The sequence below is a fragment of the Poeciliopsis prolifica genome, unplaced genomic scaffold (assembly GCF_027474105.1).
Source record: "Poeciliopsis prolifica strain line A6 unplaced genomic scaffold, Auburn_PproV2 SCAFFOLD088, whole genome shotgun sequence".
In the NCBI taxonomy this organism is placed as follows: Eukaryota; Metazoa; Chordata; class Actinopteri; order Cyprinodontiformes; family Poeciliidae; genus Poeciliopsis; species Poeciliopsis prolifica.
In genome coordinates, this window is record NW_026562463.1 from 4,549 (window position 1) to 65,735 (window position 61,187).

Consider the following 61,187-nt stretch of genomic DNA (forward strand, 5'->3'; position numbering starts at 1 on the left):
TGGAGCTGCTGTGGTTGTGGTTGGAGAAGCTGTAGTTGTGGTTGGAGCAGCTGAGGTTGTGGTTGGAGAAGCTGTAGTTGTGGTTGGAGCTGCTGTGGTTGTGGTTGGAGAAGCTGTAGTTGTGGTTGGAGCTGCTGTGGTTGTGGTTGGAGATGCTGTGGTCGTGGTTGGTGCAGCTGTAGTTGTGGTTGGAGCTGCTGTGGTTGTCGTTGGAGAAGCTGTAGTTGTGGTTGGAGCTGCTGTGGTTGTCGTTGGTTCTACTGTAGTTGTGGTTGGTTCTGCTGTGGTTGTGGTTTGTGCAGCTGTGGTTGTGGTTGGAGATGCTGTGGTTGTGGTTGGTTCTGCTGTGGTTGTGGTTGGTTCTGCTGTAGTCGTGGTTGGAGCTGCTGTGGTTGTGGTTGGAGCAGCTGTGGTTGTGGTTGGAGCTGCTGTGGTTGTGGTTGGAGCTGCTGTGGTTGTGGTTGGAGCTGCTGTGGTTGTGGTTGGAGCTGCTGTGGTTGTGGTTGGAGAAGCTGTAGTTGTGGTTGGAGCTGCTGTGGTTGTGGTTGGAGAAGCTGTGGTCGTGGTTGGTGCAGCTGTAGTTGTTGTTGGAGCTGCTGTGGTTGTGGTTGGAGAAGCTGTGGTTGTGGTTGGAGAAGCTGTGGTTGTGGTGGGAGCTGCTGTGGTTGTGGTTGGAGCAGCTGTAGTTGTCGTTGGAGCTGCTGTGGTTGTGGTTGGAGCTGCTGTGGTTGTGGTTGGAGAAGCTGTAGTTGTGGTTGGAGCTGCTGTGGTTGTTGTTGGTTCTGCTGTGGTTGTCGTTGGTTCTACTGTAGTTGTCGTTGGAGCAGCTGTGGTTGTGGTTGGAGCAGCTGTAGTTGTCGTTGGAGCTGCTGTGGTTGTGGTTGGAGCTGCTGTGGTTGTTGTTGGAGATGCTGTGGTTGTGGTTGGAGCTGCTGTGGTTGTTGTTGGAGATGCTGTGGTTGTGGTTGGAGCTGCTGTGGTTGTGGTTGGAGAATCTGTGGTTGTTGTTGGAGCTGCTGTGGTTGTGGTTGGAGAAGCTGTAGTTGTGGTTGGAGCTGCTGTGGTTGTGGTTGGAGCTGCTGTGGTTGTGGTTGGAGCAGCTGTGGTTGTGGTTGGAGCAGCTGTGGTTGTGGTTGGAGAAGCTGTGGTTGTGGTGGGAAATGCTGTGGTTGTGGTTGGCTCTGCTGTAGTTGTGGTTGGAGCTGCTGTGGTTGTCGTTGGAGAAGCTGTAGTTGTGGTTGGAGCTGCTGTGGTTGTTGTTGGAGATGCTGTGGTTGTGGTTGGAGCTGCTGTGGTTGTGGTTGGAGAAGCTGTAGTTGTGGTTGGAGCTGCTGTGGTTGTTGTTGGAGATGCTGTGGTTGTGGTTGGAGCTGCTGTGGTTGTGGTTGGAGAAGCTGTAGTTGTCGTTGGAGCTGCTGAGGTTGTGGTTGGATAAGCTGTGGTCGTGGTTGGTGCAGCTGTAGTTGTTGTTGGAGCTGCTGTGGTTGTGGTTGGAGAAGCTGTGGTTGTGGTTGGAGAAGCTGTGGTTGTGGTGGGAGCTGCTGTGGTTGTGGTTGGAGCAGCTGTAGTTGTCGTTGGAGCTGCTGTGGTTGTGGTTGGAGCTGCTGTGGTTGTTGTTGGAGATGCTGTGGTTGTGGTTGGAGCTGCTGGTTGTGGTTGGAGAAGCTGTAGTTGTTGTTTTAGCTGCTGAGGTTGTGGTTGGAGAAGCTGTAGTTGTGGTTGGAGCTGCTGTGGTTGTGGTTGGAGCTGCTGTGGTTGTCGTTGGAGCAGCTGTGGTTGTGGTTGGAGCAGCTGTGGTTGTGGTTGGAGAAGCTGTGGTTGTGGTGGGAAATGCTGTGGTTGTGGTTGGCTCTGCTGTAGTTGTGGTTGGAGCTGCTGTGGTTGTGGTTGGAGAAGCTGTAGTTGTGGTTGGAGCTGCTGTGGTTGTTGTTGGTTCTGCTGTGGTTGTCGTTGGTTCTACTGTAGTTGTGGTTGGAGCTGCTGTGGTTGTGGTTGGAGCAGCTGTAGTTGTGGTTGGAGTTGTGGTTGTGGTTGGAGAAGCTGTGGTTGTGGTTGGAGCAGCTGTGGTTGTGGTTGGAGAAGCTGTGGTTGTGGTTGGAGCTGCTGTGGTTGTGGTTGGAGCAGCTGTAGTTGTGGTTGGTTCTGCTGTAGTTGTGGTTGGTTCTGCTGTAGTTGTAGTTGGAGCTGCTGTGGTTGTGGTTTGTGCAGCTGTAGTTGTGGTTGGAGAAGCTGTGGTCGTGGTTGTTGCAGCTGTAGTTGTTGTTGGAGCTGCTGTGGTTGTGGTTGGAGAAGCTGTAGTTGTGGTTGGTGCAGCTGTGGTTGTGGTTGGAGAAGCTGTGGTTGTGGTTGGGGCAGCTGTGGTTGTGGTTGGTTCTGCTGTGGTTGTGGTTGGTTCTGCTGTAGTCGTGGTTGGAGCTGCTGTGGTTGTGGTTGGAGCTGCTGTGGTTGTGGTTGGAGAAGCTGTGGTTGTGGTTGGAGCAGCTGAGGTTGTGGTTGGAGAAGCTGTAGTTGTGGTTGGAGCTGCTGTGGTTGTGGTTGGAGAAGCTGTAGTTGTGGTTGGAGAAGCTGTAGTTGTGGTTGGAGCTGCTGTGGTTGTGGTTGGAGATGCTGTGGTCGTGGTTGGTGCAGCTGTAGTTGTTGTTGGAGCTGCTGTGGTTGTGGTTGGAGAAGCTGTGGTTGTGGTTGGAGAAGCTGTGGTTGTGGTGGGAGCTGCTGTGGTTGTGGTTGGAGCAGCTGTAGTTGTCGTTGGAGCTGCTGTGGTTGTGGTTGGAGCTGCTGTGGTTGTGGTTGGAGAAGCTGTAGTTGTGGTTGGAGCTGCTGTGGTTGTTGTTGGTTCTGCTGTGGTTGTCGTTGGTTCTACTGTAGTTGTCGTTGGAGCAGCTGTGGTTGTGGTTGGAGCAGCTGTAGTTGTCGTTGGAGCTGCTGTGGTTGTGGTTGGAGCTGATGTGGTTGTTGTTGGAGATGCTGTGGTTGTGGTTGGAGCTGATGTGGTTGTTGTTGGAGATGCTGTGGTTGTGGTTGGAGCTGCTGTGGTTGTGGTTGGAGAAGCTGTAGTTGTTGTTGGAGCTGCTGTGGTTGTGGTTGGAGAAGCTGTAGTTGTGGTTGGAGCTGCTGTGGTTGTGGTTGGAGCTGCTGTGGTTGTGGTTGGAGCAGCTGTGGTTGTGGTTGGAGCAGCTGTGGTTGTGGTTGGAGAAGCTGTGGTTGTGGTGGGAAATGCTGTGGTTGTGGTTGGCTCTGCTGTAGTTGTGGTTGGAGCTGCTGTGGTTGTCGTTGGAGAAGCTGTAGTTGTGGTTGGAGCTGCTGTGGTTGTTGTTGGTTCTGCTGTGGTTGTCGTTGGTTCTACTGTAGTTGTGGTTGGAGCAGCTGTGGTTGTGGTTGGAGCAGCTGTGGTTGTGGTTGGAGAAGCTGTGGTTGTGGTGGGAAATGCTGTGGTTGTGGTTGGCTCTGCTGTAGTTGTGGTTGGAGCTGCTGTGGTTGTCGTTGGAGAAGCTGTAGTTGTGGTTGGAGCTGCTGTGGTTGTTGTTGGAGATGCTGTGGTTGTGGTTGGAGCTGCTGTGGTTGTGGTTGGAGAAGCTGTAGTTGTGGTTGGAGCTGCTGTGGTTGTTGTTGGAGCTGCTGTGGTTGTGGTTGGAGCTGCTGTGGTTGTGGTTGGAGAAGCTGTAGTTGTTGTTGGAGCTGCTGAGGTTGTGGTTGGAGAAGCTGTGGTCGTGGTTGGTGCAGCTGTAGTTGTTGTTGGAGCTGCTGTGGTTGTGGTTGGAGAAGCTGTGGTTGTGGTTGGAGCTGCTGTGGTTGTGGTTGGAGATGCTGTGGTTGTGGTTGGAGCTGCTGTGGTTGTGGTTGGAGAAGCTGTAGTTGTCGTTGGAGCTGCTGAGGTTGTGGTTGGAGAAGCTGTAGTTGTGGTTGGAGCTGCTGTGGTTGTGGTTGGAGCTGCTGTGGTTGTGGTTGGAGAAGCTGTAGTTGTGGTTGGAGCTGCTGTGGTTGTCGTTGGTTCTGCTGTGGTTGTCGTTGGTTCTGCTGTAGTTGTGGTTGGTTCTGCTGTAGTTGTGGTTGGAGCTGCTGTGGTTGTGGTTGGTGCAGCTGTAGTTGTGGTTGGAGCTGCTGTGGTTGTGGTTGGAGAAGCTGTGGTCGTGGTTGTTGCAGCTGTAGTTGTATGAGCTGCTGTGGTTGTGGTTGGAGCTGCTGTGGTTGTGGTTGGAGCTGCTGTGGTTGTGGTTGGAGATGCTGTGGTTGTGGTTGGTTGTGCTATGGTTGTGGTTGGTTCTGCTGTGGTTGTGGTTGGTTCTGCTGTTGTCGTGGTTGGAGCTGCTGTGGTTGTGGTTGGAGCAGCTGTAGTTGTCGTTGGAGCTGCTGTGGTTGTGGTTGGAGAAGCTGTGGTCGTGGTTGGTGCAGCTGTAGTTGTGGTTGGAGCTGCTGTGGTTGTTGTTGGAGCTGCTGTGGTTGTGGTTGGAGCTGCTGTGGTTGTGGTTGGAGCTGCTGTGGTTGTGGTTGGAGAAGCTGTGGTCGTGGTTGGTGCAGCTGTAGTTGTTGTTGGAGCTACTGTGGTTGTGGTTGGAGAAGCTGTGGTTGTGGTTGGAGAAGCTGTGGTTGTGGTTGGAGCAGCTGTAGTTGTGGTTGGAGAAGCTGTGGTTGTGGTTGTAGCTGCTGTGGTTGTGGTTGGAGCTGCTGTGGTTGTGGTTGGAGCTGCTGAGGTTGTGGTTGGAGCTGCTGTGGTTGTGGTTGGAGAAGCTGTGGTTGTGGTTGGAGAAGCTGTAGTTGTGGTTGGAGCTGCTGTGGTTGTGGTTGGAGATGCTGTGGTCGTGGTTGGTGCAGCTGTAGTTGTTGTTGGAGCTGCTGTGGTTGTGGTTGGAGAAGCTGTGGTTGTGGTTGGAGAAGCTGTGGTTGTGGTTGGAGCTGCTGTGGTTGTGGTTGGAGCAGCTGTAGTTGTCGTTGGAGCTGCTGTGGTTGTGGTTGGAGCTGCTGTGGTTGTTGTTGGAGATGCTGTGGTTGTGGTTGGAGCTGCTGTGGTTGTGGTTGGAGAAGCTGTAGTTGTCGTTGGAGCTGCTGAGGTTGTGGTTGGAGAAGCTGTGGTCGTGGTTGGTGCAGCTGTAGTTGTTGTTGGAGCTGCTGTGGTTGTGGTTGGAGAAGCTGTGGTTGTGGTTGGAGAAGCTGTGGTTGTGGTGGGAGCTGCTGTGGTTGTGGTTGGAGCAGCTGTAGTTGTCGTTGGAGCTGCTGTGGTTGTGGTTGGAGCTGCTGTGGTTGTTGTTGGAGATGCTGTGGTTGTGGTTGGAGATGCTGTGGTTGTGGTTGGAGAAGCTGTAGTTGTTGTTGGAGCTGCTGAGGTTGTGGTTGGAGAAGCTGTAGTTGTGGTTGGAGCTGCTGTGGTTGTGGTTGGAGCTGCTGTGGTTGTCGTTGGAGCAGCTGTGGTTGTGGTTGGAGCAGCTGTGGTTGTGGTTGGAGAAGCTGTGGTTGTGGTGGGAAATGCTGTGGTTGTGGTTGGCTCTGCTGTAGTTGTGGTTGGAGCTGCTGTGGTTGTGGTTGGAGAAGCTGTATTTGTGGTTGGAGCTGCTGTGGTTGTTGTTGGTTCTGCTGTGGTTGTCGTTGGTTCTACTGTAGTTGTGGTTGGAGCTGCTGTGGTTGTGGTTGGAGCAGCTGTAGTTGTCGTTGGAGCTGCTGTGGTTGTGGTTGGAGAAGCTGTGGTTGTGGTTGGAGCAGCTGTGGTTGTGGTTGGAGAACCTGTGGTTGTGGTTGGAGCAGCTGTGGTTGTGGTTGGAGAAGCTGTGGTTGTGGTGGGAGCTGCTGTGGTTGTGGTTGGAGCAGCTGTAGTTGTCGTTGGAGCTGCTGTGGTTGTGGTTGCAGCTGCTGTGGTTGTGGTTGGAGAAGCTGTAGTTGTGGTTGGAGCTGCTGTGGTTGTGGTTGGTTCTGCTGTGGTTGTCGTTGGTTCTGCTGTAGTTGTGGTTGGTTCTGCTGTAGTTGTGGTTGGAGCTGCTGTGGTTGTGGTTGGTGCAGCTGTAGTTGTCGTTGGAGCTGCTGTGGTTGTGGTTGGAGAAGCTGTGGTCGTGGTTGTTGCAGCTGTAGTTGTTGTTGGAGCTGCTGTGGTTGTGGTTGGAGCTGCTGTGGTTGTGGTTGGAGCAGCTGTGGTTGTGGTTGGAGCAGCTGTGGTTGTGGTTGGAGCAGCTGTGGTTGTGGTTGGAGATGCTGTGGTTGTGGTTGGTTGTGCTATGGTTGTGGTTGGTTCTGCTGTGGTTGTGGTTGGTTCTGCTGTTGTCGTGGTTGGAGCTGCTGTGGTTGTGGTTGGAGCAGCTGTAGTTGTCGTTGGAGCTGCTGTGGTTGTGGTTGGAGAAGCTGTGGTCGTGGTTGGTGCAGCTGTAGTTGTGGTTGGAGCTGCTGTGGTTGTTGTTGGAGCTGCTGTGGTTGTGGTTGGAGCTGCTGTGGTTGTGGTTGGAGCTGCTGTGGTTGTGGTTGGAGAAGCTGTGGTCGTGGTTGGTGCAGCTGTAGTTGTTGTTGGAGCTACTGTGGTTGTGGTTGGAGAAGCTGTGGTTGTGGTTGGAGAAGCTGTGGTTGTGGTTGGAGCAGCTGTAGTTGTGGTTGGAGAAGCTGTGGTTGTGGTTGGAGCTGCTGTGGTTGTGGTTGGAGCTGCTGTGGTTGTGGTTGGAGCTGCTGTGGTTGTGGTTGGAGCTGCTGTGGTTGTGGTTGGAGAAGCTGTGGTTGTGGTTGGAGAAGCTGTGGTTGTGGTTGGAGCTGCTGTGGTTGTGGTTGGAGAAGCTGTAGTTGTCGTTGGAGCTGCTGAGGTTGTGGTTGGAGCTACTGTGGTTGTGGTTGGAGAAGCTGTGGTTGTGGTTGGAGCTGCTGTGGTTGTGGTTGGAGAAGCTGTAGTTGTGGTTGGAGCTGCTGTGGTTGTGGTTGGAGATGCTGTGGTCGTGGTTGGTGCAGCTGTAGTTGTTGTTGGAGCTGCTGTGGTTGTGGTTGGAGAAGCTGTGGTTGTGGTTGGAGAAGCTGTGGTTGTGGTTGGAGATGCTGTGGTCGTGGTTGGTGCAGCTGTAGTTGTTGTTGGAGCTGCTGTGGTTGTGGTTGGAGAAGCTGTGGTTGTGGTTGGAGAAGCTGTGGTTGTGGTGGGAGCTGCTGTGGTTGTGGTTGGAGCAGCTGTAGTTGTCGTTGGAGCTGCTGTGGTTGTGGTTGGAGCTGCTGTGGTTGTGGTTGGTTCTGCTGTGGTTGTGGTTGGAGCTGCTGTGGTTGTGGTTGGAGAAGCTGTAGTTGTTGTTGGAGCTGCTGTGGTTGTGGTTGGAGAAGCTGTGGTCGTGGTTGGTGCAGCTGTAGTTGTTGTTGGAGCTGCTGTGGTTGTGGTTGGAGAAGCTGTGGTTGTGGTTGGAGCTGCTGTGGTTGTGGTTGGAGATGCTGTGGTTGTGGTTGGAGCTGCTGTGGTTGTGGTTGGAGAAGCTGTAGTTGTCGTTGGAGCTGCTGAGGTTGTGGTTGGAGAAGCTGTAGTTGTGGTTGGAGCTGCTGTGGTTGTGGTTGGAGCTGCTGTGGTTGTGGTTGGAGAAGCTGTAGTTGTGGTTGGAGCTGTGGTTGTCGTTGGTTCTGCTGTGGTTGTCGTTGGTTCTGCTGTAGTTGTGGTTGGTTCTGCTGTAGTTGTGGTTGGAGCTGCTGTGGTTGTGGTTGGTGCAGCTGTAGTTGTCGTTGGAGCAGCTGTGGTTGTGGTTGGAGAAGCTGTGGTCGTGGTTGTTGCAGCTGTAGTTGTTTGAGCTGCTGTGGTTGTGGTTGGAGCTGCTGTGGTTGTGGTTGGAGCAGCTGTGGTTGTGGTTGGAGCAGCTGTGGTTGTGGTTGGAGCAGCTGTGGTTGTGGTTGGAGATGCTGTGGTTGTGGTTGGTTGTGCTATGGTTGTGGTTGGTTCTGCTGTGGTTGTGGTTGGTTCTGCTGTTGTCGTGGTTGGAGCTGCTGTGGTTGTGGTTGGAGCAGCTGTAGTTGTCGTTGGAGCTGCTGTGGTTGTGGTTGGAGAAGCTGTGGTCGTGGTTGGTGCAGCTGTAGTTGTGGTTGGAGCTGCTGTGGTTGTTGTTGGAGCTGCTGTGGTTGTGGTTGGAGCTGCTGTGGTTGTGGTTGGAGCTGCTGTGGTTGTGGTTGGAGAAGCTGTGGTCGTGGTTGGTGCAGCTGTAGTTGTTGTTGGAGCTACTGTGGTTGTGGTTGGAGAAGCTGTGGTTGTGGTTGGAGAAGCTGTGGTTGTGGTTGGAGCTGCTGTGGTTGTGGTTGGAGATGCTGTGGTCGTGGTTGGTGCAGCTGTAGTTGTTGTTGGAGCTGCTGTGGTTGTGGTTGGAGAAGCTGTGGTTGTGGTTGGAGAAGCTGTGGTTGTGGTGGGAGCTGCTGTGGTTGTGGTTGGAGCAGCTGTAGTTGTCGTTGGAGCTGCTGTGGTTGTGGTTGGAGCTGCTGTGGTTGTTGTTGGAGATGCTGTGGTTGTGGTTGGAGCTGCTGTGGTTGTGGTTGGAGAAGCTGTAGTTGTCGTTGGAGCTGCTGAGGTTGTGGTTGGAGAAGCTGTGGTCGTGGTTGGTGCAGCTGTAGTTGTTGTTGGAGCTGCTGTGGTTGTGGTTGGAGAAGCTGTGGTTGTGGTTGGAGAAGCTGTGGTTGTGGTGGGAGCTGCTGTGGTTGTGGTTGGAGCAGCTGTAGTTGTCGTTGGAGCTGCTGTGGTTGTGGTTGGAGCTGCTGTGGTTGTTGTTGGAGATGCTGTGGTTGTGGTTGGAGATGCTGTGGTTGTGGTTGGAGAAGCTGTAGTTGTTGTTGTAGCTGCTGAGGTTGTGGTTGGAGAAGCTGTAGTTGTGGTTGGAGCTGCTGTGGTTGTGGTTGGAGCTGCTGTGGTTGTCGTTGGAGCAGCTGTGGTTGTGGTTGGAGCAGCTGTGGTTGTGGTTGGAGAAGCTGTGTGTGGGAAATGCTGTGGTTGTGGTTGGATCTGCTGTAGTTGTGGTTGGAGCTGCTGTGGTTGTGGTTGGAGAAGCTGTAGTTGTGGTTGGAGCTGCTGTGGTTGTTGTTGGTTCTGCTGTGGTTGTCGTTGGTTCTACTGTAGTTGTGGTTGGAGCTGCTGTGGTTGTGGTTGGAGCAGCTGTAGTTGTCGTTGGAGCTGCTGTGGTTGTGGTTGGAGAAGCTGTGGTTGTGGTTGGAGCAACTGTGGTTGTGGTTGGAGAACCTGTGGTCGTGGTTGGTGCAGCTGTAGTTGTTGTTGGAGCTGCTGTGGTTGTGGTTGGAGAAGCTGTGGTTGTGGTTGGAGAAGCTGTGGTTGTGGTGGGAGCTGCTGTGGTTGTGGTTGGAGCAGCTGTAGTTGTCGTTGGAGCTGCTGTGGTTGTGGTTGGAGCTGCTGTGGTTGTTGTTGGAGATGCTGTGGTTGTGGTTGGAGCTGCTGTGGTTGTGGTTGGAGAAGCTGTAGTTGTCGTTGGAGCTGCTGAGGTTGTGGTTGGAGAAGCTGTGGTCGTGGTTGGTGCAGCTGTAGTTGTTGTTGGAGCTGCTGTGGTTGTGGTTGGAGAAGCTGTGGTTGTGGTTGGAGAAGCTGTGGTTGTGGTGGGAGCTGCTGTGGTTGTGGTTGGAGCAGCTGTAGTTGTCGTTGGAGCTGCTGTGGTTGTGGTTGGAGCTGCTGTGGTTGTTGTTGGAGATGCTGTGGTTGTGGTTGGAGATGCTGTGGTTGTGGTTGGAGAAGCTGTAGTTGTTGTTGGAGCTGCTGAGGTTGTGGTTGGAGAAGCTGTAGTTGTGGTTGGAGCTGCTGTGGTTGTGGTTGGAGCTGCTGTGGTTGTCGTTGGAGCAGCTGTGGTTGTGGTTGGAGCAGCTGTGGTTGTGGTTGGAGAAGCTGTGGTTGTGGTGGGAAATGCTGTGGTTGTGGTTGGCTCTGCTGTAGTTGTGGTTGGAGCTGCTGTGGTTGTCGTAGGAGAAGCTGTAGTTGTGGTTGGAGCTGATGTGGTTGTTGTTGGTTCTGCTGTGGTTGTCGTTGGTTCTACTGTAGTTGTGGTTGGAGCTGCTGTGGTTGTGGTTGGAGCAGCTGTAGTTGTCGTTGGAGCTGCTGTGGTTGTGGTTGGAGAAGCTGTGGTTGTGGTGGAAGCTGCTGTGGTTGTGGTTGGAGCAGCTGTAGTTGTCGTTGGAGCTGCTGTGGTTGTGGTTGCAGCTGCTGTGGTTGTGGTTGGAGAAGCTGTAGTTGTGGTTGGAGCTGCTGTGGTTGTTGTTGGTTCTGCTGTGGTTGTCGTTGGTTCTACTGTAGTTGTGGTTGGTTCTGCTGTAGTTGTGGTTGGAGCTGCTGTGGTTGTGGTTGGAGCAGCTGTAGTTGTCGTTGGAGCTGCTGTGGTTGTGGTTGGAGAAGCTGTGGTCGTGGTTGTTGCAGCTGTAGTTGTTTGAGCTGCTGTGGTTGTGGTTGGAGCTGCTGTGGTTGTGGTTGGAGCAGCTGTGGTTGTGGTTGGAGCAGCTGTGGTTGTGGTTGGAGCAGCTGTGGTTGTGGTTGGAGATGCTGTGGTTGTGGTTGGTTGTGCTATTGTTGTGGTTGGTTCTGCTGTGGTTGTGGTTGGTTCTGCTGTTGTCGTTGTTGGAGCTGCTGTGGTTGTGGTTGGAGCAGCTGTAGTTGTCGTTGGAGCTGCTGTGGTTGTGGTTGGAGAAGCTGTGGTCGTGGTTGGTGCAGCTGTAGTTGTGGTTGGAGCTGCTGTGGTTGTTGTTGGAGCTGCTGTGGTTGTGGTTGGAGCTGCTGTGGTTGTGGTTGGAGCTGCTGTGGTTGTGGTTGGAGAAGCTGTGGTCGTGGTTGGTGCAGCTGTAGTTGTTGTTGGAGCTACTGTGGTTGTGGTTGGAGAAGCTGTGGTTGTGGTTGGAGAAGCTGTGGTTGTGGTTGGAGCAGCTGTAGTTGTGGTTGGAGAAGCTGTGGTTGTGGTTGGAGCTGCTGTGGTTGTGGTTGGAGCTGCTGTGGTTGTGGTTGGAGCTGCTGAGGTTGTGGTTGGAGCTGCTGTGGTTGTGGTTGGAGAAGCTGTGGTTGTGGTTGGAGAAGCTGTGGTTGTGGTTGGAGCTGCTGTGGTTGTGGTTGGAGAAGCTGTAGTTGTGGTTGGAGCAGCTGAGGTTGTGGTTGGAGAAGCTGTAGTTGTGGTTGGAGCTGCTGTGGTTGTGGTTGGAGCAGCTGTGGTTGTGGTTGGAGAAGCTGTGGTTGTGGTGGGAGATGCTGTGGTTGTGGTTGGAGCTTCTGTGGTTGTTGTTGGAGCAGCTGTGGTTGTGGTTGGAGAAGCTGTGGTTGTGGTGGGAAATTCTGTGGTTGTTGTTGGAGCTGCTGTGGTTGTGGTTGGAGCTGCTGTGGTTGTGGTTGGAGCTGCTGTGGTTGTGGTTGGAGCAGCTGTGGTTGTGGTTGGAGAAGCTGTGGTTGTGGTGGGAAATGCTGTGGTTGTGGTTGGAGCTTCTGTGGTTGTGGTTGGAGCTGCTGTGGGTTGTTGGAGCTGCTGTGGTTGTGGTTGGAGCTGCTGTGGTTGTGGTTGGAGCTTCTGTGGTTGTGGTTGGAGCAGCTGTGGTTGTGGTTGGAGAAGCTGTGGTTGTGGTGGGAAATGCTGTGGTTGTGGTTGGAGCTGCTGTGGTTGTCGTTGGAGAAGCTGTGGTTGTGGTTGGAAATGCTGTGGTTGTGGTTGGTGCAGCTGTAGTTGTGGTTGGAGAAGCTGTAGTTGTCGTTGGAGCTGCTGTGGTTGTGGTTGGAGCTGCTGTGGTTGTCGTTGGAGCTGCTGTGGTTGTGGTTGGAGAAGCTGTGGTTGTGGTTGGAGAAGCTGTAGTTGTCGTTGGAGCTGCTGTGGTTGTGGTTGGAGCTGCTGTGGTTGTGGTTGGAGCTGCTGGGGTTGTGGTTGGAGCTGCTGTGGTTGTGGTTGGAGCTGCTTTGGTTGTTGTTGGAGCTGCTGTGGTTGTGGTTGGAGCTGCTGTGGTTGTGGTTGGAGCTGCTGTGGTTGTTGTTGGAGCTTCTGTAGTTGTTGTTGGAGCTGCTGTGGTTGTGGTTGGAGCTGCTGTGGTTGTGGTTTGAGCTGCTGTAGTTGTGGTTGGAGCTGCTGTGGTTGTGGTTGGAGCTGCTGTGGTTGTCGTTGGAGCAGCTGTGGTTGTGGTTGGAGAAGCTGTGGTTGTGGTTGGAGAAGCTGTGGTTGTTGTTGGAGCAGCTGTGGTTGTGGTTGGAGCTGCTGTTGTTGTGGTCGGAGCTGCTGGGGTTGTGGTTGGAGCTGCTGTGGTTGTGGTTGGAGCTGCTGTGGTTGTCGTTGGAGCAGCTGTTGTTGTGGTTGGAGAAGCTGTGGTTGTGGTTGGAGCAGCTGTGGTTGTGGTTGGAGCTGCTGTGGTTGTGGTTGGAGCTGCTGTGGTTGTCGTTGGAGCAGCTGTGGTTGTGGTTGGAGAAGCTGTGGTTGTGGTTGGAGCTGCTGTGGTTGTCGTTGGAGCAGCTGTGGTTGTGGTTGGAGAAGCTGTGGTTGTGGTGGGAAATGCTGTGGTTGTGGTTGGAGCTGCTGTGGTTGTGGTTGGAGCTGCTGTGGTTGTGGTTGGAGCTGCTGTGGTTGTCGTTGGAGAAGCTGTGGTTGTGGTTGGAGCAGCTGTGGTTGTGGTTGGAGCTGCTGTGGTTGTGGTTGGAGCTGCTGTGGTTGTGGTGGGAAATGCTGTGGTTGTGGTTGGAGCAGCTGTAGTTGTCGTTGGAGCTGCTGTGGTTGTGGTTGGAGCTGCTGTGGTTGTCGTTGGAGCAGCTGTGGTTGTGGTTGGAGAAGCTGTGGTTGTGGTTGGAGCAGCTGTGGTTGTGGTTGGAGAAGCTGTGGTTGTGGTTGGATTTGCTGTAGTTGTGGTTGGGGCTGCTGTGGTTGTGGTTGGAGCTGCTGTGGTTGTTGTTGGAGCTGCTGTGGTTGTGGTTGGAGCTGCTGTGGTTGTTGTTGGAGCTGCTGTGGTTGTGGTTGGAGCTGCTGTGGTTGTGGTTGGAGCTGCTGTGGTTGTGGTTGGAGCTGCTGTTGTTGTGGTTGGAGCTTCTGTAGTTGTCGTTGGAGCTGCTGTGGTTGTGGTTGGCTCTGCTGTAGTTGTGGTTGGGGCTGCTGTGGTTGTGGTTGGAGCTGCTGTGGTTGTGGTTGGAGCTGCTGTGGTTGTGGTTGGAGCAGCTGTAGTTGTCGTTGGAGCTGCTGTGGTTGTGGTTGGATTTGCTGTAGTTGTGGTTGGGGCTGCTGTGGTTGTTGTTGGAGCTGCTGTGGTTGTGGTTGGAGCTGCTGTGGTTGTTGTTGGAGCTGCTGTGGTTGTGGTTGGAGCTGCTGTGGTTGTGGTTGGAGCTGCTGTGGTTGTGGTTGGAGCTGCTGTTGTTGTGGTTGGAGCTTCTGTAGTTGTGGTTGGAGGTGCTGTTGTTGTGGTTGGAGCTTCTGTAGTTGTGGTTGGAGGTGCTGTGGTTGTGGTTGGAGCTGCTGTGGTTGTGGTTGGAGCTGCTGTGGTTGTGGTTGGAGCTGCTGTGGTTGTGGTTGGAGCTGCTGTTGTTGTGGTTGGAGCTTCTGTAGTTGTGGTTGGAGCTGCTGTTGTTGTGGTTGGAGCTTCTGTAGTTGTGGTTGGAGCTTCTGTAGTTGTGGTTGGAGCTGCTGTGGTTGTGGTTGGAGCTTCTGTAGTTGTTGTGGGAGCTTCTTTTACTCCTCTCGATGGATCTTCCGTTGCTGTTTCACGTATTTTAGCTGTTCGAGATGCTATTGTTTTTGGAATTGAAGTTGTCATTTTAGCTGTTGTAGTTTTCATTAGAGATGCACTGGATGTAGTTATAGATGACATTTCCAACAATTCAGCTTTTATTACTAGAAAGGAAGCACAGGAGAAAAACACAGCAGATCAGTTGATGCACTAAAACATTAGAACCTTTTATTTTTCCTGATAAATATGTTTGTCATGAATTTATCCAATGTGTTATCTTTGTAATTTTGGCTTGCAGAAAAACTATATTTTCAGCTTTGTAATGTCATGGTATCATTTTCAAATCATGAAATTTGAAAAAGTTTATATAAATTTCTGTTTATTTCAATTTTTCTAAATATCAGCAATTGACAATATATGTCATCTAGGTTTTTGATTTAAAGATATCCTCACAGGTATACCTAACAGCTATAGTCGATCCACAATGCTTCTGCTCTTGCAGCAGGAAGATAGAGCACTTCACCACAGTTCTAACATGCTTTCACTAGCTCCATGTAGCTCACATGTGAGCTACTTTTGTATAAGTTTATACAAAAGTATAAACTTATACTTTTGTAAGTTTATACATCACCAAAGGCCTCAGCACCAAAATACATTAAACATCTCCTTTTGTTCCATCAGTCTTCCAGACCACTGTTTTCTTTTGGTTCGAGTCTGCTCTGCATCCCCATAATCAGATAAAAAGAAGCAGTATTCAGCTTCTATGCAGCTCAAATCTATGGAATGAACTTCAAAAAATGTGCCAAACTTCTGAAACACTGATTTAATTTAAATTCAGTTAAAAATCCACCTGTTTAGAATTGTTTTTAACCATATTAAATGGAACATTGACCAACATATTTGATGTGTATTGATCATTTTCCTAACAGCACTTGGCAAAATTTTATGTTTGTTATTGGTTTTCAAATATGCAGACTATAAACATATTTTTTTAATGTTTTCACAATGCTAAGCACTTTGAACTGCCATGTTTTTGAAATGTCCTATAGAAATAAACTTCATTGATTAAATAATTAATTTCTTTTATGACACTCTCCTAAAAAGTAACTTCAATTCAATTACACCTTTATCCAAATAATGCCTAGTTAACATCAACCTGAACTCATTATTCAAATTAGTTTGGAAAATTTACCATCTAAGGAATGTCAGCAGATTACAGCAGCATGAAGCTTTCACTCCACCAGGGGGAGCATGTTCGACAGGAGACAATCGTTTACGTAGTTATTGACTGTCATGAATCACTGTATTACTGTATGTGCATATAGTAACAGTGGAAGAGGAAAATTCCCTTTTAACAGGAAGAGACTTGTAGCAGAACCAGAACCTGGCTCAGTACAAATGGCCATCTTCCACAACCAATTGAGAATATAGAACAGATGCAGAAGAAGAAACAAAAGAACCCAAGAGACTGCTTTCTATTTTAATGAAAATAATAGCAGCAGAACAGAGACAACTTTTAATTGTTGGCTGAATCACACCCAGACCTGATTTAGCGTCAATGGAGACGATCTAAATAACAGCAAATAACACAAGTTGGAGAGCAGCAAAAGAAGAAAAGGCTGAGTTTGTCCTCCAGGAGCTTAAACCTATAGCGGCATAATTACAGCAATAACTCAGGACAGCTTAACTCCTTAGAATGAGGCATGAGAGAGGCTGAGCCAGGGAGAACCAGAAAGCTAGAGAAGGTGAGCTGGACTGTGACAGACAGCAGCTATGTTTTAAAAGAGAGGGGCGATCAGATTTTCACACAGAGACATGACTTTCTCACCTCCAGTGATACGTAACACCATTTAAAATGTTCATTCTGTCGCTGTATTGTCCTTGAATAAGATATCAGTTGCTTTGATGTTCTGAAACTTTTATGTGTGACAAACAAGAAGGGTGTGAGTGCTTTTTCACGCCATGAAACCTTATAACAATATGAAAATATTTTTATAACATTTATTAAAAAATTAAAAACCATAAGTATTTGCTTAATATTTTGCTGATGAAGCTCAAAATTAGTCTGTAACTTTCTATCTCCTTGATATGAAACCTAAAACAAACAAAAACATAAATATATTCTGAATGGAGCATTTTATACAAAACACTCGTTTTTGCCAGGCTAAGGTAGAATATGAGGCTACAGATCCAGAGCAGTCCTCAAGCCGAAGAGCCGCATCACAAGAGCCAAACATCCCATCACTACAGATAGCATGGAGTCAAAGGAATTCTGTTTTCACCTCCAAGACAAGATCATCTTGTGGCGCAAATATGGGAAACAGAAAGATTTCTGCTGCTTTGAAAGTCCAAATTAAAATAGTGGCCTCCATCATTTGTAAATGGAAGAAGTTTAGAATCACCTAAACTTCCAGAATCATTTATGAAATATTAAAATCATACTTATAAAAACTAACTCTTGTTTTGCCCAGAAGTCTCTTGTCGCCTTAATGAACAGTTCAGGTCCCTGAAAAATTACGTTGTGGCCGTGCTGTGCCTCCAGCCGCCTCAAAGTTGAAGTTCAATTAGCTTCACAATGAGTTACATAAACGTTGATAGTGACCAACATCACGGTTTCTTGCTGATCGAATGACTCGCGTTTGATTTTTGATTTTTTTAAATGTATTTTCCTAGCAAGTTTTGCTTACAGTAAACACAAGAACAAAGTAACTAAAATATATTTTTTATGGCTCCTTTGTGGTTTGGATTTTAACCGATATAAAATATAACGGGATAAAGGCGCGGCGTTCTCCAGCAAGAGTAAAACTGGATACAATTTTTCAGTGAAGTGAAAGTATTAAGTAGCCGTCCAAGAAATTACTCAAGAGTCATAATTCCTGATTTAATATTTAGAAATAACGTGGGCAGACAAAAGTAGAAAGTTCTTGGAAAATTAGAATTTAAAAGGCAAAAATTTGAAAAATACATAACATAATTACAAAATAACTAAATGACATTAACACATAAAACTTTGTTTTCTTCCGAGACACAGTGACAAGGGAAATCGTTGTTTAATCTTCTTGTGGACTTTTTGTTGTCAATATTCAATATTCAATATTCAATAAAGCGCAGGTCTTGAGCATCCTGAGGGTTTTGGAAACGCAAAATTTGTGTGTAGAATTTTGTGGAAAGATATTAATTTAATTTGCAAAAAGACTGTAACAACATAATGTGGATGAAGTTAAACGTTTCTAATGCCAAAGTAAACATTGTCTCCTTTATGTTACCAGGGCTAATTTAAGTTATGGGATCTAAAAAAGGAAATTTATATTTTCCAATCGATATAATCCATTTGTTAAACTCTTCATTCACCTTCCTTATAGTATGAAGCTGTATCTACTTTAACATTAGAGCAGCCACCATTTTAACCTCACAAATACATTTGCATTAGTTTTAATAAACTGGGTAATTCAAAGATAATATATAAAACCACAATCACTTACCGACAGTTGCAACAGCAGTCCAGATGATTAAAGTCACAATCAAAGTATTAGCCATTGTAAAAAGAAACTTGAAAAACAATATCTCATAAAAAGACTGGAGGCAATGCAAACTATGATGTCTATGACACCTGAGAGTCTGAAAATGTAACATGAGTGTGAAATCATTTCTGATGGGAAATATCAATCAGTAACTGCTCCTCCCAGGGCGTTACTGGGCAATAAGGACCTAAGGATTGCAAGTAAAGATCGCTAAATTGCTTGTAAAAAAATGCACGTACAGTTAATGGGCGTGTTGCGTGACGTTGCCTCGACTCTCCAGAGGTCCCCTGCCCTGCTCACACCCTCCTGTCCTGCATGTTTCATATGTTTCTCTGCTGCTCAACTCCTGGCTTAAATGGATGGCTGATTAAAATGACTCTGCAGCAATTCAAAGCATGATGAAGATTTTCAATTTCTATCAGTTCACCACCGACAGCTTCTATATTACCAGATCACCAACAACAACAAGCCACCACACCACTATGCTTATAGGACCTGAAAAAATTGATAAATTATTTTCACATAAATAATTTAGTCTTTCAGAACCAAATGCTGTTTCTTTTATAAACAACATGTGACACCGAAGACTTATAAACGTAATTTATTGTCTACAAAGCCTAACATGATAGCACAATAAACTACAAAGATTTAATGAATATTTAATGAAAATGTAGTTGTGACTGGTAGATGGTGGCTATGCAAGCCTGGTTATCTTTCCAACTGTTGCTTATGCGGTTTTTACATCTTAAAATGGCTCCGCCTCTGGAATTGATCGCCATCTGATAGCGAACATTTGTGAGAAGTTTCATGCTTGAGTCATCATTCAAGCAATTCTTACACCAATCGCACAGACGAACGACTAGTTGCCGGGAGCGGGGATCTGCGATAATGCTCTTTTGTGCACCGAGGATGTAGCAGTCTGTCACTTACGGAGCATGTAGCTTCTCTAAACCTTCAAGTTCCTAGCTGTAAAAATTGGCTGTACATGACTGTCTGTAGCTTTTATGGCTTTATTTATGTGTTTTTATGATGAAAAGCACTTTGAACTGTCATACTGAAAGGGGCTGTATTTCAGCTGAAATGTGTATAAATTTCAAGTCAACCAAATAAACTTTAAATGTAAATGTTCAAAACCACGTTTAAATGATCGGATTTACCACATGGAGAAGAAATGATAAAAACAGATAAACGGTTTTGTTTTGAAGCTAACTTCTTAACATTTAAGCTTTTGTTTTTCCTTAAGTATGACAAGACCTCTGGTTCATTGTATGTTTAGTTTTATTGCACCTCCGGTCACATGTTAAGGTAAACCTGTTCAGTTACTTCTTAATTTAACTAGCAAATCAATGGTGACATTGGAGAAATTCATTCATTCATGGATTCATGGTGAGGATGACTTGGTGAATTTTACAGTGAGCATCAGAAAAGGAAGATTTAAGTAACTTTAAATGCAACATGGTGCCAGGCAGGCTGGTCTGCGTGTTTTAGAAGCTGATGATCTACCGGGATCTTCTCTCCCAACCATGACTCTCACAGGGGAAAGGCTTTAGCCACTAAACCTCTCACATCTGGCTGAACCAATTAACTTGACTCACTTGTTGAGTCAACAACTTGTTGAGAAACTTGCAGGTTAAGGTTTCGCCACCAGGCCTCATAACTGCATAGAAATAATAACAATAAAAAAACAATGACGTTTAAAAATTTTAGATATTTAAAAGAAAAAACTAATCAACAGTTATTGATATTGACAGATGTTTTTCAGCCCCGCTCAAACATAATGAGGAGTTCTCTGTATGAGATCAAGTAATAAGCCTTTAGTTGTTTCTCAAAACCAGGAAAGTGGATTAAGCCTGAATTTTTCAGATATTCTGGCTGAATTAAGCTTTGATTCAATTTCACAAAAGCAGTAGCGCTTAAGTGACCGTGGCGATTTATCCTGTGCAACAAGCCTGCTCCAGACCAGGCAAACAGCCAGAATTACACAATCCTGATGCCTTATCTTTCCAGTCAGCGGTCACATCAGACAGAACAGAAAACATCATGTTTTATCACTGATTACATTTTCTTATCTGTCTTGATCTTTTCTTATTAACTGGCATTAAAATTCCACTCATTCATTTTGGCAGGAAATACTGCAATATCTTTAACATTATGGAGGTAGAATATACCATTATCAAGTATTAATTTATCTATATGCACATTGCTATTATCAAATTGTGTTTCTGAAGACTCTTGTTGTTCTAAGTTTGATCGAGGCTTTAATAGATTGTTGCATACAGAGGATTAGAGAAGTGGCTCATAAAGAAGCAAAAGTGTTGTATAAAATTTTACTTAAAGTAAAGTTTACATTGTAAATTAACTTTAGTGTCAGCATATAACGATTGCAATATTTACATACATTTAAAACATGTACTTATTTACATCATAAACATACTTTTGTTGCTAACAATATACATTTCATAAGTTTCATAACACTTTATCTTTGTTGATTATTAAACTGCCTTTGCACTAACAGTTAAACTGGAAATTGTTCCTTTTCAAAAGAAAAGCATCGCAACTCAAACAGTCAGTTAACCATAGTTAAAAGCAATATTTAGGGGCCTTGTACATTATAATCAATCCACATATTCCCAGATTGTTGTCCTGTTTGTTCTGTTTAAAGAAAGTAAGAACTGGAGGAGCAACTTCACACTTAAAAATACCAGCCATGTGCCGCCACGATGATTTCCGCCACCCGTTTGTTGAGACGGGGGTGATATAGAATTTATTGTGAGGTTCGTCCGTGAAGCTACACGTACACTGTAACCATCGACTACTCAGCCACCCGCCATGTTCAGTCTGTCCGTTCACTTGTATCTACACCCTTGCAGTGCTCTTCCCGCCGTTTGCTTTCAACCAAAGGAGAAAGGCCGCCGTTCTCCAGGCCTTAAACTTTTAAGGTGCTTAAAAGTTTAAGCATGAAACGATGAAAACCCGGTCATTATCATCAATCAGTAAAATCCCTACAGGCCGAACTCGAAACTTGGACATTATGCTGATAACACTTAGCTTTCGTCAACATCTCAGAGGTGGAAGTCAGAGCTCCGCGCAATGCAAGCAATGTCCCGGCCGGAACAGGTGCTCTAAATAATAAAACATAAATTTATGAAGCTTTGAGGCACGAAAATTTTCCTTGAGGAATTTTAACAATCGAGGTACTCGTATTATTTGAGGAATCGTTTCAGCCCTAGTTGCGTCAGTGTTTTCTTTCTGGAGTTGAAAGTGCTCACAATCGTCCATCAGTGTGGGACCACACCCTCTGAGCCTGGCTTGGCCTTGGTGAATAGGGTATGGGCGTGATGAATTGATTGCATGATGCAAAGCTTAGTTTTATCTCTTATCTTAGATTTCTGAATCTTGTTTGAGTGAAACAGCCTTCAGATGTGGACCCGACAGAGCCACTCTGGCATGTTGTAGAGCAAGAGAATCAATCGCATCATGAAAGTGCAAGAAAAAAAATCTGTGAATCTTTGTTTACATCTGGTTGAAGCCACGCCCCAAAGAATCAAGGTGCGTCTGGCTTTAATAAAGTTATAGATGAGTGTGGGCATATTTTATCCTATTTATTTATTTGTTTGTATTTTGTGACTTTCGGTTTCTCGCTTATTTTCACTCATTTAATTGTTTTGTTGATGAACACTTTGCTGGACGGCAAATTTCTCTATGACTGTTAAAAACCTGGTTGTAAGTATTTTTCTTAAACAGCCAGGTACGACAGAAATGTGTTTAAATAAGTTTATGAAATGACTGAAACTGGTCATGGAAATACTTCCCTTCTGTTAGTTGCCTCTGAAGTTGCAAAGAGTTTGGGGACTGTTAATCAACCAAACCCAGACAGACAATATTCCAATGCTTGTTAACAATTTCTGCCTTTGACTTTATAGGCTACATAAAGATCCTGGAGGAATAAGGTTTATATTTTTAGTTTTTACTGCCTTTGTAGCTTTCCACCGGTCCTTCGCTAGCACAGCAGCTTGATTTATTTATTAATCTTAACATAAATAGATAGACAAATCACTGAATAGTTTAAGATAATTCGTTTTCAATACATCTTAATGTATTTTCTTTGAAGAATATTTTGATCCACCTGCATTGTGTATCATTTGGTTACTAGGAAAAATCTGACCTTTGACTTAAAGATTTCTTTTGTTATGACATCACGCCACTGAAGGCATAAACCATTGTGCATGAAGTTGCCAGGAACTCAACTGAACTGAGATTAGGGATGCATAGAAACTTGGAAATGAAGGTTTTATTGCACAGGAAGCGTCGTTTCATTGCTGGTTTTATCTTGACTCTAATTCTCTTCACTGACAATATCTTCAACTCTTGCTTATTCTCCCCTCCTTCATCTAGGGTGTTGGTGCAGGAAAGGCTTCAGTACTCATTTACTATTATGTCATTATAACAAAATGACTCAAAGATGTATCATACTGATTATGGAAAAACTACACCCTGGACAGTCCTGCATGTTCCTTTCAAACAGGTTTGAAAACTGATACATTGTAAAAATCCAAAATGGATGTTATTAGCAATCAGATTAAGCAAGCAAGTTTAGTTGTGCTCACTGTGGCTGCCTGTGGGAGCATTTATGAAGAAAGTTAAGAACAGTTGCTTTTATTTTATATTTACTGGTGATTTATTTATTTTCTTGTTTTTGTAAATAATACTCAGGGTATATGCAATAAGCTTTACTTGGGACAAAATATATTTTTGGCATATCTAAGAAGTGCAGTTTCCAAATGTTAAATACAACAAATAAAGGCAAGCAGTGGCGTTCTCCATGGTTCTAATTGAGGTCCAACTCTTTCTACCGATCATCAGGGGGAATCATCAGGACATAGTATTAATTATCACAGCTGTGCTGATGACAGACCGCTCTGCATTTCTGAGTGTCCTAACTTAGGGTGGCCAGATTTTGATTTCTGAAAAATCACATGACTTTCTTTACCAAGGCCTGAAACGCTTGTCATACTCTGTACACTTAAAGAAGACTTTTGAGCTTAACATATTTAGTGTTCTGAAAGCACATCATATAACGATTGCAATATTTACATACATTTAAAACATGTTCTATGCTAATTTAACTATTCTCTTATACATGAGAAAGAATAGTTAAAGCTGCAGTATGTAACTTTTATAAAACGTATCTTGCTACATGATATTGAGCTCCTCTAAAAATAACAGTGGATAAAGAGCTTTTATATACCAGTAAGTCGTTTCTCTGCCATTAGCATATGGAGCGGTGAGTACACGAGGATGATTGACAGCCCTAAGACCCTCCTCCTGGCTTTGATTGGTTGTTTTTGGTTGGGAGTGGCGCATGTCTTCAGATGGCAATAGAAGCTCAATGACTACAATTTTCTGCTCAATCTGACTTCTAATTGTATCAGTTGTGGTGTTTAAAATTTTTCAGCTTAGAAACCTGTTTGTAATGCCATTCTGCCTTGTCGATGGCGTAACTTTCCCATTATCAGAATGATCCTCCGAATGCCTTCGATTTATTTTATGTTGACGTGAGATGGGTGTTTAAACCACCTTTCCTCCCCCCAACATCCAAGCTGAAGTTGAAATAGAGGAAGCATTGTAGAGAACATCGTGGAAAAGAGAAAGTTAATATAAGTGAGTTCTGTAATCGAGGAGCAATTACAGCTATACATCAGAGGACATGAAGCTTTCATTTCTCACTCAGAGTTAAGTTTAGTAATCAATCCCTCCCTAATCTCAGCTATCAGCTGTTTGATTGCTTTCATAGACATGGACATTTATTAGGGTGTGATTTTATTGATATATGTCTATGATTGACTGATGTCATAACAGAGGACATTTTATAATCAAAGGTCAGATTGTACCAAACAGGGTGGAACTCGTCCCACCCTTGTGTTGGCAACCAAATGTCTATAATTATACATGAGTGTAGAATATTCTGAGATACAATAGATTGACTTACTCTGAATCACTCATAATAAACAATTTAATAAGGTTTTGTATAATAAATAAAGCCTGTAAAGTATTCTACTTTTAACAGAAGAAAGGTGGACCAGCAATAAAAGCAAGAGAAATCACATGACCAAACCTGAAGCAGGAGTTTTTAGGTTTCATCCTGGGTTTACTTTACATCTCTGTTCTTTCATTCGTGGACATTTGAGATGTTAAAACTATTCCCTGTTGATCCCAACAAAAAGGCAACATATATATATATATTTCACACACTTACTGATATCAGAGGACCTGGTTATGTAAATGCTCTTCTGTAAGAGAGATTTAATATATATTTTTGTGTAAAAAATTACTTTTAAACAGCTTAGCTAATAAGGTCTCTGGGATATGGTGACCTGATAGGAGCATTTAAATTGCAGATATTCAATATTATTATATTATTTAAGTTCTACTTTACCCCTAAATGTTTAATTCAGGGAGCTTTCAGTGACCGTCGCCCTATTTATCTATACAAGCAAAATACCAACCGACTAGAAACCCATTAGGCTTCAAACACCGTCTGACCTGAACAGCTGCAAGCTGATTTCCACTTCTTCACCTTGTGCCTCTACAGTTCTGGTCAGACTTATTTATAAACAGTTAACTTGCTATCTTAAGGCCAATTACCTCTTGCACAGTCACGGTTTCCATTCTGGTCATAAACGTGTCAAAACGGCTGCACTAAATGATTTAGGTGACACAATCTCTGCTCTGGACTCTGGTCAGCATCGTGCTGCAATTTTCATTGATTCAGCAAAAGCTATTGATTCAGTTTATCATTCTATTTTAATAAAAATACTAATCAGCCTTGGGATTGATTTTGTTGTGGCTTTAAAACTACAATACCTGTCAGAGTGCAGTAGTAATTGAATACTTTGTTTTTTTGTTTCCAAAGGACACCCTCATTGGTAAAATATCTATGATTCCTTTATTTGATACTAATGACAAAATTGATCAAAGGAAGTCTCAAAAAATGGGATATAATCTATCATTCCAACATTCGATTTATTATCAATTCCCCTGTTTTACATACAAAGATTTACAACACATTGTTGGTAAATGTTGTCCTCTTCCCCATCTCCTTTTATGTGTTTAGCACATTCAGCCACATTGTAAATAAGAAACTGTTCTTAATGTTTTGCCTGGTGAAATAAAGATTCAACTAACTAGTTTTCATGGCCAGCAAAAGGGCCATTAAAAGTGGATGTAACTTTGTCATCTGATGGCCCTCTGTAGGTGAACACAAAGCACAAAATAACATCGCGACTTCATTGTTTAGCACATATATAATTTTGTTTTAAAATCTGTTGAATGACTTATTGCAAACATTCTCATTTAATTTGATTTTAATCCCAAACATACAACGTATCCTTGTGATACAAAGCTTGAGTTGAATAATAACGGTCATATTACACAAAAAAACATAAAAATGTGTAATATTAGCCAAAATACACCAGAACATGGTTATGAAAGGATTTTTAAATGTATTGACACATGCATGTCTGTTTAAGAGACAGTTAAGCTGGTTCCAGTCTTAAATGCTGGGTTATAATCTTTTGCTGACATCTGCTGTCATGAAAAAGGAATTTCAAGCTTATAAACACCTTCAATGTATCTTTAGCCAGTTTAGGCACAAAACTTTGTCTTCAATCTAAATATCTTGCTTTTTAATTAGATTCTGTTTTAATTTTTGTACTGCTTTCTCCTGTAGGCAGAGTATCGGTTGGTTCTGAAAATACATAATTTGGATAAAGGAAATAAACATCATAAAATGGCAAAAAGATTAATTTCAACAATAAATTAAAATGACTAAAATGGCATCGTAACTCCTGCACCAGACTGAAATTGCAACAGATAGATGCATGGCAGGATAATGGCATACTGTGGTAACTGACAGTTTATTATGATGAGGTTTGTTGTTCCCAAATTGATATTCTTGATGAAATTCATTAAAGCACACTACTGACACTAATCCATACAGCTGCATATGGATGTCTTTATAAGAAAAATTTGCACTGGTTTGCTAATAGAGGAGTGAAGTACCCTAATGACAGTGAATCTTTACAGTGGAAATGAAAGAAGCAAGAAGTAAAAACATGAAAAAGATAAAAACACAAAAGACTAAATGATTTCAACTTCTGTAGAGCAGCTCCCTCTGGTGGAGAAAATTACAAAGGACACCTGGATTTTAATTTCTGAATTTTTTGATTTATAATAAATATTTTGGTTGAATGAATTGACAAACATTTCTCCTATGTAAATGTTGTGATAGTTTATTTAATGGCTTGATGCATAACTTCATCTATTCAATTTTTAAAAGTGTTTCTTGCTGTTATTTCAGAGTTATATTCAACAAAAAAGATTAAAGTTCCTTTTTAAAATAATATATTGAACATAATTTTTATTAAGTATAAACTTTTATGCATATAAACATTCCAATGAGAAGATAACTAGATAATCTCTGATTTGCAGCTTGTCAGTTAATGGCTATGTCACTTGATATAGCCATTAATATCATGGCTTTATCATTTAGCCATGATATATAGCCATATGTCATGTCATGATATATAGCCATGATATGTCATGATATATAGCCATTAACTGACTAAGACAAAAACCAACACAAACATTGCTATAAATATTACAAACTATTGGACTTACTTGCTAAATAATTTCATTTCTACACTTCTATTACATATTTTACACCAGGGGGTTCCAATGAATTGCACTAACTTGGGAAAAACACCACTATAGGAATTTGTGAAGCGATTCAGCTTTCCTCTTCTTATTTAAAGTAAAAGTTTAGTAAAAGTTTGGCTGGCCTCTGATCTGAGCGTAAGGGTTTGTGGTTCGGTACTGAGGGAATGTGCTGTTTCCGGACTGGAGCTTTTCATAAGGGTTGATTTTGGGTCGACTCTGGGAGAATGAAAACATGTCATCTTGGTAGTCGTTGAATCGCTGCAGTAGAGAAGAAAATATATAAGGACTCGTGAGTGAACAAAGAACAGATGTTTGTTTACGCGACGCTTCATGCAGAAATATACCTACCGAGTTTCTCCCTGAAGATACCAAGTTTTGTCGGCTGTTGGTCGGAGTCATCTCCAGGTTGGTCTTGCCAGCCCAGTTGCTGCTGGTATTTGCCCGTGGGATTCGAGGGAACCCAGAATTTGCCAGGCTGTTTGCTGGCTCTTTGATCCAGGTGTAAAATTCATTGCTGCTGCTGTAGGGCGGTGGAGGTTTGACAAAGGAAGGGGTTTGTTTGGATTTCCAAAGGTCTTCCTCTTTGCTCTTGGAGCCTTTGTTCTTTAATCTGAAAAAAGAATAACAGAGTTCTGCAACTGTCTCTGTCCTATGTTGTGTTTGTAGCTAGATTTCTATTGTTATCTGCAATTAATTTCTAAACCTTTACTTTAAAATGACCTTGCACACCGAGCAGCTTTAGAAAAAACATACAAGGCAAAGGTGGTTATAAAAGTCTCTAAGGTGTTAAATGAACAGGGTCCAAACTTACTTTTTCAGTACAAATGGCTGAGCGATCAATCCAACGATCATCAGGAATCCAAGGACAGAGCCAACGATCACAACGATCAACAACGTTTCTAACACACAACAAAGAAGCCGTCCATGATGAGTCTCAGGCTTTACAGGGTCACAAAGCAATTTTAGAAAGAATTTTACCTTAAAATGGAAAATTTGATTATATAAATTTCTCAAAGTGACATTTTATTAGAGGGAATATTCACTTGGGTAAAAAAAAAAAAAAAAAAACCCAAACAAAGAAAAACTATTAAACTACTTTTTATTTTTTGTTTTGTGTTCATATTAGTTTGGTAACTTTTAAAAAAAAGTTTTTGTGACCCAGTGACCTTTGCACAGCTAGTACCGTCTAGAAAAAAGGAAAAGAAAAGCAGCAAAAAGCCCCAGGTCAGGACTGGCTCTGCCCTGAGTCATGTGGTGCCCCCATTATAACACCTATTAGAAATATATTCCTCAGCTACTCTGTGTCTGTGGCCCAATTCTGAAATTTGACTGTTTTTGTTTAGAAACATTTGCTTGAAGCTTTAGCCTCCCGCTCTCTCTGTGCTGCCTGGATTTCTGGATCTCGGATTACTTTACATTAAAATCATCTTTTATTCACTCCAACCTGGGTCCTCAGCGTCTGCCTCACTCCCTCTCTACCACAGATCACGACTCTACATGACACACCAACCAGAGCAGCTTTTCCAATCTGAGTTGCACTTGCAAAATATTCTGCTGCTGTCAATTTAACAGAAAATACAGTGACGCGTTAGAACAATTTTGTAGACTACAACTGGCTTGTGAGGATTAACAAGCTTCTAAAGGGCAACTTCAATATTTTTGAATGAATCTGTTCTGTGCATGAAGCAGGAATTCTGCATTTTGAATGAGCTAAAATGTGCAGCTTTGCAAACAGTTTCTTTAGATGACAATACAATTCAGAATTTTGACAATATCCTAAAGACATAAAAATTAACGTCTTGATGAATATGCTTAAATGTCACTTCTGTATACTCACCGTCCTCACAGTTAAAACCCATACGGCCAAAGTCACATCTGAAACAAAGTGCATAATTTAACTTAAAACTGTTGGACTTGCAGACAACATTGCGCCAACCAGTTCGTAAGTCTATTGACTTACGGTTTGCATGCGTCGCCCTCAGCTTTCTCACCAGCAGGACATGCTAAAGTGCAGAAAGTTACACTACAGTCAATGCTCAGTGACACATTTCAGCTCTGTTGATATGAAATATCCTTACCCAGGCATAATTTGTCAGTGTAACCTGTGTTAATGTAGCCGTAGTTACACTTGCATGTCAAAAGTCCATTTGTATGGTTGCAGGTTGAAGATGTTGTGTCACAAACAGTGGGATTGCAAGCGTCTTTATCTTCAAATGGGAAAGAAAAAGGATGATGAGATCAGAAAACAAAACTTTCACATATAATCAAGAACATCCCTGAAAGCTGCATTCTTCAGAACGTCTTCAGACATGAAATTATTACACAAATCATGAAATTTGTCACTGACATCATTTCTATATTTTGTGCATGTTGTGGTGCCATTCATGTTGAGAATGTTTAAAATAAATTAGTAACAGAAGAAACCAAAGGACAAAACTCTAGTGGAAGAAATGGTTTGTGTTTAATATAACACATTTTCTGCAAAATAACTGTAATTAATGTATTGTATGTAGAATAAAAGAGACATAAATTAGACTGGAATCTTCAGAATAAGAACATATTTGTGTAAAACCCACTTTCAGAACTTTGTGCCAGTGGACAGGTGTCACAGGCAACCTTTCCCATCGTCTCTTGTACAGTTTCTTCTGTTATATCAGAAGTTACTTTGTAGAATATTTCTACTGATGCTTCAACGTTGTTTGTCAGTGACCTGGTGTTTGCTTTATTTTCCCTATGTGGAAAAATGTCACAATTAAGGAAGATTGCACTAAAAAGTGGATTAGTTTACGTCACACTGTAAGTATTCGCTAATTGACTCTGAAATTCACCTTAGCTCCAGCACTAAAGATGAAATGTATCCATTGTTTTCACCACTGAACTGTTTGTCAATCTGTGTATTAAAAATAACATTTTAGTGAACACTGTTATGTATAGGTAAAGAACAAGAACAAAATATATTTTAATTTAATATTAAGTGCAATACAGGTGACACCAGAATTACGCCCCAATATTTTTTTAAGTACGATTTTTGGGTTAAAATAAAATACAGGGAAAGATACATGGGTGCTTACCTCATCAGTAACGTCTTTAGCAGTCTCCTTAAATATTTGTGAAGTTTTGTCGGCCATTTTGTCATTATATGCTCTTTTCAAGACCAGCGCTTGTGGGAAAGTCTTGGCTATTTGGGAAAAAAAAAGATTATTGTCAGAAACTTCCACAAAAATCTCACACAAACATTTAAGTAATTTAAATTTTAAAATGACAATTTACCACAATATCACATTTTTCAATTAAATATCTATAAAAAACCAGTTATATTACAATTAATCTGGTTAAGTTACGATTAAACTGATATATCCTATTACTACTACTACTGATGTCATTTCAATAAATAAAATCATGGCTAGAAAACCAGCTACTAAATCTAATGTCAAACTGTACTGTTAAAAACATTAACACTGAAAGGGAAAAAACACATATGAACTTTAGGATTCAAAATAATTAATGGTTGGAGTTTATATTGTTTCTTTACACATACAAAATATAAATCAGCAAATTGTGTTGTAGGTATATACCACAAAAAACAAAAAAAAAAAACAAAAATGGATATTATATTTTTTCTTAAGAAAGAATATTTCCAGCATTTAAAAAGAACAAGGTAGAAGTCAGTATTTGAAAATAAAAAAACATTATTTTGATATTTCTTTTTATCTAAATGAGGAAGTCCACTTTGAAACGCCTTACAAATCCCAACAATGATCAGCAGGGGGCAGCAACGAACGCTCTAAATTTATGCCTCTATTTGAGTCCTTTAAAGAGACACAGAAACAAGGGATAGATAATTACTTCTTTAACGTTGCTTTAGTGAAGTAAGGCCATTCATACAGTCAAATTAAAAGAGCTCAAACCTCCCACTCTCACCCAAAATCCTGATTCTATTGCTTTAATGGACAGAGTTCCCACGTCACTTCGGTGACACGCTGCAATAAAATGTACAATACTGTCTTGCTTCACAGGTTTCTACACTAAGCTAAAGAAAAAAATAAGCATATTCCCATGTTCCTTTATACTCAGATACTCACATTTGTCACAGCCTCGATCCTGATAATAAAATTCACCAGCCACGCACAAGCACAGGTAAGTCAGGCCAGCACGCTCTTCACAGGTGCTTCCTCTGAAGCATGGGTTTGAAGCACACGCACCTTGATAATTATGACAAAATGATGAACATGCCATGAAAAAACTTCATCATTTTGGTAAATTACAGGTAACTTATTTTATGTAAGTAGTGCTTTCTAAATATTATATGTATTTGTAAAGACATTGAATTACTTGGAGGTTCTGTAGTTCCAGGTTGTGGTGCTGTGGAGGAAGCATTTGTTGAGAAAGATTCTGTGCTTGGTGAAAGACTTGGACCCTGCGTTGGTGGAGTTTCTGTTTCTAGAGTAGCTGTTGACACTGTTGTAGGTGTTGAAGGTTTTATTGGTGTTGAAGCTGTTGTAGTTTCTGTGGTTGGTCCAGATGTTGGAGGTTTTGTTGTTGAAACTGTTGTAGTTTCTGTGGTTGGTCCAGATGTTGGAGGTTTTGTTGTTGAAGCTGTTGTAGCTTCTGTGGTTGGTCCAGATGTTGGAGGTTTTGTTGTTGAAACTGTTGTAGCATCTGTGGTTGGTCCAGATGTTGGAGGTTTTGTTGTGGTTGGTCCAGATGTTGGAGGTTTTGTTGTTGAAGCTGTTGTAGCTTCTGTGGTTGGTCCAGATGTTGGAGGTTTTGTTGTTGAAGCCGTTGTAGCTTCTGTGGTTGGTCCAGATGTTGGAGGTTTTGTTGTTGAAGCTGTTGTTGTTGTATGTGTGGTGGTCAGATTTGGAGTTTGTTGTCCAGAAGCTGTTGTAGCTTCTGTGGTTGGTCCAGATGTTGGAGGTTTTGTTGTTGAAGCTGTTGTAGTTTCTGTGGTTGGTCCAGATGTTGGAGGTTTTGTTGTTGAAGCTGTTGTAGCTTCTGTGGTTGGTCCAGATGTTGGAGGTTTTGTTGTTGAACTGTTGTAGCATCTGTGGTTGGTCCAGATGTTGGAGTTTTGTTGTGGTTGGTCCAGATGTTGGAGGTTTTGTTGTTGAAGCTGTTGTAGCTTCTGTGGTTGGTCCAGATGTTGGAGGTTTTGTTGTTGAAGCCGTTGTAGCTTCTGTGGTTGGTCCAGATGTTGGAGGTTTTGTTGTTGAAGCTGTTGTAGCATCTGTGGTTGGTCCAGATGTTGGAGGTTTTGTTGTTGAAGCTGTTGTAGCTTCTGTGGTTGGTCCAGATGTTGGAGGTTTTGTTGTTGAAGCCGTTGTAGCTTCTGTGGTTGGTCCAGATGTCAGAGGTTTTGTTGTGGTTGGTCCAGATGTTGGTGGTTTTGTTGTTGAAGCTGTTGTAGCGTCTGTGGTTGGTCCAGATGTTGGTGGTTTTGTTGTTGAAGCTGTTGTAGCTTCTGTGGTTGGTCCAGATGTTGGAGGTTTTGTTGTTGAAGCTGTTGTAGCTTCTGTAGTTGGTCCAGATGTTGGTGGTTTTGTTGTGGTTGGTTCAGATGTTGGAGGTTTTGTTGTTGAAGCTGTTGTAGTTTCTGTGGTTGGTCCAGATGTTGGAGGTTTTGTTGTTGAAGCTGTTGTAGTTTCTGTGGTTGGTCCAGATGTTGGAGGTTTTGTTGTTGAAGCTGTTGTAGTTTCTGTGGTTGGTCCAGATGTTGGAGGTTTTGTTGTTGAAGCTGTTGTAGCGTCTGTGGTTGGTCCAGATGTTGGAGGTTTTGTTGTTGAAGCTGTTGTAGTTTCTGTGGTTGGTCCAGATGTTGGAGGTTTTGTTGTTGAAACTGTTGTAGTTTCTGTGGTTGGTGCAGATGATGTTGATGTTGAAGCTGTTGTAGTTTCTGTGGTTGGTGCAGATGATGTTGATGTTGAAGCTGTTGTAGTTTCTGTGGTTGGTGCAGATGATGTTGATGTTGAAGCTGTTGTAGTTTTTCTGTGGTTGGTGCAGATGATGTTGATGTTGAAGCTGTTGTAGTTTCTGTGGTTGGTGCAGATGATGTTGATGTTGAAGCTGTTGTAGTTTCTGTGGTTGGTGCAGATGTTAGAGGTTTTGTTGTTGAAACTGTTGTGGTTTCTGTGGTTGGTGCAGATGATGTTGATGTTGAAGCTGTTGTAGTTTCTGTGGTTGGTGCAGATGATGTTGATGTTGAAGCTGTTGTAGTTTTGTGGTTGGTGCAGATGATGTTGATGTTGAAGCTGTTGTAGTTTCTGTGGTTGGTGCAGATGATGTTGATGTTGAAGCTGTTGTAGTTTCTGTGGTTGGTGCAGATGATGTTGATGTTGAAGTTGTTGTAGTTTCTGTGGTTGGTGCAGATGATGTTGATGTTGAAGCTGTTGTAGTTTCTGTGGTTGGTGCAGATGATGTTGATGTTGAAGCTGTTGTAGTTTCTGTGGTTGGTGCAGATGATGTTGATGTTGAAGTTGTTGTAGTTTCTGTGGTTGGTCCAGATGTTGGAGGTTTTGATGTCATGGAATGTGTTGATCCAGCTGTGGTAGACACAGGAGGTTCTGTTGTTGATGTAGCTTCTGTCGTTGCTGTCGTTGTAATACTTATGTTAGCATTCATTCATTGACACAGTTTTGTTCATTTCAAATAAAAGAGTTGCTTGAATCTGGTCTCCATATTTTTTTGCATATTATTATTGTCACTTACTGTAAATTTCCTGTTTTTCATTTTCAATACACCTGCACATTTTGTATGTTTTTTTCAATTTAACTTACACAGTTGTTAGTTTGTACTAGATTACACAATTTATAATAACTGAACAGTATTTATGTTGAAAATTCACCCTTACTATACCGATTGTTTTATTTTATTTTGTTTCTGACTGTTTTATACTCCAGTGTTCGGCAAATCTACTTGCTTTGACCACTGATCATTGTTGTGCTGGAATTTCTCTACTGTGACACAATAAAGGATATTTATTTCTATTTTATTATATTAGCTTCCAGATTCTAAAAAAGTATATATGGTTATGAGTCAGCCATTATTTAAAAAGTGTTTCTGTTTAAATAAAGATACATGATTAATGATTGACAGTTTGAATACTGATAAACTAAGATACGGTAATCACTTTCGGGTGAATCATTTAGGAGCTAAATAGTGAACTTGCACAACAACTAAGTTTATAGCTCAGTACTTTTGGCAATAACATGTGACATAGACGATAACTTTTGAAACAAAAATCCAAAAGTCACTAAATGAAAAGCAAGAGAAGCTGTATCGCCTTTAAACAATAAAACTTTTCTGATTTTCAAACATTAGTCATTTTTAATGAACTAATGTCTGCTTAAACCTAAACTCTAAATTTGAAGTAATTATGACAACCACTTTTACTGTTCATTTTTCATCCTAACAGACGTTCGGATTTTGATTTATTTTTTCTTTTTCTCTCAGTTTGAGGCAATTATTTAAAAAGTTATCATGGTTGTGTCCATTATGTTACCAAGGTTTATTTTAGTACAAAATAATCTAAATATTTTCCAAATTATATAATTAATTTGTTAAACTGTCCCTTCATCTGTATCACTTATAAACAGGACTAGAAAGTAACATTTTACATTTACTCATGTAACTAAATTTAAGTACAATTTGTCTGTATTTGTTGCTAAAGCTTCAAGCAAACCTGAAATTTTACTTCCACCTAAGCATGTTTTCAGTAATGTATTTTACTCAATTATATTAAAATTAGATCCATTTATGAGTTAAAATGACAAAATTTAAATCAGTTGGAGATCAATGTGTTCTAATTCTCTTTTGTGGAATCCACAATCAGCACTTTCCATTCATGAAATATTTTCTAAGTAGCTTCCGCTTAAAATGAAAGTTCAGCTTTAACTTGACTAACGTTTTACAGTGGCAACTTGTATTTCATCCAAGTAATTGTACTTTTATTATTTCTTGTGCTCTTTCCATTTCTCCCTATAAGTCTTTATAGACCACAGCTATTTCTGCATTAATTAATGGAAGACCAAACATTATCGTTATTATATAACGAGGACAAAAAACAAATAAAGAATCAAAGTAGTACAGAAAAAAGGTGCTGCTACTACTTCTGAACGAAATGATAGAAATATAGTATATAAAAACATTAATGCTTACCAGCAGTGGCTACAACAAGCCAAAGGATGAACAACAAGCCAGTCAATGTTTTAACCATTATTAAAATAAAGAAATAAACTCGAAGGTTAAAATCCCACAAAAAGACTAAAAGCAGTCCGAGCTATGAGTGGATGATACCTGAGAGATTAGAAGCCTGAGATGAATGTGAAATCAACCTTTACTGTCATGCTATGGCCACACCTCCTGGGGCATTGCAGGGTACTAAATGTGTTAAAAAAACAAACAAACAAAACCTCAAAAGCCAGATCTTTTTCAAAAGCAATGGTTTTTATTTGTGCTCCATCATAAACTGTTTTTGCCACATGATTTAAGAACAAGTGAATGTTTTACTGGTCACAAGGCGATTAGTAAATCAAATCAATGTGTACATCAAAATGTGGATGTGCCATAACTTTCTCCAGCTGAGCAGAAACAAAACTGAAGTTATTGTCTTCGGACCTGAAGAGGAACGATCTAGAGTCAATGCACAGCTAGAAACTCCAGATCTGCCTCAAAATGTGGCCTGAGTGATGGACTCTGACCTGAACCTTCAGAGTCATATGAAGACAGATACAAAGTCGACCTTCTACCACCTGGAGATCATTTCCAGGATTAGAGGACTAACATCTTGGTAACATCTAGAGAAACTCATTCACATGTTTAGTTTTAGTCTCATTGATTACTGCATCAATGTGACAAAAAATAAATAAGTCCTCCACCTGCAGCTGATCCAGAATCCTGCGGCTGGTGTTTTCATTAAAACCAGGAAGATAGAAGACATCACAGCAGCACAGACAAAAATTAGCAAATTCAGATGTTTAGGAAATTAGTACAAATAGGTAACTTTGCCGAATGAACACTTTTCTGAGTCAAATTTCTTCAATATAAAGCTTATTAAACTGATACCTGCACTTGATATTGTAAATTCAATATATGCTGTAATAGGATAAGGTACTTTCAGTGGCAATATTTGTGTTTACTGTTGTCTTTATGTGTCCAAATGACACAGAAGGCTCAGCAGGGAGAACATAACAGAACAACAAAACTTTGTACAAATTTCACAGTATTCGTCAAGTTTGTTTCTCGCTTATTCCAGCAACAAGGCAGTTCAAAGTGCTTTACATCATAAAAACATTATATAGCCATCAGTTATAAAACAAGCCATAAACATTGCTTATGTATGTATCTCACACAGTTTTGGTTAAAGCAATCTTGTTCTTGAGTCTGTAAAGTTACTGACAGTGAATAGAGTATTTAGAAATTTTACTGAAGAAAGAGTAGCAGCGCTTCCTAATGACATCATTTAAGTTATTAGTGTAGTAAACTACTCCTAAAAGTACATTTTTCCCCCACAAAGGATTTTAAGAGTCAGTAACTGCCATGGAGAGTTGTAGCTTACCTTATAGTTGAGACATAATTAGTCACATTTAGTCAATTACATTTACTTCAGCAACTTTTCGAAAAAAGAAAATTTACGTTTAGGACTGTTTTTAGTACAGTGCTCTTTTTTATTTGATTTGAGTAATTTTATTATGCAGTATTGCTACTCTTAATTGAGTAAAAATTCTGGATTTTCTACTCATTGGATGAAAAGCAAACATGTTTAAACCAAAACTTCACCAGACACAGACACACACCAGCGGTTTTTGTTAAAATCTTATAGGTTTTATATAAAAGAAAAAAATGTGGAAAAGTTTTATTTTGCCTCATTTTGCTATTTTTTTGTTGCTTAAATAAATTATTGTCATTTTGTTCCTTAAAGTGTCCAAATGTGTCTTATCTTATTCATTGGTGGTAGAGGTTTGTCCTTTAACCGATGACTCAGCTGTATTCTCACTCATTCTGCACGATTACTAAACTGTAATTTCCCCTATAAAATTGGAGAAAACTGAAATGAGATATTGTATAAACACACCAAAGTACTACATAAACATGTCAAACATTCAGGTGCTTTCTTTATGGACTGACTAAAGCTTGTCATGGAAATATTTATCAATGGGTCAAAGGTGTCAGGGATGAATGATTACACTCCTTGTCAGTTGTTTATTGCTGTTACTCTGTCCTCTGTTAACACTGAAATAATTTTAAGATTGATTTAGTCACTAACATTATGAAAACACTCACAAATTACCACTGAATTGCTTACTATAATGTATTTGTAACAGGTCTCAATATTGAAGGATAGTTTAGCCCACTGATTATTTATCATTACAGACATTTGGTTACAAGGAAAACAGGGTGGGACTACATGAAGTTACTCAATCACCTACAATAAAATGATAAATATATGCCTAAATAAATGTGCATAAAGCTGGTATGAACTCAATTAAATGATTGACTGCTGAGATTAGGAATTAATTACAAAGAAATGAATGTTTTAATGGGATCTGAAGTGTTGAGGAATTGCAGCTCATTTGATTCTCTTTGCATTTATACTCTCTTCAACTCTTGCTCCATTTCAACATCATTTTGGGTGTTGGTGGAAAAAAAGCAGGTTTAAACACTCATATCATGTTATGTCATCATCACTCGATAACTTGCATGTACTCCACGTATCATCCTGGCCAAAGGCTGCAGCGCTCATTCCATTACTCACATTGAAGTGGAGTTTGTTGCTATCAGCTTCCGAAGAAAATCAACAGACGTGGATCATATTTATCTACTTCTGTCACTCCAGGAAGTTGCAGTAAATTTTCAGTGCACCGTGCCTCTGGTATGGCACAGACCGACCAGTGAATGGGTGAGTTTGATGCGAGAACTTATTCATCAAATGTGTTTCCGTCTCCCGTTTCGCTCATTGACTCTTTTTTGGAAAAGCCAAAGACCACCTCAGGAAAGCATCATTCATTTTGCGTTTATTGCAAAATTGAGGAGAGTATTTGGAATTTTGATTTTTCCTTCAGATTATACTAATGCGATGCTCAGGTAAAGAAAAATAATGTTTGAAACACAGCTGCAGAAGAAAGGAGTGCAGACAAAATCATCCAATAAACCTAAACACAAATAAACACAAAGTCTTTGTGATGCTTATTAAAACTGTCCCACAATTAATTTTTTCCCCTCTACTGTATAAATTAAACATCCCTGCTTTCCTCTCACAAGCTAAAAATTAATCACTAATAATTGGTTAATATTTACTGATGTTTCATGCATAAATTAAACCCAAAGATTACATAAAATTTACAGGATCACGTATTAAACATGGTTATTATGAAGATGTTTTTTCACTGAGTTGATTTAAATGTCAGCAGAAAATAATCGTAATTAACAAAAATAAAGGCTTGAAAACATCAGTACGAGTGTAATTGATCTAAATGATGCTAAACTCAGAGATTATGAATGTATTGTTTTTATTGAAGAGAGAATTTTGACCTAAACTGTCTGAATCAGAGGTAGAAACATTAAAATTATGTTTTTGTGTCCAAGATACTTTTTATAAAACATTTGAAACTTGAAAATCAGCAATCCAATCTTTATTAACCCATATAAAAATTTGAAATACAGGTTATCTCTGATTTAAAGCTTTTCAGTTAAATCCATCACATGAAGAAATAAAAAAAAATGATACAAGCATTACTGAATATTGTAAACTATTGGAATTATATTATAAAGGATTTTACTATATAAAATATATTGAAATATGATGAACATCTTCACATTCAGAAATTTTCAGCTCATCTCATTTAACAAAACTTAGCTAAACATAAAACTGAGACTCAAATTAAAATGCTGAGCAAAAAAACAACTGTAATAAATTCATAGATGAACACAAAGAAAATTAAACATGGTATAAATTGTTCATGCAGGATACAGAACGACAGGCGACTCAGAATACAAGAATGTAAAAGATTTAAATAATGAGAGACAGATTGGTTTATCACAGCGTATAGGATAGAAGTCACACATCAACAGCTAAAAGTATTAAAGGCACACGATACAATAATATCTACTACATTACATTGCACGTCTTAGCTGATATGCTTCTGTTTATATCAGGGGGTTACAATGAATTGTTGTCACTTGGGGAAAACACCGTGGTAGGAACCCCTGAAGTGATTCAGCTTCCCTCTCCTTAAGTATAGTAAGGGTTTGTCTGGCTTCGGGTCTGAGCGTAAGGGTTTGAGGCTCGGTTCTGGGAATAAGGGTTGCTCTTGGGTTGGATCTCCTCGTAAGGGTGGTTTCTGGGTCGATTCTGGGAGTACGAGTACATGTCATCTTGGTTGTCGTTGAGTCGCTGCAGCAGAGAAGAAGAGACGTAATGATTTGTAAGTGAAATAAGCACAGATGTTTGTGTTCTCGTGCAGAGGCGTACCCACCGAGTTAATGCCTGAAGGAATCAAGTTTTGCCGACTGTTGCTCGGAGTCATCTCCAGGTTGGTCCTGCTATCCCAGTTGCTGTTGGCTGTGGCCCGTGGGATTCGAGGGGCCCCAAAATTTGTTGGCTCTTTAACTGAAGCGGAAAAGTCGTTGCTGTTGCCATTGCCGTAGGATAGTGGGGCCTTGGCAATAGAATGACTTTGATAGGGTTTTCCAATGTCTTCCTCTTTTGCCTTGGAGCTTTTCTTCTTGGATCTGAAAGAAAGAATAATATTTTTTAAAAACTGCAACAGTGTTTGTCCTGTTGAGTTTAAACTTGCATACATAGCATAGCTTGCAGTCTGTTGCAAAAATATGAATGCAATTTTAGAGAAAAAGGTGATTGTAAAAGTCACTAAGGTGAAAAAATGAAGAGTTCAAACTTACTTTTTCACTACCAATGGCAAAGCGATCAATGCAGCGATCAGCAGAAATCCGATGATACAGCAAACGATCACAACGATCAACAACGTATCTAACAAACAGAGAAACAGTCAATAATTAGTCTCAGCCTTTTTATGGTCCTGATCCAACAGGATCACATTTGAGAGATCATTCTGTCTCAAATTTGAAGATTTGATTTTAAATATTGTATTATAGCTTTAGAGGGAACATTCACTTGGCTAAGAACTACTTTTATTTTCTTTAGTATATGCTTATGTGTTCGATATTTTTTTTTACATAAAGGCCTTTGTTGCACTAGTGAAATTTATTTGCTAGTTGCTGCACAATATTGGAGAGAAAGAAGAAGACATGCAGCTAACGGCTGAAGGCCAGCATTAGAACCAGTGTTGAAAACTGTTTTCTGTTTAACACAGTTATGATTCTTCAAATCTTTTTATTTGTTTTAAACATGTAATTACAACAATGAAACAAAAACAAAATGGCAACAGGTGCTGACACCATATATGTAACAGGAAGAAGGAGTAGGGAGGATGGATAGAAGGAGGTTTGGAGGGGAGGAAGGGAGGGCAGGTGGAGCGCTTTATGCTCGCTTCTCAGAGTTATTGGCCCAGTTCTAAAACTGTATCTTTTTTTCTCCTCTCAAAATAACAGATAGAAATGATTTAATTTACACATGGATTATTGTATGCTGAATTGTAATTGGATGCTTGTTATAATTCCTCCCCTCGAGCAAATATAAAAACGAACATATTCATGAGCATGCTTTGATTTTCACTATGGTATACTCACTGTCCTTGCAGTTGAAACCAGTATAACCAAAGTGACAGCTGGAAAAAAAAAAAACATAGTTTAACTTGAAACTGATGGACTTGCAGAGAACCATAAAGCCAGGCGGTTAGGTTGATGCACTTACTTTACGCATTTGTTGTCCACAACTCCCTGACCACTGGGACATGCTAAAGTACAGAAAGTTACACCACAGTTAGAGCTCAGACAAAGATTTCAACTCTCTTGATTGTTATATTTTCTTACCCACGCATAAGTTTTCACTGTAATCTGTTTCTATAAAGCCACTTTTACAGGCGCATTTGAAACTGCCTTCTGTAGGACTGCACGTTGAAGACGAAGTGTCACATGGATTGGAATCACAAAGGGTTTTGACTTTTGAATGGGACACAAAAAAAGGTTGATAGCATCAGAAAACTTCATAATGCAGACATAAAATCAAGAACATCACTGATAACTAAATTCCTCAGAACATCTTCAGAATTAAAGTCTAGACTGAAATCCTGACATTTGACACCTCCAACCATGTTTTGATTATTCAGTGGTGCCATGCCTGTTGAAAATGTTGAAAATGAGTGTGTAGTAACACAAAACCTAAGAGAGAACTAAACCACACTGGAAGAAATAAAAAATAAGAATAAGAATAAAATAAAAAAGAAAAATAAACAGCTTTAATATCACATATTTCTGATTAATATAACAGATATTCTGGGAGACAAGTGTAATGAATGTGCCATATGCACATAGAATTCTGCCTTTTTTATAGAATAAAAGAAAGTTAAGCTACATTAGAATCCCCAGAATAAGTGCACATTTATATAAAACCCACCTGTAAAGCTTCCTGCTAGTGGACTGCCTTCCACTATTACTTTTACATCATTTGCAGTGATTTCACTTGAGTCATAGACAATGTTTACTGATGCTTCAATAAAGGATTGTGACCTCTCTTTTGTTTCTTTTCTCCTGGAAAAATGTCATAATTAAGGAAAATTGCAATAAGCAGTGGATTAGTCTATGTCACACTGTAGAGAAAACACAGTACACTATTGTATAGAAAATACGGTTTTGAAACTTACCTGAGCTCCAGCACTTCAATTCCAAGATATCCGGATTTACCTTCAAATTGTTTGCTAACCTGTTTATTAGAAATAATATTCCAGTGAACAGTGTTCTATTTAGGCAATATATATAGACATAGAACAAAATGTCTTAATTTAATTGTAAGGGCAAGACAGACAAAACCAGTATTATTCTGTGAGACATTTGGGGCAAAATTAAACAAAGGGAAAGATGAATTAGTGCTTACCTCAGAGTGAATATTCATAGAAATTTCCAAAAAAATTTTAGATGTTTTGTCAGCCATATCAGGCAGAAATTCTTTCTCCCAGACTAACAGTCCAGGGAAGACCTTTGCTATTTAGGAAAATAAGATCATTGTAAGAACATTTCCACAAAAATCACAGGAACAAATAAATATATTCAAGTAATTTAAGTTTTCAAATGACAGTTTGCTATAGTATCTAATTTGTCATTGAAATGTCTCCCAAAAGTCAGTTAATTACTTTTGGTCTAATAACCAACCCCATTAGCCCAGCAACTGGTGACAACAAAACTGAATTAAGAAAAAAATCTCATTACTATTTTATTTAAAACAAGTATTGTCCAAATCAAATGATGCTACTTCCACCACTGCTGTTACTTCTAAATTGAGTCACTGCTTGAAATCCATATACTAATTATGATTTTGTCTAAATATTTAAAATAATTAGCACTGAAGTGGCCAAAATGCAGCTGAACAATATGGTTCAAAATGATTCATTATGGGAGTGACTACGTTGTTTTTGATCTTAGAAAAACACATAATATGGTGCATTTGTTAGCGGCTCTGTTTCATGGTTTGCTAAGCCATGGAACAAATATACAAGATGCTCATTGAAGTTATTTTTCAAGGAAATATAATTTCCCAACTTGATTTAGAAAACATTACTATGCAGATATCAGTAATGTCATAATTATGCATTTAAAAGTCACAATTATGAAAGTTATTGGCAGGATTTTTTAAAAATATGTTTCAGTTGTCAAAGTTAGAATACATAGTTTAAAAATTATATTATTTACAATATTAGTAAAATCCTTACTTTCACAGGTATAATTTCTGGTTTCTACATAATCATTATGAGATTAAAATTGATATAAAATGTACAGTCATAATTTTAAGGTTCATATTCATGATCATAAGTTTAAAAGTCACAGTTTTGACAAGAATTTTATGTTCAGTGAAAACTTTGAAATTTAAAGCTCTAAGGGCTAAGATTCAAAGTTATAAATATGAGATAAAAAGTTCAGTTATTTTGGCTTCATAAGTTATTATGAGAATATGTGAAAAACCATTAAGTTTTATAATGACTGAAATGTAAGTAGACTATGTCATATGAAAGCTTTGAATTATAACCTAACTAGTTATATTAATTAATTTTGATCGAAAGGAAACAAATATTTTTTCCTTTCGTTCCATGGAACGGTCCATTTGTATATGGACTCCTCTGATAAAGCCTTGCTCACCCTTTGGCCACCCCTTGAAAAAAAGTCTAGCTCCGCCACTCAGTTGATGAACTGAAATGAAATCCCTTTTGAAAGGCGCTAAAAATTCTCAGAATGACCAGCAGGGGGCTGCCACTTGGGTTTCAAAAGAATGTCAATCTCCGAGTCCTATTTATAACAGGCAATAAAGCAAATAATCTAGATCACTACTTCTTTAACTTGTATACTTATATAGTCAAATTCAACATATTGTGATAATCCCCAAACCAAAGAATGACATTAAAACTGCCTAGTCTGTTCAGACTGTTTACTGAAGCCAGCTTGTGAATATCCTAACTTCTTTTGGTGACATTCTGCAACAAGATTTTTTCATCTTGTCTATCTGCACAGGTTCCTACACTTAATTATAAGAAGCACCAGATTGCTTTCCAGATACATACTCCTTAGGCAGAATGGATGGCTATAAGCTTCACCAGGACGACACAAGCAATAGAAAGTCTGGTTGAATCGTTCCTCACAGGTGCTTCCAACAGGACATGGGTTTGAACCACAAACACCTTGATAATTATGACAAGAACCACAAACACACAATGTAAGAATTTTATATTTCAAGTAAAGTATTTTAATTAAGCAATGTTTTCTAAATGATTTTATCTTTTTGTAAAGTATCTGAATTACCTGGAGGTTTTGGAGTTCCAGGTAATGGTGTGGAGGGAGCGTTCGTTTGGGGGGATCCTGTGTTCGGTGAAACACTTGAACCCTCTGTTGGGGGAGATTCTGTTGATGCAGATCCTGTTGAAGCAGTTCCTGTTGATACAGATCCTGTTGATGGAGATCCTGTTGAAGCAGTTCCTGTTGATGCAGATCCTGTTGATACAGATTCTGTTGAAGCAGTTCCTGTTGATGGAGATCCTGTTGGTAGAGTTCCTGGTGATGCAGATTCTGTTGATGCAGATTCTGTTGAAACTGGAAATGGTGTTGTTATTGTATTTGATATAGCCACTGTTGTTGTGGTTGCTGTGTAAACAGATGTTAGCTTTTCATTAGTTCCAGGTTATAAAACATGTGTTGCCGTTGCTATCAATCCGTCATGATTTAAAGAAAATGCTTCAGTTTAACTAACGATACCTGAATTCTTTGCTTCGTAACTAATCGATAACAAATTTAGCTGAATCATTTAGGAGGTTACGTTTTTTTAGGGGGTGTTTGTCTCTGTTATGTTTTCTTCCACAACAACTAAATATAAAGCTTCCAGTATTGCTTTTGGTAATAAAACATAGTACAGATTATTATTCTGAACGAAAAATCCACATAAGATTATGGTCACTGAAATAACTGCAGCAGAAGCAGTATCGCCTTTAAAGAGTGAACCCTTTCAGATTTCAGACACTACCCATTTTTAAATAAATATAGTTGCCTGTACATCAAACCTGTAAATTGCCTTAACATAATTAGGCAAACTCAATTTATTCATTTTTTTCCTTAAGTAAATTTTAATTCCTTCGGTTTGAGGCCATCGATTAAATTAAACAATAACCATGGACGCGTTCGATATGTCGCCAGGGGTTATTTCAGTTACAAGCTAATAAATTCGATTAATATTTTGTAAGAGAAATAATCCAGCTGTTAAACTGTTGCTTCACCTGCTTTGTTGTAGTCTTTATAGACAGTTTCTGCTTTAATGGAAGAGCAAACACTATTTTAACTGCATAAGCACAAAATGATCAAGCTAGTACAGAAAAAGATGTTTCCCTTTTCAGCTACTTCCAACCAAGACGATTTAAAGATAGGATATAAAAGAATGACTACTTACCAACAGTGGCTACAGCAATACAAAAGAGGAATGCCACAATCAATGCTTTAGCCATTGTTCCAAAAATAAAATAAAGGTCAATATCCCAGAAAAATACTAAAAGTAGTTCAGTCTATGTGTGGATGACACTTTAAAGGTTGGGAACCTAAGATGAATGTGAAATTATGCCTGACAGTGAAGTTTTAATCAGTAACCACACCTCCTGGGTGTAGTCACTGGCCACTAAATGTCTTCCAGAAAAAACCCCACAGGCCATGTTTTTCTGTTTTTTTATTTCCTTATTGTTATCCAATATCATAAACCGTCTCTGGCACAGATTTTCAGAAGAGCTAAAAGTATGTCACTGGTTGAAGTTGAAGGAAATCTCTCAGGGTAAATTCACCACACTTGATGTCCGTTAGGATAAAAATCAGCAACAAAAATGTTAAATCACTCTTGAGTTATTCATCTAGACCAAACAGTCCACCAAGTTCTTTACATTCGCATAAAAGTGTATGAAAATAAAAAGATGTATCGATCAGGGTAAAAGTCTTCTCACTTTATTGATACATTTTTCTCTATATTAAGGAATAACTTTTTTTTGTTGTCATTTATGTTTTGTCTTCAGAAGCTTAAAATAATGTTTTCTTTATACCTGAGGCAGGTGAAGGGTCAAGACGTTGTAGTTTTTTTGTTTTTTTTTTCCCAGACTCAGATATAGTTGAAAGGATTTTTCGAACCAGGTGTCATGTAAAGAGTTCATGTGAGATCTGCTCAAGATATGAAGCTGTAAGTAACAGACACAGTTATAAAATTACACATCAGCAAGAGAATAACGACTAAAATCTTTTAATGTAAGAAGGAAACATAAAGTGCAGCAATCCTAGTATTTTCTTCTATTTATCGCTATGTAAATGAATATCCATTAATCTTGTCCTGTGAATATTTATCCCTCATTGATTCTCCTTGAGGTTGCAAAGAGTTTGGAGAATGTTGTACAACCAAACCCAAAGAGACATTATAGCAACACTGGTTACTAAAATCAGGCATTCTCTGACTTTTGAGGACAGATTTGTTTTTCATGCTGTTACACTCCTTTTCTCACGCATATCTCTGACTTGGACTTTATAGGTTACAGAAAGATGTTAATAATAAACCAGAGGAACAAATATTTCATTCCTTGTCAGTTGTTTAATGGTTTTATAACTCTCCCATGTGTCCTTCCTTAACACTCAGGTCTTTTTAAGCTTGATTTATTTAATAATCTACACGAGAATACAATCACAAATCATCACTAATATATGTTTTTCATAATAAGTTTTAAAATATTGAAGGATATTTTGACCAACTTACTTCCAGTGTCATCACAGACATTTAGTTACCAGTAAAACAGGGTGTGACTGACCTTTGATTTTAAGACGACTTATATTGTGAAAGGAGGCAATGACGAGCATAAACAGATAAAAATATAACTAAATAAAATGTATGAAGTTGAAATGAACTCAATTAAATTATTGTTTACTGAGAATAAGAGTGCACACAAAGTGGGAAATTAAACTCCTGCATCATTTCTACGTCGTCCATGGTGATGGTGGAAACAAAGATGACTTTTCCTCCACACCCATTCAAATCCTCATTTACGTCACCATCACAAAATTGCTTGAAGGTGTTCTACGTGTCATGCTGACCATAGGGAAGGTTTATCCTTGACACAGTTGCAAGTCTTTCCACACAGCTTTCAAAAGGTGATGAACTGTAACCATCACAAACTGACAGGATTAAAAGATGAAAATTTGGAAAAATTAGGAGAAAGAATTACTTAAAGGGAGTATCTGGGTTCTCCCTGTGCATGGTGGGTTCTCTCCGGGTGCTCCGGCTTCCTCCCACAATCCAAAACCATGACTGTTAGAATAATTGGTCTCTCTAAATTCTTCCTAAGTGTGAGCATGTGTGTGCATGGTTGTTTGTCCAGTCTGTTGCTCTGCAACAGATGGACGACCTGTTCAGGGTGACCCCGCCTCTGGTCCCTTACGTTAGCTGGAGAGAGACACCAGCAGTCCTCCCAACCCCATTGGGTACAATGGTGTTGGAAAATGGAGTATCTGAGTTCTCATTAAGTGCTAATTTTGTGAGGAACCAAAATTAGCAAACTAAACTCTACTTTGGTCTAAAGAACACCAGTAGAGAACATTGAATTTTAGTGGTTATTTTATTTGCCTGTTTATATAAATCATCTTCTGTCTGTAATACATGTCAGAATAAGATGCAGAAATATTTTTTGTAAAGCTGAGTAGCGCAGCTTCTACATGTTAAAAACAATATATAAATGATAAAAAATGGTGTTCTGCAAGGCCCTAATTTAGGTCCAAAGCATTTAAAAAGGCAGAATGGATCATTGGGAGACATATAATTAATTATTAGTGATGCAAAACTGTCTGATGAACATTTTAATCCTATTGTCGAGCTGGTTTCGGCATTGTTCTGCTGTCGCACAGTTTTTATTAACACTTATTGTAAATATTTTTGTTTTTTACTGTGCAAATACACATGCACATTTTGTCACATTTTTTAAACTAACCTTCTCCTTTGCACATTAATTTGGACCAGCGTACATTACTTTTAATAACTGAACACTATTTATGTTGAAATTCTTCATTCTGTTTTTTAAATATTTTATATTCTTATCTTCGTATTAACTTGCATGCCTTTGCTGCCCGTCACTTTGCTGCTGATGCACTGGAGTCTCCCTACTGATCTATTAAACTGTACAAGTTTGAAAAAACCCAACTTTGTAATGAATCTGACTAATTAAGATCATTTTTCTCAGAATTGTTTTTGCACGGTTAATTCATGATTTCCCTCTTTCAACAAACAGTGGAAATCATGTTGTTCTTTCAGCAGCTATTTTTTGTTAATAAATGAACTCATCATTAGGTACAGAAATTGCTTTCTGTACCTATGCAGGTTTTCTTGGAAATTAATTATTTTTTTGATGATCATAAACATTTCTGGTTGACAATAAAGGGAAAAATTGAAGACTTCTTTATGGAACCATAATTTTTTCACAGCACTGTATTTATCTTTTCACTACACAGTCAATCCCACAGTTAGACAACTTCAACAATGTGTGGCCTTGTGGGTCACCACAGTTTAACGCTACAGTAAAACATTGAATCTGGACTTTTCTCATCCTAAAACCCTAAAGTGGTGCATATCAGTTTTCCAAGAGTCACTGCCCTGTGTTTATAGGAATGTTTTATTAGGTTGTTTTGCTATGGTTAAGGTGCTTAACCTTAACCTGTTGGGACCAGAAACAACATTCTGCACCTGCTAAAGGAAGAGCTTGTACTGGAGAAGCTGGGATAAATGATAGCCTAGCTTATCTTAGCACCAAAACTGGAACACGAAAGCCAGCCTGGAGCTTCAGTTTAGGTTTATTTTGCTTCCATCTATCTTATAAAATAGATAGATGGAATGAGTACAGTCATTTACAGTAATGACTGAACTCTTCATGTACAACAGACCAACTACTTAGAAATTATATTGATGATATTTGGGACATCGTTCATGTTGCCTTAAACATGAACATAAGTAATGACTCTTTGCCATTACTGACAATGAGTCTTTTATATCACTTTAGATGTTACGCCAGTGAAAACTATACCATTTGTTACACTTCAGAGGAAACATGTTTCCCAATCTTGTGTCCAGAACTTTCAGCGACATTTTTTACCCTCAGGTTTTATCACCTGGTGGAGTGTCAACACGAAAGCAATCACACAGCAATAACTGCCCCTCGTGACAAGGGGAAGTCCAAAGTCACATCCATTTACATGCTCTCCTTATAGTCCTGCCCAGCAGCTCTGTTGCTGGCAGCGACTGCATGACGACAGCAGTGTTTAAGCTAAGAACACCGTGTTTGAGAAGAGGGAGGGAGACTGATAACAGGTGAACGAAAACTGTCCGGTTTCCTCGTTTTTTTGAAGGCCTCTGACCCGGAAGTCAAAGCCTCTGTAGTGAGAGAAGAAACACAAGTAGATTGAGAGATTAATAAAAAGACTAATTTGCTTGTTTGAGCCCAAAATGGGTTTGGCCAAAAACTGGTTGTGTCACCATTGATGGTAATAATTATCATCTAATCTTTTTCATTACTGGCAATGAGTCTTTTACGTCACTTTAGACGACATTCGGGCTACACTTCTGTGTATTAATTCGACCTTTGACCAAGGTGGAAGGTGGTTAGGACACACTTATTTCTGTCTGAACTTTGACTAGGCCCTTCCAAGAAGATAATTTAGTTTTTATATTGCATTGAAAGGTGAACTATCTAATTATAAAGTTATTTATTGTAGCATATTCACTGCTTTGTTTAAGTAAATTAGTTTATTTATAGCACCACCTCACAGAAAGTCATTCCAGCTCAATCACACATTAATAATAATTAATAGCCATCATTAATTATTAATAAATAATTAATTATTATTAATCCTAATAATTAAACAGCACATTGAGTTCGATTCTTTGTTTGCTGAATCTGACTGCAGTGATTATCCGAGAATTTCTTTTGGATTTTCTTGTTGAGAGAAGAACTCAGTTTCAAGTCTAAATCAAGTTTACAAGGCCAAGGAAGCAAAGAAATCACAGATCATCACACTAACGCCGCCATGTTTCAATGAAGGTGTGGCGTTATTTTTATGAATAGTTGTTAGTTTTATTCCAGATGCAAGAAATACACTTTAGAAAAAAATATTCTGTGGTTTTATGACTAGAAAAACATTTTTTTCAAAGTATTTGAAATCATTAAAAAATGTATTTTTTGGGCTATTTCTTTGGTCAGTTGTGGTTTTTATCTTTTTTTAACTCCTATGGAGTCTATGTTGAGGTGCCTTTTTCACAATTAAGTTTGTGCGTTATTAAAACACAAATTTTAATAAAGCCCTGTGAGTGTGTTGGATTTCTGTCTGGGTTCTTTGTGCCCATCCTGTATGAGTTGATTAGCTGATGCAAAGTCTGACCACTATTTCAAGTTATATTTATTTTTAAATATTTACTCTCATTCTCATGACCCGGCCCTGACTTGAAAAATTTAAAATGTTTATTTTATAATATGTTCTTATACTCTATTAGATTGAGGCATGATGCTTTGCTTTTTAAAAATTGTTCAGCAAACTTTGTGTTTCTCATTTATTTCAAAAATCCTCTTTGTACTAACTCAGACTATGTGAAATTGTTTTTATGATCGGAAACATTTAAGGATGGTATAAAAAACTCATGAAAGAAATCTCTACTAGGGTACATTTTCACTGCACCTTATTTGTTTAAAGTGCTTGCTGTAGATCAGTGGAGTTATTAAAATTAGTTACAGCAAGCAGAAAAATTTAGTTCATTTTAATCTACAGTTGTATTAACGGTAATATAGTTGGGCATGTGATACACAGCAATAAAACTTATCACCATCCAATGATTCCATTTGACTAATTTAGAGCACGCATCAACCAGTCAGTTTGTGTAACGAGTATTGTGAATATTATGCAGGGGGAAACACAATTGTTCAGTAAACAAAGTTCAGTTCATAGAGGCTGCATAAACACAAGACTTTATTCCATTACCATGAGAACTGCTTGAAAAACATATTTCTAAAACCTACCAACACTAAAGTGAAGCAAAAAGTAACATTCTTGTTATGCTGCATCCAACTGCAGCAATTAACCACTGTTACTGAGTCCACTTGTGCAATCTGCAAAATAGGCACTTAAACTAATTTTAAAAGTATTTTAACATTCAAGCTTAAATCTGTTCTTCAGATTATGGTGAACGTGGTAATAAAACAGCGCCATCTTATGGTAGTAAAGTTTAATGCATGAAGGGATACAGTGGAAAAGCTCCCAGATCTGTTTTTAATGGCACCTAATCTGTATTCTTCAGGTTTTAAGACAAAAACTCTTGGCAAATGCAGTTTTTTGCATTCAGCTGGTCTTAAAAGATAAAAAGGACGACGCACTTATGGAGTGAGACGTGCATCTATCCAAAGTAACTATTTGGGGGTGGGGGGAAAGTTATTTCCATTCATTTTGTGGTGAGCTCCAAATTTTAAACCTTGATCTTTAACTTCCTCATTTAGATTTTAGTAAAGTTAAGTAACTTTCAGCCTAAAATCTTCAAGTGTTATAAACAACTTTCCAGTTCAGATTTGTCTGGATGCTTCATCTATAAAACAAACTGCTTATGAGAAGGGAAATAAAATAAATAAAAAAAAAAAACACATCTCGCACAACTTTAGTAACAAAAAGTTTTATTGGCTTCTCTAATCCGTTCATCTCAACAACAGGTATAGCCTGGGAAATCATAACACAAGGGGACTAGAACGAATAAGACAAAGGAACTGCAGGGCATCTGCTACAAAAATTTGGTATTGAGGTGACAGAAAAAAAAATCCGTACAAAATGTTTTCATGCATACTGGAAAAACAAAACAGATTTTTAGTGTTTTTGTACATTTTTGTAAACAATATCCTTCTAGAGATCATATCAAAACACATTATGGCAAGTAACAAAAATAAGGGATATAATGAGAAGAATGAATGTTCTATGAGGCATCTATAATTCAACACTGCTTGGCGTGGATGGTATTTTTTATTTTTTTACAGAAAACAAAAATAATACATTTGCATTTTGATGAGTTGTTTGCTCTAAAATTGTAAACACAGGCAGTGTTAAATGATTATACAATATGTCGAACCTATACTACAATTATGTCCACTACATACATAAAACGCGTGTCCCTGCTTTTTTTTTTTTTAACGCTTTAATGATATGAGGTATATTTAGGTCAATCTTTTTGTCTTCTTTTTCCTCTCCCCTCCATCTCATTCACTCATTTTTTTTTTTTTTGTCTCTTTGAAAGCATAGTGTGTTTGGAGTGAAGTTGCTGGTCAGTCAGTCTTTGCTCCGTGTGATCTGAGCAGCTTCGAAGTGTCCGGTGAAGCTGTGGCGCTCACAGACGTGGGAAAGGGAAGGGGAGGGGGGGCGACGGCTCACAGGAAATCAACTAAATTAAATATCAACCCTGGCTGCCGGACAGATTGGCTTTAGCCAAGGAAGACAAAGAAGGCCATTGTTTATTCTTGTGAGTGCAGGGCTGCATTTTGGGTAGGGGAGGTGAATTGAACTTAACTTTGTTTCCGGACTGCGTTTCTTTTGACTCAAGGAAAAAAAAAAAAAAAAAAGAAAAGAAAAAAAAACAAAGAGGAGTGATTTGGTGTAGGTCCGTGATTATTTGCCTGAAAGGATCTGCTACAGAGTTTGTTTGAGTGATGCTATTGGTAAATAAATAGAATGGTTTTGGTATGCAACCAACATACCAATATAAGGGATCCAGCATGTCAGCCCGACTCTCAAAAACACTTAAATACAAAGAGGTACTCTCAAAATATTGAATAACAAACAGTATGGCAAATCATCTTTTTACAACAACACCCGAAAAACCGCAAAACAAAATCAAAAAAAGAAGAAGAAAAAAAACAAAAACAAAGTCCCACCCATCCCATGTTCTACCCTTTAAAATGAAAAAAAAAGCAACAAAAATACGCTTAAATGCCCACGGCCGCCCTTTACAAATCACTCGGCCGACCCCCGTTAACCCGCCCTCCCTCCCCATTCACAGTTTTCTCCTCTTAAAAAATAGCAATAACCATTAGCATAATAATCACGTATCACATATGCAAATTGAATGGGTTATTGTTGTTTCCAATGATTTTGTTTTAAAAAAGTGCTTGTTTGATTCCATTGACACAAAAACAGGAACAGCAAGGAGTGGAGTAGAAAAGTGGTGACTTGTTTTTAAAAAAAAACAGCATGATAAAAAGATCACTGTCTGATGCTCGTTGCATCCTGCAGCTACTTCTGGATAGAAATGAGTCACCTGATGCTACAATACTCAGAAATGTTGAAATGTCTTTTTTTTTAAAGTTGCCACGTGAAACATAGCGGGCTGCTACTACTGTTAGTAATTCATGTAGACGTGGCTCTCAGAAGAAATGTGAATGTCTTCACACTGAGACAACAGTACCATAATCTCGACAAAGCTATGCGCAGTACAAACCGAACGTTACCGTGTATTGTAAATTTTGTTGTTCTGACAAGTAACAAAATAAAAATACTAAATAAGACAAGAAAAAAGCTTTGTAGTCTCAAAATATGCCTGTAAAAACTGTGCTAATTGCATCTCATAATACAAAGTCTTATTACACAATTTCGCCTATTTTCCTGAGTTTATATGTTTCTTGTAACAGACAATATATACTTTTTTGCCATTTGAATTCTGGGCCTTTCCCTGACACAATGTTATTATTATTGAAATCATCAACATTATTCATTACTTTACAATGGTATGATGATTGATAAAAATCACAAATAGATCAGAAAAAGGAGGAAAAAAAATAAAACAAGCAAGTTCATAGCTACCCTCTAAACTTTTTTTTTTTAAATTACATTTAAATCTACGATACGTTCATATCAAAAATCACTACTCTTAAACAAAAACATAGGTGACTACATGATAAAAATGAGAATATCTTAAAAAATTGCATTTTGAGGCCATAGAAGACCCTCCCTGGTCATTTTGTATTAACATTTAATGGCAGTGTTCATAAAAACAAAAACTTTGCTACAGGAACTAAATTGGAGTGAGTGCGGGGGCGCGGGTGGACAGCGACCAAAACAAAAAACAGAAAATGGCCCCGCTTACAGGCTTCACCTCGTCTGACCCTTATCTGAAACTTTGGCTTGTCGGGGTTTTTGATCCTGTACTCACTGGCTCACTGACATCAGCTAACAAGCTGGTATACCCTGAGAATTCTGACACCGGAGTCCGTATTCTGTGTTCCACCTCTGCTCCCGGGTCGCTGCCGTAGCTCAGAGGGGTCCGCCGGCCGGACTTGAATTGGGAGCCGAAGGCCTGGGCGAAGTTCTCAATCTGGTACGTGGTTTCTTTAGGGGGGTTAAGCGGGGACAGGTCGGGGTAGGTGGAGCCATTGGAGGCCGCCGCGCTCCCTCCGGCCTTGGACTGCGGCCCCTTGGCACCCTCGGCCGCGGCGGTGAGCTCCTGGGGCGGAAGGGTGAAGGTTCCCGGGGAGTGCTGCTTCTCCAGCTGCTCGGTCAGCTCCTGAGACGGAGTCAGCTGCTGGTGGCTGGTGGACTCCAGGGTGAGGTGGTAGCCCGCCTGAGAGGGGGACCCCACCAACATCCCGTAGTGGGACTTGGAGGACGACGACGAAGAAGCCGACGAAGGCGGGGCAATGGGCAGAGGAGAGGAGACCGCAGGTGGGTAGCCGCAATCCAGAGGCGAGGTGCTGTACGCGTGTTTGTCGGAGAACAGGGGCCCCGTGGGGCTGGAGCTGCTGGACAGGAGAGGGAAGGGACCCGTCGGGCCGAGGCTGGGGAAGGGTCCACTATGGCTGGTGCGCTCCAAGGCCTGAAGGAGGAACTTTGAGTACTCGCTCATTACCGCCGTTTTGTCGCCGCCGTTGGGGGAGTCGTCTTCCAATTCCGGGGTGACGGGCGCTGCTGGCTGGAGGTCCACATGGTGCGGGTGGTCCGACAGGTCGAAGGTCACATCGTGGTGGGTTCCCTCTGGTTTATGGCTGTAATGGTCGAGCAGGCTTTGCAGCACCTCGTCTGGAATGCCCGATTTGTCGTGTTTGAGTTCCAGTGGCGAGGAGTCCAGCATGGCCAGGGTGGGCTCGGGCCCCAGGGAACCCTGGATCACGTTGTTACCCTGGGACGTCATGTGAAGTGAGCCGGCGCCGTAGTCGTTGTTGACCGCGTGGAGATAGCGCCGCTTTTTGACAAACTGCATTGCATCGTCGTAGTTGCTGCTGGTGGTGGGACCGGGTTTGCTACCCCCGGGTCCCTGGAGTAGAGCCAGGTTGTCAAGGGCAGAACCATCCACATGATCCATGGCGTCCGGCTTCTGGCCCAACAGTTTCTGCCCGTCAGCACCGTCTTCCAGGGACAGGAGGCCCTTGTCTAGCCCTTTGCGTCCAGTTTTCTTGAAGACCAGTTTGGGGGTGCACCCCTGCATGGTGGGATCAGAGCCTGAGGGGTGCTCCATGCTGAAGTCCTGCAGGCCCAGGTCGCGGGCCATCCCCACAGACGATGCTGCTGCTGGGGCATTCTTTTTCTTCTTGCGTTCGCCACCTTCACCGTTTTTGGACTTTGCCCTCTTTCGTCCGGAGGTGGTTGAGTTTCCCTGAGAGAGTGAATAGCTGCCTTGGCCTAGCTCTGCTTCAGTGAGCTCCAGCATGCTTGGATCTAGACCCTTTTTTATGGCTTCTCCACAAGTCCGTTTGTGCTTCAGTAACCGGTCTGTTCTTGAGAAAAACTGAAAGAAACAAAATAAGACTAAGTTTAGACATGAAAACAAAAAATAATGGATAAAACTATACGATTCAACAAACTATCCCAAGAGACATCAAAACAGTATTATGTGTTTCACATCAACATAGTATCATTTTATATCATTATCAAGTAACCATATTAATGTCAGTGATAAAAATGCTGTATGTGAAAAATATAGCTTGAAAGAAATTTGACTTTGTAATTTAACCTTGCATCATGAGCTCAGCTGATGCTCTGTTCCATCAGGTGTTTGCTAATAGCTGCTGGCTAGTCTGAAAGAGCTGAATGGTTAAAGTAATCAAAGTATGTTTTTGATGAGGGAACAACATTTACAAAAAAAATAAAAGTAGATTTTGTGCAATAGTGGGCCTTTAAAAACAGAAAATATGGGAGTATATTACCTGTTGGCATGTATCGCAGCGGTAAGGCTTTTCGCCGCTGTGTGTCCTTTTGTGTCGCTCCATGTGGTACTTCTGGATAAAGCGCATGTTACACTGGTCACAGCTGAAAGGTTTTTCCCCTGTGAACGATAACAGCAGCAGTGTCAGAATCGGTTACTTCAGCCGAGCTCATGGCATGAAGCAATGCGTCTCACTAAATGAAATAACTGACTCACCGCTGTGAATTTTCTCATGCCGCTGAAGAAGGTATTTCTGAATGAAGCTCATGTTACATTGACTACAACGGAAAGGCCTCTCACCTGTACAATCAAGAACAAAAACATTTGCATACCACATAAAATAATACCCAATAACAGGCTGAAACCAAAGAAAAAAAGGGCATATTTTTGCAAAAAGAGCTGAAATTACACATGAGTATTACTAAAACTGGAATATTTTTAAAAGCAATAGATGCACCATTTGATTCGTCGGCTTAGGAGATTTCTTGGCTTCTAGGATTTAAATATGAAATCAGCACATTAGTTGATTTAAAATGGTCAATCTATATGGGAATTTTCAAAATTTCATAAGTTCAACAGAACACAAAAGCAAAAATGTCAAAAAAGCTTAAATATTTTTGTAAAATAAAGAAAAAAACATCCATCTTCACTAGCTTGTTTCTGATTAGATGAATTTTATTACATTTGTATTACATGTAATAAATCCCAAAAGGATTAATAGAGTGTCTATCTATCTTGAATAAACAAAGTCCTATTATTTATACCACAAAACTTCAGTAAACTTCAGTTTGATGTTTAGCATATTCTACAGATCTAAATAGATACTGGTAAAAATCTGCTTTGTGCACAATTGCAACTTCCAATTGATTCTTGATTAAACTATTATTTTACCTGTAAATAATAATTTGGGTTTTCATATGTAAAAGCCTTATTATAAATTAAAGATTAATCTAAAATTATGCCAATGTTGTTGCTGCCTAAAGATAACCTTAATTTATTAGAAAAACAGATATGAGGATCCTTGACATTTTACCAGACTCAAATTTGCATTTTTATGTCAATTTTTGTTATATTAAGCAAACATCATGAATAAATACACCCCAAAATAAACAAAATATTTTTAATTAGAGCTGATTTAGAATAAATTAAAAAATACTGGTGGTCAAAGACTTTAGCACAGACATGATGTCAAAAATAAGAGTGTGACTAATCCTTTAATCGTTTATGAGGTCAGATTCAAATAATCAAATGAAGATTTCCCAGAAAAAAGAGTGACTAAGACTGTGAGATACATGTGAGTAACGATCGAGTCATCGCTGCATGTCTGGTTCCAACTGACGGCTACAGACTTTGATTCCAGAAATAAAAAGTGTCATAAATAGACGGCTTGTTTTATATGTTCAAACCCTGTTATTATGGTCCTAACCAGTTTACTATCAAATGCTTTGATAGAAAAGGGTGTGTCGCTCAGGCTTAGCGTCCTCTAACAGATCAGAGAGTGTGACTCAATTTCTTTCATCTGCTGCTCATCTGAATGTTTTCTCTGCTGTTCCTGTATCTTTTAAATATAAGACCTGATGAATATTTCAGTGTAAGAACTTAGATGAAATAAAGAAGAGAAAGTCCCACCTGTGTGTATGAGCACATGTCTACGTAAGTGGTAGGAGCTGCGGAAAGCAGCGTTACAGTGCTCACAGATATGTGGTTTTGAGTTTGGGGAAAGGCAGGCTCCATCCCCATCCAACATCATAGCCTAGAGAAAATACAAAAACATTGTTTTCTTCTTGTAAATACTTTCATTTTCATTTTATTTTTTTATTTCATTCACTTTCATCTGCTGCTCATCTGAATGTTTTTTCTGCAGTTCCTGCATCTTTTAAACTCATATTCATTCAATAATGAATATGAAATCATGAATAAAAACAAGCACAAAGAAGTTTAAACTTTTATCTGAAATTAGCTATTCAACTTCGAAGGCTATTACAGGACTATTCCAAATAAACAAAAAAAGTACACAACAAACATCAGCTTATTTAATGACATGTAACTTTATGATTTTCAAATTTCTTTTAAATGCATAAAGAGTTTTAAATTGTTTTATCTCAATGTCAATGTTGTCCAATACACTGACTTCTTTAATTGAAATAGATCTTTCCACCATCGCTGTTCTGAGTCTAAATTTTTGTTTGAAAATCTCAGTTTCTTTTCAGTTAAGCTTTAATTGCGTCAAGGGGGAAGCTCAGGCGTTAACCTTTGACGGATCGTTGCGTTTCCTCCGTGCTTTGCCTCCTTGCCCATCCCCATTGCTCCTCCGGCCTCTTCTACCTGAGGACTCTTTTGGCTCTTTACCTGGTCTTCCAGGCATCTGAAAAAAGAAACAAAAACAGGTGTTTTTTTTATTTTTAAGACAGTACATTTAAACTACTTCTGATTAGAAAAGAAGAACCACATGAGAGAAAGTTATTATTTAAAGCCAGAGCTGCTGCTGTTTACCTGTTCTCCCAATGAGCGAACATTGCTGAGGCTAAGGTCATGCAGTAGCATGTTCTGGTGATTTTGGTGCTGGTTGCCGAACGACATGTCGGGCATGTCAGTGCTGCTTTTCCCTGTGCCCCCTCCAGGACAGTTGACCCCTACTCCTCCACCCCCGCTGTAGAGGGGCATCCGATAGTCCAGCTCGCTCAGCCGCTCCTGCTTAATGCCCATGCTGTGGAGGAAGCCGCCCGTGCTGGCAGCGATGGGGCCTTGGTGTTCCGGCGGCGAATCTCGCTCTTTTTTCAGGATCATCTCTTGGGGAAGCTCGCCGATGACCGACTGCGATGCCAGCCGCGTGAAGCTGGTGACCGGTGGCAAGTGGCTGAACATAAGCATACCTGGAGCGAAATTGGGGTCCATGCCTCCATTGCGCAGAAACTCATTGCCTAACTTGTCTTGAATAATACTCATGGTGTTGATTTACTTTGTGCCAGGGGGAAAGGGAGGGCAAATAATCTAGTGAGGCAGGCAGTAGGAGACCATTCTGTAAAAGATGACAGACAAAAAAAAATTTAAAAAAAGACTTAATAAAAATAGATATGACAAAACAAAGCAACATTTTGATTAGCTGAGCACTTAGCACCTCAAATTGCAAGTACATAAAGGAAATACGTAAAACATAAAGTCCTCTGTTTTTGTGAAAAGATTACAAAAAGTCAAAACACCTTTGTGACAAAAATATCTTAGATATTTTTAACTTCTAATCTCAACTGCAATCTCTTTTGCATAGGCCACTGAAACACACCCGCTCATGACTGGAGAAAAGTCACAATTAGAGTCGCACCACGACACCAGCTAGTGATTTAAATAAGATGATTTTCAGCTTGATTAGCTCTTGATTAGCTCTTGATTAGACCTTGATTAGCACCCTAACCAAACAGTCAAGGGGATAAAAAAAAAATCTGAAATTTTATCAAACAGAGATGCAAGAAGCTTTTAAAAACAGAAAATCTTTTTTTGTGTTTTTTTTGAACACTTTGTGGTCAGTTCTTGTTTGCAAGAGAGAGTAAGAAATTAATAATAGAGCAAAGTTAAGGCATGGCTCACTAAGGACTACACACAGACTGCTGTTTTATTAAAGCCACTCATGCTAACTGCTAATAAGAGGCTCAAGTAACCTAAAATGTCCAGTTTTCTCTTTAAAATGTTGTGTTTCACGCTCTTTTTAATAATAGCCACTCACAGGAGGCGAGATAGATTTTAGTTATTAATAACAAATGTTTTATTGGTGAGTTAAAGAGAAATAAAAACCATAGATTGAAAATTAGCCATAGATCTCTAAATAAGAAGTCTCAGGCAACATAATAACGTAATTAGAGTATTACTATGACTGTGTATTATTGCAATGTAACCAATATAGACCTCATCCTTCTTCTGGCTTAGGTTTCCAAAGCAGTGAAGTCAATTTAACTGGCCAGGGATATTATTGGAAAGGATATAATAAATGAAATTAAATATGGTTGCCTAACAAGTAACCCTTTGCAACAGCGATAGTCACATAACTCGACACTATGATGTCAGTTTAATTTATTGTGCAGCTCTTAATTTAAAATATGGATGAAAATAAAAATAAAGGTGCTGATCGGTTGCATGACCTTCATTGTGTAAATAATAGATAACCAGGCTTGATCATCACAATGGAAAAAACACAAAACCTCAAAAATATTTACAAATGTATTGTTTGTTTTTGTAAATACATAGAATGTGAATGTTAAAACACTTTATGAAATAAGACATCACATAACCGTATGATATGGAAGTGGCTCAATCTATCTACATTATGTGACAGTATAAAATGTCAAGCTTTGCACAGAGAATAAATACATATGCATTTATGATTAAACTGTTAATTAAAATGACATGGAGCAAGATAAAACATCTGGGTCGTTTAATCCACCTGGTATTGTTTCAGATTCAGCACATGTGATTTGGACCGCAGCCAAAATACGATTGGTATCGATACAGCTTTTAAAACACGCGTCCCTTTTGTTTTCGCACTTTGAAAGAAGCAAAAACAAAGTCACTTGGAACTGAAAATTATACATAGATACAAAGGCTCAAGAGGCTGGGTAGATAACGCTCGCAGTTTAATCGCTTCAGCCCACTTGCCCTGAAACAAAACAATATTTAGGTCAAATCTGGGGATACATTTCGGGGTTATATTAGACAGGCGCATTCCGGTCGCTTTGAGTGAGACGTGTAGCTAAACACGTAGAGGAAAAGTCGACGTAAGAATTTATTGTTTAGTCTAGACCTGGTGACCATTTGGCTTCGCGACGCCGCATTGAACAGAACACGGATGAGCTTTTGTGATGCATAATAGTTAGCCAGCTAGTTAGCATAGTTAGCGTGCTACAATGAGACAATCGAAGCATCTCTGCGTCCTCAACCAAAACAACCTAATCCAGTCGCCCCCCAAAACCAATTTATATCGTTCAAATAAATCAGGGCTAACTTTAAAAATGAATACCCCACATATATATCCAAATGTAGTCTATAAAATCTATTTAAAATCACCTTTGTAACGTTTTAGCACGTTACCTGGAGTTGCTACTAAGCTAGCTAAAGCTAAAATAGGACTCGTGATTTAATGCGATTCACACGTTTATTAACTCATTGAGAAAACAATAGTATACAAGTCAGAGATTTAGCTGAACAAACCGGGGAAAATAGTGGATTATTTAAAAACAAAAAATGAGTGAAATAGCACGTTTGCTTTGAAGTTATGTCTGCGGCACGTATTGCTCATTCTCCAATTCCCCAGCTTTGATGACGCCCGTGAAATCAAATCTGTCTGGCTGCGAGCAGCCCTGGCGCTCTATTTATTGATAGCTAACTTTAGCTGCAATTACCAGCGGATAAATTCAACCAAGCCCCAATCAGCGAAATATTCATTACCGATTGGGCTCCGAGTAGCTTTGAGCTCTAAAACACCGAGCAGAAAAAATACTACTCACTTCGCCAAGAGGGAGTTGTGTTTATAACAATCAAGCCGCCACGAGCTAGCAGGTTAGCTCCTTAGCTGCCCCGTCTGAAAGCCGCATTAGGGCCCATGCAACAGAAACAATGATGCTGCGACTCCGCGCATCTCCTGTTTGCGCTTTAGCCACGCAATTGTTCGCCTAAATCTCGACAAAAGCGCCACGCTCGACGCAAACAAAATTCAGTTTAGCCTCCCACTCACCTACACATGACCGCAGCTGGTTTCAAACGTGCCTATATTCTCTCCGTATTCGCCGCTAAGGGGGTTTTATTGCCATAACATTGTTCTCCGGCGGTCGCTGCTTTCTTCCATCTTGTCCCGGAGCGGGGAATTATGGGTGCAGAGGACGGGTCGTGAGAGGAGACAGGCGAAGGCTGTGGAGGTCTGAGGTGTTTCCTGAACAGTTTGATACACACAGAGACAATTTAAGATTTAATACTCCATAAATGTGTCTTCTTTTTAAGACTTTTTCAGTCTGGTATGGTGAAATCAGATAAACTGCGTCCATTTTTGTAACTATTCAGCTCAGTTTTGTTCTCAAATTAACTCAAAGGGAGTTAACTCAGTTTCTCAGGAAAAAATAAGATGTGTTAAAGTTATGAAAGCATGTCTCAGTGGTTTATTGTTTAAAAAAAAGCTTGGTAAAATGGTAGATACTGTTTGTAAAAGTGTAACAATTTTATTAATGAAGTAACTACAATATATTAGAATAAATAATTCACATTTTCTTTCATTTTTACAACATTTTGTTTGTCTTCTTAAGATAGATTTTGTAATATTTCATTTTCCTGGTCTTCTCTGGAAAATAAAACTCTAAACCCCTTTGGTATGTCTTCCCTCCACTTCCACCACTTCCCAAATATCTTTCCCTATTTATTTGTTAATTTTTGCATTTTTTTTACTCTCCTTCTTACTGTTAGGATGCAATTTTATGAACATACATTTAATTGTGTCAAATAAGTAATTTAGAAGAATGCAAATTAGACGAAACCTATAGCTGCATGTCAGTGCGACATATCAAAATGAC

At 40.3% G+C, this 61,187-nt stretch overlaps 4 protein-coding genes across 4 annotated transcripts; all 4 read right to left on the reverse strand.

Moving 5' to 3' along the window:
* Window positions 1-24,097: 24,097 nt before the first annotated feature.
* LOC129353349 (protein HEG homolog 1-like) lies at window positions 24,098-30,641 on the reverse strand. The gene is made up of 11 exons (XM_055022632.1): window positions 30,144-30,641; window positions 29,894-30,013; window positions 28,883-28,989; window positions 28,640-28,701; window positions 28,388-28,542; window positions 27,890-28,018; window positions 27,772-27,814; window positions 27,649-27,686; window positions 26,623-26,710; window positions 26,160-26,421; window positions 24,098-26,069 (listed from the first exon to the last, which is right to left on the reverse strand). The coding sequence occupies exons 3-11, from the start codon at window positions 28,937-28,939 to the stop codon at window positions 25,914-25,916; spliced, it is 990 nt and encodes a 329-aa protein (XP_054878607.1). The 5' UTR covers window positions 28,940-28,989; window positions 29,894-30,013; window positions 30,144-30,641; the 3' UTR covers window positions 24,098-25,913.
* Window positions 29,610-32,326, reverse strand: LOC129353333 (mucin-2-like; the record flags this gene model as incomplete). The annotated part of the gene is made up of 2 exons (XM_055022610.1): window positions 29,610-29,620; window positions 30,460-32,326. Coding segments are annotated over 2 exons (1,878 nt in total), but the record flags the coding sequence as incomplete, so codon positions are not given.
* Window positions 32,327-37,298: 4,972 nt separating this feature from the next.
* Window positions 37,299-44,030, reverse strand: LOC129353352 (mucin-13-like). Its single transcript, XM_055022636.1, has 12 exons — window positions 43,867-44,030; window positions 42,732-43,019; window positions 42,494-42,610; window positions 40,819-40,925; window positions 40,589-40,647; window positions 40,342-40,475; window positions 39,759-39,887; window positions 39,640-39,682; window positions 39,516-39,553; window positions 38,709-38,796; window positions 38,282-38,537; window positions 37,299-38,199 (listed from the first exon to the last, which is right to left on the reverse strand). Exons 1-12 carry the CDS (start codon window positions 43,919-43,921, stop codon window positions 38,038-38,040), a joined length of 1,476 nt encoding a protein of 491 aa, XP_054878611.1. The 5' UTR covers window positions 43,922-44,030; the 3' UTR covers window positions 37,299-38,037.
* Window positions 44,031-50,120: 6,090 nt separating this feature from the next.
* On the reverse strand, window positions 50,121-60,473 carry LOC129353335 (zinc finger protein 281-like). Its single transcript, XM_055022615.1, has 7 exons — window positions 60,362-60,473; window positions 57,136-57,661; window positions 56,894-57,007; window positions 56,272-56,395; window positions 54,859-54,942; window positions 54,644-54,762; window positions 50,121-54,225 (listed from the first exon to the last, which is right to left on the reverse strand). The coding sequence occupies exons 2-7, from the start codon at window positions 57,586-57,588 to the stop codon at window positions 52,612-52,614; spliced, it is 2,508 nt and encodes an 835-aa protein (XP_054878590.1). The 5' UTR covers window positions 57,589-57,661; window positions 60,362-60,473; the 3' UTR covers window positions 50,121-52,611.
* Window positions 60,474-61,187: the final 714 nt, after the last annotated feature.

Excerpts from the sequence above, each read along its gene's own strand:
- LOC129353335 (XM_055022615.1), bottom strand. The coding sequence starts at position 57,588 with ATGAGTATTATTCAAGACAAGTTAGGCAATGAGTTTCTGCGCAATGGA. Across the intron at positions 57,008-57,135 it reads TTCGCTCATTGGGAGAACAG|ATGCCTGGAAGACCAGGTAA; the intron begins GTAAACAGCAGC and ends TTCTTTTTTCAG. Across the intron at positions 54,763-54,858 it reads GCATGAGAAAATTCACAGCG|GGGAAAAACCTTTCAGCTGT; the intron begins GTGAGTCAGTTA and ends TATCGTTCACAG.
- LOC129353349 (XM_055022632.1), bottom strand. The coding sequence starts at position 28,939 with ATGGCCGACAAAACTTCACAAATATTTAAGGAGACTGCTAAAGACGTT. Across the intron at positions 28,543-28,639 it reads TCTTTAGTGCTGGAGCTAAG|GGAAAATAAAGCAAACACCA; the intron begins GTGAATTTCAGA and ends TTTTCCACATAG. Across the intron at positions 26,711-27,648 it reads GGGTTTTAACTGTGAGGACG|AAACGTTGTTGATCGTTGTG; the intron begins GTGAGTATACAG and ends GTTGTGTGTTAG.
- LOC129353352 (XM_055022636.1), bottom strand. The coding sequence starts at position 43,921 with ATGGCTAAAGCATTGATTGTGGCATTCCTCTTTTGTATTGCTGTAGCC. Across the intron at positions 43,020-43,866 it reads TATTGCTGTAGCCACTGTTG|TTTCAACAGAATCTGCATCA; the intron begins GTAAGTAGTCAT and ends CACCATTTCCAG. Across the intron at positions 40,648-40,818 it reads CTATGAATATTCACTCTGAG|GTTAGCAAACAATTTGAAGG; the intron begins GTAAGCACTAAT and ends TCTAATAAACAG.